Source organism: Sinohyriopsis cumingii, chromosome 4, assembly GCF_028554795.1.
Source record: "Sinohyriopsis cumingii isolate HCF-2022 chromosome 4, ASM2855479v2, whole genome shotgun sequence".
Classification (NCBI taxonomy): Eukaryota; Metazoa; Mollusca; class Bivalvia; order Unionida; family Unionidae; genus Sinohyriopsis; species Sinohyriopsis cumingii.
In genome coordinates this window covers 30196420-30268508 of record NC_142964.1, presented here as the reverse complement: position 1 = coordinate 30268508, position 72089 = coordinate 30196420, and the positions used below count along the sequence as shown (strand labels likewise).

The window sequence follows — 72089 nt, the reverse complement described above, 5'->3', positions numbered from 1 at the left end:
CACAGAATTCTAGAATAAGAATCTGAAAATCGCATAAAATGATGTATGTTTTATGTATTAATAATTCGCTTAAGTTACAGCCAAAAAAACCCACACAAAAAACAAAGATATCTTGATTTGTAAACACATCTTGTCATTATTGAGACAATCTATGCTTAAACAAAACAAACAGATTAAAAAAACAAGGTGAGACTGTCTTATTTCATGAAACAGTTGCCAGAAGGTTTTACCGCTCCGGTGGCCTAGTGGTTAGAGCGTCTGCCTCAGATACGGGAGGTCGTGGGTTCAATCCCTGGCCGAGTCATACCAACGACTTACAAAAATGGAACTTAAGTTGCCTCGCATGGCGCTCAGCTTTAAGAGGTTAGTGTTAGGACTGGTCGGCATGGTGTGAGAATAATGTGACTGGGTGGGAACATTATGCTACATCTCTGCGGCATGATGCCCCAGTGCTAGACATCACTATAAACTGCCACACTTCAGATATCGTAGCGATATGACAGAAAAATTGTTAAAGCTACGTTATAAATCCAAATCACATCACATCACAACACGTCAGTAGGTTTCATCATTTGCTAAAGAAGAGTTAGCTTAACTTTAGGATTATTTTCTGTGTACTGACTGAATATGTTGAAACATAGTAAATAGAGATACTCGAGTAAATAGAGATAATCGAGTAAATAGAGATAATCGAGTAAATAGAGATAATCGAGTTAGAAAGATGTGGGGAAATTAAGTCATCTACTTATTTATTATTTAATTATACAAAAAACGCAGTGGGAAAACGGGTTCGAAGAGGAAGATAGAAACGAAACTATATGCAGTGTAACGTGACGAGTGGGCGAATGATCAAAGGGAAATAACTGATCCGCCCATACTGGAATAACTGTCAGTGCAACTGTTATCACAATTGAAGAGAGGGTTCTGCCATTAAATTGATAGCAATTGTAAATCCGTAAAGAAATGCTGCTGCAACACCCTTTTTTGTGAGTTAACCAATACCGAATAATTCCATCCAATTATTGCCTTCTGAATGAGTTCCTGTGTGCCAGACTGCTGCCGATTTTCTCAAGGCAAGTTGTTGCACCTCGCTCATTCACCAGGGGTTTTAGGTTGCAAAATCTATGAGTGTATATAAACAAATGTCTACCGTAATGCCTTTTTTTTCTTGATGTGATCACTTTATCAGCTTTTCATATATAAGATAAACATTTGAAAAGTGTTCCTCTTGGGATGTTATCTGAATTTTCCATTCAGTTAGCAAATTAAGTTTGCCAGTGGAAGTAAACTTATCTAAAGATGTCCTCACACCGACAGAAAATATGCCTGTTATTTGGGGGGTTTCTTTGGCAGATATTGCAAGATACCAGACGATAGCTGAACTATAACACATTTATACCTTCAGATTTTTTTGACCAATCAATATCAACAATTTCTGGAGAAAGATTCCTTGCTTCAATCTTGCTTTGGAAAAAGTAAAACATATGTTTAGTCAAAGTAACTCCCAGATAGCACGGGTCTTCATTTACATTTCCAATATATCAACCCCAAAATTAAAATATACACATCAATGCATTCCTCATAAAATAAAAACAGTATCTTACTGCAAATCGTCTAGTCTTTCAGCGTTCTTTTAAAGCATTGTTTTATATCCATAATGAGTAAAACGAAGGATGGAGAAAAAAAATGTTATGCAAAACAATAAAATGTAGTAAGTGGCATTACTTATGTTATAAGCAAGGTAGATCAAAAAGCATTCCTCCGTGTAAAACCAATGCAGTATTTATTTATTTTTCATGCCATACGTGTTTTGTTTAGTTCAGCTTAACACGTATCTGATGGACCTCTCCTTTCATCGTCATTGTGCGGCCCCTGGTGATGGGGAGCGCACGCTTATAGATCACAAACATCAATCCTCAATCTCCATGGGTTTGTGTCTCTGCTCCACCAGCGTGGGTATTTTCGACAGCTTGCTGGAAGATTCCAGTGGATCGGTGTTTCTTTTCGGGTTCTTCCTCCACCAAATATACTGGCTGCTATGTATATCCTAAACCCACAAAACTAAACCAAACCAATGTACGTCTACATGTCTTATGTGACATAGTTAAATGTCGCAAGCAAGTTGTGCCCTCTCATTTGTCAACAGTATTGTTTACAAGAGAGCTTTTAGTTTCTGATTCTCACAATCGATGTCTTAATGAATTTCGTTGTTTTTTTAAATAGTGTTTTCCTGTTTTGTGGGTGGGGTGCATGTGTACGTGCGTGTGTGTGCGTTTGTGTGTGTTTTAAAACCTTGAACATATTCGATCAATGTGATTTTGCCTACTAAGATAAGGATAATGCTTTGACCTCTCTATTATTATTGAAAATATCATTTGGACAATTGTGAATCGAAAGATGTTCTGCAGGACCGCGGACAGGATAGGACATCTAAGACAAACTTCAGGACATCCACAGCGATCGGGGGGTGGGGGGGTGGGGGTGGAGGGCGTCATTACAATTTGTAATTCACAAGTACATACTGAAGAATATTTTCTAGGGCCGGCAAATCCTGTCCGCGGCCCTGGCGTTGAAAGGCGTAACTCAGATATGATACCAGTTAAACTAGCTTTCAATTACAGCGTCTTTGCATCTGATAAATTGTGTTTATATCCTTACCTAGCTACGATGTCGTAGCCTCAACTTGATTTGTTGTGGCTGAGGCTACGAACTGATCCCAAGTAGTTAATGGGGATCTTATAGGGTCTATGGGATTTATCATTACAAACACCCTTGGGAACATATAGGGTCTATGTAAATTTAACATGGAGAAAAATCGTGGGAACATATAGGGTCTATGGGAATTAACATGGCCAAAAACCCTGGGACAATATAGGGTCTGTGTAAATTTAACATGGCCAAAAACCCTTGGGACTGTATAGGGTCTATGTAAAATTGAAACAGGGAGGGTCTCTATTTTTAAAAAAATAAAAAAAACAAAATAAAAAAGGGTAGGCAATGAAAGGCTATCTCTTTTCGAGAAATATGGGGGGCCCTGAAAAGGGCCTTTGGGTTTTCTTCTTCTTCTTCTGCTTCTAATTTCTTCTTTTCCTCCACCAACTTCTTATTTTCTCACCTACACTCTTTTTCTTCTTTTTTTTCTCCTCCTCTTCTTTCTTCTCTTCCTCCTCTTCTTCTTTCTTCCTCTTCTCATTTTCTTCTTCTTTTTCAATTTTTTCGTTCCATTTTGTGACGATCGTCGATAAATACCTATGTATCTATAATCAGCTGAAATTCCTATGAAATCCCACTATCTATTTATAGCTCCAACTTGTGGGTTTTTCCTTTGGAAAATCCCACTATCTTTTTATAGCCTCAGCTTGAGTGACGTTCCTGTTTATGAATTCTAGTATATATGTATAGCTACAAAATGTGGAAATCCCCAAGTCGATATTTATAGTCTCGAAATTTCCAGCGTCAGTGACGTCACTGTACTGAACACTAGGGATAAATATCAACAGTGTTGCAAGTGGCTGACCTGAATACGCGCTACTGTAGGTAGGTAGGTAGAGTGTATCTGATAGGGATAAAGTGAGTTTTATACGGACAAACAGAGACCAATAGACACACACAACGTACGCGCGCAGACACACACACACACACACACACACACACACAAACACACACACACACACACACACACAACGTACGCGCGCCGACATACTCACACACACACACACATACTCACACACACACACACACACACACACATACTCACACACACACACACACACAGAAACACACAACGTACGCGCGCAGACATACTCACACACACACATAAACACACACACTATAAAATAGATAAAATTAGTAACTACTTACAATATCAACTTCTGTGACGATCGTGGATAAATACCTATATATCTATAATCAGCTGAAATTCCTATGAAATCCCACTATCTATTTATAGCTCCAACTTGTGGGTTTTTCCTTTGGAAAATCCCACTATCTTTTTATAGCCTCAGCTTGAGTGACGTTCCTGTTTATGAATTCTAGTATATATGTATAGCTACAAAATGTGGAAATCCCCAAGTCGATATTTATAGTCTCGAAATTTCCAGCGTCAGTGACGTCACTGTACTGAACACTAGGGATAAATATCAACAGTGTTGCAAGTGGCTGACCTGAATACGCGCTACTGCAGGTAGGTAGGTAGAGTGTATCTGATAGGGATAAAGTGAGTTTTATACGGACAAACAGAGACCAATACACACACCCACACAACGTACGCGCGCAGACACACACACACACACACACACACACACATACACACATATACACACACACACACACATACAGAGGGAAGAGGAAAAAACAAACCCCAAATATACTATCAACACAGAAGGGAGATGATACAAACCCCAAATAAACTATCCACACAAACGTACGCGAGCGCATACAAACACCAAATATACTATCAACACAGAGTGAAGAAGTAAAAGTTTTTTGAAAGCACCTAAGCCCTCACCTGCAATGACCAACTCTGCCAAACACCTACACCCCACCCCACCCCACCCCCCACTCCCAACACTACAAAAACCCATTTAACCCGTTATTTTATGGCATCAGTGTGTGATTTAGGAAACATCAAGACACAAAATAATGGAGGAATAGACTGACTATTGTTTACCGACTTGCATGCCTAAAGAGCGTGCGTGAAGGAAAACATCCTTCCATTTCAATTCTAACTAAAACATGATCCAGAGGGATAGAGATAGGTGAAAGGGCACAATTTCATTAAGTGTGAGTAGAAAACAAAACACGCCATCCTTATTATACAATGTCAAGACCAAGAGACACTTACGTGTTCTTTCTGGTCTATTCTCTTTTAGAAGGTAGTATGAAATTTCACATCAGGGCCAACGCATCGGCTCACATTGTCAATTTTTCCATTTCCATGTCTTTACTGGCACAAGTTCTTCATCATCTTCAATTTCTTCTTCTTCTGAATCCCTCTTCTCTGTTTCGTCTTGTTTTTGTTTATTCTCTTTTCTCGTAGGGCACCCTGAATTCCAGTGTCCTTTCTCCTGACAACGATATTAGGTATCTTGACTTTTGTCTCTCTTTCTTAGACGAAGCAGGTATTCTGGAGACAAATACCCATTTACCTTTGCAGATATAGCAAACTTCATTAGCACTTACACACTTTCGTATGACTCTTATCAAATCAACGACCAAAAGAGTAAGTTTTGTTGCCACTTTCGCATGTGAATTATGCTTTCGTATGACTTTTAGCAAATATTTGACCAGCAGGTCGATCTGTGCTGACTCTTCCATCTTTGATCGTTTGAGAGCGGAATGAATACTCTGACGCTAAGACACTCTCCTTATATACAGAGACCTGCTGCGTATGAAACCTAGTCAAATGTAATTTTGCAATAAGATGAAACGATTTCATTGAGGAAGTAAAAGGCAATGATGTACCGTATCGCCTCACACAAAACCTGAAGTGTTAGTTCAAATCCGTGTCAGCGATTTCGAAGACGACATAACTGGGCTTTAATCAATGCTCTCCATTTCTGCCACAAAACCACGAGTCCTGATTCACGCCAAAAGAAATTTCGTTCGGTCCATAAAAAATAGTATCACATCTGAGAAACGCAAAAACGAACTTCCAGAAAACTGAGAACGACGGTTTACACCTACAACGTAAATGTATGAGTTCAAGTAGTGCGTAAAACTTAGTCAAATTAAATTTTTATAGTCAAGACGAAACGATCTCTTTTCGAAGAAGAAAGCAGACACCAAACGACAATGGCGATCCGTGTCACACAACACTTTTCAAAATGTGTATGATCAGAGGTTTATTTAGTGATCTGCACGGTTAAATTAAATGTTGATGTATTTTGCAATAAGACGGACACAATTTCCATGGGATCGCCCATGGTACGATTGTTCGTGCATTAGTTTAATTTTTAAAAATATTTTTTTATATAAATCGCCTATAGGATAGACCCAGTAAAGCATGGCCATTCTCGTCACTGTCTGAATAGCTACTCAAGTCAATTCGAAGCGAACGCGGTAAGAAAATAAGTATAGCCAATGAAATGGCTTACAACGGGTGATGCATTGTTTTGTTCTAGGACTGTGTGGCATAATAATCCCTATGTTCTTGCGTTGTTACCATTACAGTGCAGACACTGAAATGTGAACTTACAAGCCCTCTTTGTGTGTGTGTGTGTGTGTGTGTTGTACCATTTCCTCTTACCACATCAAAATACTGAGCGTCACAGTATTGGTTCGCGTTTTCAAGCTGACCATTTTTTTATATCTCACTTAAACATTTCGACATAAACACTCACATCGGTAGAATCAGAACAGACGTGTTACAGTATTGAGGGGCATGTTATCTTTTTTTTCAAACTAATAAATTTGGGGTTTGTATGAAGTAAAGAACCGAAAGTACAGTGAAACTCAAGGATGATGACCCAATCTGTCTGTCTATTGATGCATGTATTTACTTAAGAAGAAATATGACCTCTAAAACACAAAGAGATACGGCAAGCATGATTAGATTAAACACAACGATGTTTTTCCTTCACGCCTGTGTAATTTAGAGTTTCAATCGTCTTTGAACACAAACTTGGTCTCCTTTTGTAGGGCTTGAAATAATAAAAAAAAGCTGAAAAATCTTAAGCACTTTGCTATAGATAATTTCATCAACAGACTAAACAACATAAATACCGTTACAACAATAGAAAGCCTTAAATCTTCTATCAAAAAGAAATGCATGAAAAAAATTAAAGATTAACGATAACTAACCAATGAAACCGAATTTAACAAAGGCAATGACATGTGAAGAAATGCCTCTCACTTTGGAAAGGTAGGCGAATGTACTCTGTCATGCACCATCAACTTGAAAAAAATTATAAACAGAGAGAAACCTGAATTCAAAATTCAGTTGTTTTTTTTTTCTTCAAAATTATTTCGTTTCTTTTTTCTTTTTTTTGGAACAAATCTAAGCACTAATATAGAGTGGAAAAGGGAAAATGCACATACAAGCTTTGATATTTCTGAAAAAACGAGGGGATATTCCTAACGTTCATAACCACCTATATATGCTTGGACTTGTCTGTGACTTATCCACAAAACAAGATGTACATATTTCTGGTCAAGCTGCAAGTGTGTGCGTGTTTTTGAAAATGGTAAAAACTTGGATATACAATTTTCTCGTGACACTCATAAAGTGAAGAGTCTGTGCAAGTGTCAAAAGCCAAAGTCATATAAGTTTTGTATTTTGTACGGCTTGTAAAGATTTCCACTTTAGGAAATGTGAAGTATCACAAGTTATTATCACAAACAGAAGTGGAACATAGGGGCTTGCAAGAAAGAAAATAACCCAGACAGTTGGTGTCATCAAGAGTGTTAGAGACGGTACCCGAACTTGCTTGCTTGCTTACTTGAATTAAAGTGATTTTCGCTCTAATGGAGCATGTATCACTGGTTTAATAACGCACCGCGTGATTTTTAATTACTCCTGGGGAAGGAAAGAGAACTTCATCCCCCAGGCTTTTATGTACTCACAGACTATTTTTAAATTTAGCCACTCAGGTGTAGGACTAACTAGTCCTTAACAACCTGACTGAAAGGCTTTACACATGAGTGGGAATTGTCTCACCACACACTCATTTTTCTGTCCGAGCGTGGTAAAGGAGGAAAAAAGGTGCTCAGCAAAACAGCCATGGATGTTAAGTACTCACCAAAACGCTAGCCCGTACTTATTTCAAATCAAGTCCTGTTTTTTTGCTAATCGACAATAATAAGTACCAATAATGTGTTAACCACCTGTGCAATTAGTTCAAATCTAACGAGCCTGTTAAATTTCCTAACATATCTGTCTAATATTAGTACTTAGTGTACATAAAAATAGCCATACTGATCTTATTTAAATTATTATGTCTAAGCGACATATACCAGTTTGGTCACTGTTAGGTTTAAAAAGTTAAGTTTGTTGCAGTGTTCCAATGGGTCAAGTTTGTTTCGAGAATAGTTTAGTCAACGAGGGATACCAAGCCAAATATGGTTCCCTATTTAATAAAAAGCAATCTTTTGGAGCCCTAAAAAAAGTCTGTTTTTTTCGGTTAGAAGGTAACACGTCTCTCTTTTGCTCTCACGTTCTTTCCCGCACTCCTAGTCACATGATTCTTGATATCAGGAAATGCGTAGCCATGATGGGCGGTAATGTAAGCAGCGGCTTCTACCAGTTGACTGAGGGGGTATCCAGTGTAGGTTTGTCTGTAGAATTGGGGAAGAACTCTGACCCCTAATCCCCATTGAGAAGGTCTTGGTTTAAAGGTGTCTAGAGATTTGTAGGCAACGTATTGTATGGCTCTAATAAACTGCCCTGCTATGTTGACGTCATACAATGCTTTATCTAGCCCCATTTCGGTGTACTTTTCAACGAGGGTCAGCGTCCCCCTCCTCCTCCTCAACCGCCTCAATTTCTTTTTCTGGTTCTGATACTAATTCTTCAGATAGTTTCAAATCCGCCGCTATGGTGTCTGTCGCTGTTATTGTTGTTGTGGTTGTTATTTCAGCTGAGATTGCCTGTAGTATCGGAGTGAGAAAAGAACGTAGTGCCTCCGATAATTACATTTGAGTTTGCCATACCGTTTGTCTAAGATAATTGGACCTTTGTTTTGCCACCACTCTTTCCGGGACGGGTTGTTTGTTAGGTATACTCGGCTGTTGACTAGATGTTATTTGTGTTCTCGAGGTGGGTGGAGTGCTAACTGGCAGAAACCGTAAAGTGGGCAAACGACGTCAAAGAAGTCAAAGTACGTTGGAAAGGATATCCGACCAGTTATCATTCTTGGATCGACGCTTCGCACGTCATCGACTATAAAAAGAAGTGACCATCATTCCCTTTCACACAGATTCAGCTACTGCGATCACTCCTTCACCCAATTCTTCTCTGCAAGATTTACAAAAACAACCCTTGTGGGTGTGGTGTGGAGAACGTGTGCCTAAAACGCAAATCGTCTTTTTCTGCCTTATCTTCGTGGTGTATTGTGTCATCGGGGCAGCCATTGCCAATTTGAGTTTGCAACAAGGAGACAAACAATTGTGGACCATTGTATTGAGCAGTTACATCAATTACCTGCTTCCCAATCCCTCCCTGAAATTCTCCTCGAACGGGAACCACGGGAACCTTGTGTCCAGTGTCAGTGCCAGTCACCACTCCAACAACAACTCCATTTTGGGCGGAGACACTCATCTGACTTCCAGTATCGCCTCGGAGAGTCACAAAACTCTGGAATTATGAGCAATAACAGCCAATTTTACTTAACCTTACCCAGTGACAGTTCCATGGAGGTGTTTCCCAACAACACGTTGTGCTGTTACACGGTCAAATTACCTCAGACCATCCAGTTAGATCACGAAGCCCATTGGGAAGTGGCTTTAGTGGAAATCATTCACCCAACACAAATCAAAAACATCACCGAAAAGCAAAACACTTTCGAGGTGGAAATCCTGAATGCCCAATTGGAGGAAGAAATCAACAAAATCGGGTTTTTAGGGGACACAAGAGTAGCCAGCAATCCAGCCTTCATTATCTACACCTTGAAAATTCCTTCAGGTTATTATTTTAGTGGTGAACATTTGGTGGACACTATTGCGGACAGGTTCAACTTAGCCTTTGGCAAAGCACTGAACAGAGCCAAAAAAAGTGTGAAGATTGAGTACCATAAAGTGGCTCATCGTCTCGTGATCAAATTTCAAGATACGGACACATTGTCCCTCAGGTTCAATGGTAGTTTGTTTGAAATTTTGGGTGGACATGCAGAAATGGTCGCAAACAATATGAGCCCCAAGATCAAAAGTAATATGGATTTTTACAGAGCTTTTGGAAACCCGGTAGAACTGAACCAAGGACTTAATTTGATCTTTGTGTATTCCGATGTGGTGGAGTACAACGTGGTGGGACACACCTCTGTGCCGTTACTGCGTGTCATTTCTTTCAAAGTGGATAGTACCACAAACAATGACCAGGAAGGTGCAAACACCTATCACGTACACCGTGAATTTGTACATCCTCACTATTTACCCGTCAGTAAGTCGTATTTAGACACTGTCAACATTGCTATAAAAGGAGATCTGGGACAAAATATTCCCTTCTCCAAAGGGAAAGTTACAGTGAAACTCCATTTTCGAAAACGGTTCTCTAACGAATTGTAAGTCAAGACAGCGACGAGTGACATTTTCACCCTATAAAATCCGGCCAGATGCGTGTGGAATTTCAGTTTGCAGAAAATCTACGCGCAGATAATACGGTGAACGTCCTCCTGCATGCTGAAATGGACAATACGATATAAGCCAACAGTTTGAGAGAAGTCATTCTACACTATTAGAAGTCATGGAAGACTTTTATCAATGTTTGTATAGTAGGGATTCTTTGGACATGGAATGTGAAGATCCTGAGGAAGAAGAACCCCAAGACAAAGACGAAGAAGTCATCATGATGAAGTCTAGATGGCCAGAACAAGAATCACATATAGTTTCCTGTTATGCTATAGTCTTGACAGAAAAAAAATTAAGGAATTGATCAAGAAAGATTGCTATGGATGTCATAACGATCATCCCAGTCAAATTCAACACGATAAATGCTAATGCTGAGTCAAGAAGAAAAATTGGACGAATATCTGGACGAAGCTTGGAGTCTCATCTCGGAAGAAGACGTGTTACAACAGTGGTATAAAGGCTTGCGTGAACATTCTTGTCCTCCATTAACAACTCAAGAGATCCATCGCATCGAAGCTCTGTTGGATCAGAGTTGGGAGACAAGGCGAAGAAAACGATTACTTGTCAGACATTTTCAAGCAGAAAGTCAGGATCGAATTGATGACTTAAGAAAAAAACAAAATATGGATACCTGAGAACTTTATTACCTTTTGAACCACAGTTCGTATACGGCTTCTTGGAATCCTGTCGTCTGTGCTAAAGATGAACTCCCTCATCGCAAACCTAAAGACCATCAAGCTTACGTGATCAACACGGACGACATTCATCTCCCAGGAACCCACTGGGTAGCCGTCTACTTTCCTCAAGAAGGATGTGTGGAATATTTCGATTCGTACGGATTGCCCCCTTTGGAAGACGATATCATCGACTTTATGAGAAGAAATGCTCAAACCACCCGATTCAATAATGTGAAATTACAAGGCACAGATTCCTTGGTGTGTGGACAGTACTGTGTGTATTTTCTGCATCATCGCAGCCTGGGCTATTCCTTAGAACATTTAGTGACTCATTTTGATCCTCGTTCTTCTGCTAGAAACGATGTGAAAGTAGATCGATGGTTTTGTGACCATTATGCTTATCTTTTGTCTCAAGCTAGGAAACGTAGTGTCCATCAATGGCCTAATGATTTCCAACAGTGGAAATCACAATTTCATTCACAACATTGTCAGCCCTGTTTAAAGTAGAGTGTGAATTAAAAAAAACGTTTGGTATTTGAAAAAAATGTTTGATGTTATAGTGTTAGATTATTGTTAAAAAATGTTAGAGTTGTTTGTTAGTATGAATAAAAAAATGTTGTGTTTTGAAGAAAAAAAATGCCTTTGTGGTTTGTTTGGCTATAGGAATGTTGAATTGATGCTCTTTGACTTCTTTCTATCCCTCCCATAACACTATTTGAACGTTCCGGCTCGAAAACCGTGTAGCAATGTTTTCCTTCACGTCCGCGCTTTGACAATACAAACGGGGAAGTCTCCAGTCTGCCCATCCATTGTTAACTTATCTTCCTACGAAGATGTGCTCAAGATTAGCCAAGTTGAACGAAGCCTATGTGAATTTGCATAGGGTCATGACAAGTCTGATACCGAGACCTGAAGAGATAGACAATATCATAATGTTGAAAGTCACTGAAGACCTGAAAGAAGAGCTCTTCAAGGAGGAATTCAAGAAGGAGAAAGAAGAATGGATGGAGAAGTACAGACTTCATAAACGACAGAGAGAGCAGCAACAGCAGCAGCATGAACCTGACAGAGGCTTTGTCGATTGTCGTATCGACACCAAAGAGTTCTTCTTCTCTTTTCCGAAGAAGCAGACCTTATCCTGTGAGAAAGCCTGTCGTCAGAGGAGGCCGCCATCTTATAACCTAAGCGATCGCCATAGCTTCAAGTTCCCAAAAAATTTCAGGGCTACCGCATACTCTCGAAAAGAAATAACATTCCATTGCCTATGATATGTTAGACAGTTAGAAGAAAAAATACAGAAGTGAGTCTATCAGCACATGATTTCTTTATCTTGGTTAGAAAGTGTGACTCTAAGTTGTTCGTTTCCGTCGATTATCAAAATTTTAAAAATAGTAATATTCTGTAAAAAAGTGAGTGAATGTTTCTTTTAGGTCTGTGCGTTTTTTTGTTTTTTTTTGTTGGTGATAATATGGATAATGTAAGTTCGGGTACAACGAAATTAAAATAATTAGGCCCAGAACTCGGTGTGGAGGGAAGAAATATACGCAACAGCAGCGGGAGCAAGAAATGCAGACCTAGCCAGTTAGCATTGAGGCATTCTGCGTTTGACAATGCCTTTGATGTCGTACACGTCGTCTTTTTTGGTGACACGACTTGATTTGAAATAAGTACGGGTTAGCGTTTTGGTGAGTACTTAACATCCATGGCTGTCTTGCTGAGCACCTTTTTTCCTCCTTTACCACGCTCGGACAGAAAAATGAGTGTGTGGTGAGACAATTCCCACTCATGTGTAAAGCCTTTCAGTCAGGTTGTTAAGGACTAGTTAGTCCTACACCTGAGTGGCTAAATTTAAAAATAGTCTGTGAGTACATAAAAGCCTGGGGGATGAAGTTCTCTTTCCTTCCCCAGGAGTAATTAAAAATCACGCGGTGCGTTATTAAACCAGTGATACATGCTCCATTAGAGCGAAAATCACTTTAATTCAAGTAAGCAAGCAAGCAAGTTCGGGTACCGTCTCTAACACTCTTGATGACACCAACTGTCTGGGTTATTTTCTTTCTTGCAAGCCCCTATGTTCCACTTCTGTTTGTGATAATAACTTGTGATACTTCACATTTCCTAAAGTGGAAATCTTTACAAGCCGTACAAAATACAAAACTTATATGACTTTGGCTTTTGACACTTGCACAGACTCTTCACTTTATGAGTGTCACGAGAAAATTGTATATCCAAGTTTTTACCATTTTCAAAAACACGCACACACTTGCAGCTTGACCAGAAATATGTACATCTTGTTTTGTGGATAAGTCACAGACAAGTCCAAGCATATATAGGTGGTTATGAACGTTAGGAATATCCCCTCGTTTTTTCAGAAATATCAAAGCTTGTATGTGCATTTTCCCTTTTCCACTCTATATTAGTGCTTAGATTTGTTCCAAAAAAAAGAAAAAAGAAACGAAATAATTTTGAAGAAAAAAAAAAACAACTGAATTTTGAATTCAGGTTTCTCTCTGTTTATAATTTTTTTCAAGTTGATGGTGCATGACAGAGTACATTCGCCTACCTTTCCAAAGTGAGAGGCATTTCTTCACATGTCATTGCCTTTGTTAAATTTGGTTTCATTGGTTAGTTATCGTTAATCTTTAATTTTTTTCATGCATTTCTTTTTGATAGAAGATTTAAGGCTTTCTATTGTTGTAACGGTATTTATGTTGTTTAGTCTGTTGATGAAATTATCTATAGCAAAGTGCTTAAGATTTTTCAGCTTTTTTTTATTATTTCAAGCCCTACAAAAGGAGACCAAGTTTGTGTTCAAAGACGATTGAAACTCTAAATTACACAGGCGTGAAGGAAAAACATCGTTGTGTTTAATCTAATCATGCTTGCCGTATCTCTTTGTGTTTTAGAGGTCATATTTCTTCTTAAGTAAATACATGCATCAATAGACAGACAGATTGGGTCATCATCCTTGAGTTTCACTGTACTTTCGGTTCTTTACTTCATACAAACCCCAAATTTATTAGTTTGAAAAAAAAGATAACATGCCCCTCAATACTGTAACACGTCTGTTCTGATTCTACCGATGTGAGTGTTTATGTCGAAATGTTTAAGTGAGATATAAAAAAATGGTCAGCTTGAAAACGCGAACCAATACTGTGACGCTCAGTATTTTGATGTGGTAAGAGGAAATGGTACAACACACACACACACACACAAAGAGGGCTTGTAAGTTCACATTTCAGTGTCTGCACTGTAATGGTAACAACGAAAGAACATAGGGATTATTATGCCACACAGTCCTAGAACAAAACAATGCATCACCCGTTGTAAGCCATTTCATTGGCTATACTTATTTTCTTACCGCGTTCGCTTCGAATTGACTTGAGTAGCTATTCAGACAGTGACGAGAATGGCCATGCTTTACTGGGTCTATCCTATAGGCGATTTATATAAAAAAATATTTTTAAAAATTAAACTAATGCACGAACAATCGTACCATGGGCGATCCCATGGAAATTGTGTCCGTCTTATTGCAAAATACATCAACATTTAATTTAACCGTGCAGATCGCTAAATAAACCTCTGATCATACACATTTTGAAAAGTGTTGTGTGACACGGATCGCCATTGTCGTTTGGTGTCTGCTTTCTTCTTCGAAAAGAGATCGTTTCGTCTTGACTATAAAAATTTAATTTGACTAAGTTTTACGCACTACTTGAACTCATACATTTACGTTGTAGGTGTAAGCCGTCGTTCTCAGTTTTCTGGAAGTTCGTTTTTGCGTTTCTCAGATGTGATACTATTTTTTATGGACCGAACGAAATTTCTTTTGGCGTGAATCAGGACTCGTGGTTTTGTGGCAGAAATGGAGAGCATTGATTAAAGCCCAGTTATGTCGTCTTCGAAATCGCTGACACGGATTTGAACTAACACTTCAGGTTTTGTGTGAGGCGATACGGTACATCATTGCCTTTTACTTCCTCAATGAAATCGTTTCATCTTATTGCAAAATTACATTTGACTAGGTTTCATACGCAGCAGGTCTCTGTATATAAGGAGAGTGTCTTAGCGTCAGAGTATTCATTCCGCTCTCAAACGATCAAAGATGGAAGAGTCAGCACAGATCGACCTGCTGGTCAAATATTTGCTAAAAGTCATACGAAAGCATAATTCACATGCGAAAGTGGCAACAAAACTTACTCTTTTGGTCGTTGATTTGATAAGAGTCATACGAAAGTGTGTAAGTGCTAATGAAGTTTGCTATATCTGCAAAGGTAAATGGGTATTTGTCTCCAGAATACCTGCTTCGTCTAAGAAAGAGAGACAAAAGTCAAGATACCTAATATCGTTGTCAGGAGAAAGGACACTGGAATTCAGGGTGCCCTACGAGAAAAGAGAATAAACAAAAACAAGACGAAACAGAGAAGAGGGATTCAGAAGAAGAAGAAATTGAAGATGATGAAGAACTTGTGCCAGTAAAGACATGGAAATGGAAAAATTGACAATGTGAGCCGATGCGTTGGCCCTGATGTGAAATTTCATACTACCTTCTAAAAGAGAATAGACCAGAAAGAACACGTAAGTGTCTCTTGGTCTTGACATTGTATAATAAGGATGGCGTGTTTTGTTTTCTACTCACACTTAATGAAATTGTGCCCTTTCACCTATCTCTATCCCTCTGGATCATGTTTTAGTTAGAATTGAAATGGAAGGATGTTTTCCTTCACGCACGCTCTTTAGGCATGCAAGTCGGTAAACAATAGTCAGTCTATTCCTCCATTATTTTGTGTCTTGATGTTTCCTAAATCACACACTGATGCCATAAAATAACGGGTTAAATGGGTTTTGTAGTGTTGGGAGTGGGGGGTGGGGTGGGGTGGGGTGTAGGTGTTTGGCAGAGTTGGTCATTGCAGGTGAGGGCTTAGGTGCTTTCAAAAAACTTTTACTTCTTCACTCTGTGTTGATAGTATATTTGGTGTTTGTATGCGTTCGCGTACGTTTGTGTGGATAGTTTATTTGGGGTTTGTATCATCTCCCTTCTGTGTTGATAGTATATTTGGGGTTTGTTTTTTCCTCTTCCCTCTGTATGTGTGTGTGTGTGTGTATATGTGTGTATGTGTGTGTGTGTGTGTGTGTGTGTGTGTGTGTGTGTCTGCGCGCGTACGTTGTGTGGGTGTGTGTATTGGTCTCTGTTTGTCCGTATAAAACTCACTTTATCCCTATCAGATACACTCTACCTACCTACCTGCAGTAGCGCGTATTCAGGTCAGCCACTTGCAACACTGTTGATATTTATCCCTAGTGTTCAGTACAGTGACGTCACTGACGCTGGAAATTTCGAGACTATAAATATCGACTTGGGGATTTCCACATTTTGTAGCTATACATATATACTAGAATTCATAAACAGGAACGTCACTCAAGCTGAGGCTATAAAAAGATAGTGGGATTTTCCAAAGGAAAAACCCACAAGTTGGAGCTATAAATAGATAGTGGGATTTCATAGGAATTTCAGCTGATTATAGATACATAGGTATTTATCCACGATCGTCACAGAAGTTGATATTGTAAGTAGTTACTAATTTTATCTATTTTATAGTGTGTGTGTTTATGTGTGTGTGTGAGTATGTCTGCGCGCGTACGTTGTGTGTTTCTGTGTGTGTGTGTGTGTGTGTGTATGTGTGTGTGTGTGTGTGTGTGTGTGTGAGTATGTGTGTGTGTGTGTGAGTATGTCGGCGCGCGTACGTTGTGTGTGTGTGTGTGTGTTTGTGTGTGTGTGTGTGTGTGTGTGTGTGTGTGTCTGCGCGCGTACGTTGTGTGTGTCTATTGGTCTCTGTTTGTCCGTATAAAACTCACTTTATCCCTATCAGATACACTCTACCTACCTACCTACAGTAGCGCGTATTCAGGTCAGCCACTTGCAACACTGTTGATATTTATCCCTAGTGTTCAGTACAGTGACGTCACTGACGCTGGAAATTTCGAGACTATAAATATCGACTTGGGGATTTCCACATTTTGTAGCTATACATATATACTAGAATTCATAAACAGGAACGTCACTCAAGCTGAGGCTATAAAAAGATAGTGGGATTTTCCAAAGGAAAAACCCACAAGTTGGAGCTATAAATAGATAGTGGGATTTCATAGGAATTTCAGCTGATTATAGATACATAGGTATTTATCGACGATCGTCACAAAATGGAACGAAAAAATTGAAAAAGAAGAAGAAAATGAGAAGAGGAAGAAAGAAGAAGAGGAGGAAGAGAAGAAAGAAGAGGAGGAGAAAAAAAAGAAGAAAAAGAGTGTAGGTGAGAAAATAAGAAGTTGGTGGAGGAAAAGAAGAAATTAGAAGCAGAAGAAGAAGAAGAAAACCCAAAGGCCCTTTTCAGGGCCCCCCATATTTCTCGAAAAGAGATAGCCTTTCATTGCCTACCCTTTTTTATTTTGTTTTTTTTATTTTTTTAAAAATAGAGACCCTCCCTGTTTCAATTTTACATAGACCCTATACAGTCCCAAGGGTTTTTGGCCATGTTAAATTTACATAGACCCTATATTGTCCCAGGGTTTTTGGCCATGTTAATTCCCATAGACCCTATATGTTCCCACGATTTTTCTCCATGTTAAATTTACATAGACCCTATATGTTCCCAAGGGTGTTTGTAATGATAAATCCCATAGACCCTATAAGATCCCCATTAACTACTATCCCATATCATGTAATGGAGCAAAAAAAGTCATCACTATAGTCAGAAAAACAAACAGTGTAGAAATCAACTACATAAGTATAATCATGTTGTGAAAGAAGTTTGGCTTATTTTGAATTTATTAAGCCCTTACACGATAAAATAAATTGGCATGGTTACTCTAACCTCATCCTGTCCGCCATGACAGATAACGCGACACTCTCGCCGTGACCCGTTTTCTACGAAAGGCTTGCCAGACCATATTTTGGATATTCTACGCTATATTATTATCAATCAAGTGGCGAATAATCGCTTCTTGGTGGAATTTCAAAGTTGCCGATAAACCGTATTTACTTTTAATGCGCAGAATTTCTGACCCAAACGGCGCCAAATTTTTACTACGATTTGTTTGCATTTCCAAATAAGGCGTCAATGTCCTTATATGGCACACAAACAAACGAGGCTGAGAACGGAAGTAATCATGATTTGAAATAATATGGCGGACGATCTAAACGAAAATATCGGCTAAAAAAGGTAAAAGAGATTTTACAACTATTTCTACAATGATTTTCGATACTTCCGGTATGAAATAAGAGGACAACTCAATTTATTGGATTATGTGCAAGGAATATGTTTAAAGTGTTATTATTAGGCTAAAAGAGCGCCGGGTGTGAATCACACCCGGCTTGCTCCATTAACACGTATATGCTCATGTTAGTACCCTGTCCACGAGGAACGAGTAAGGGTACTAATATTAGTACTAATCCTTACCACAACTGCAGTCGCCACAAATGTGAAAATAAACACGAAGGCTATAAGTGATACTAACTAACTCAGAAGTATATATGGTAGGTCAAATTATATCCCTCTGCATATTCTGTAGGATCCTTTTAGCTATTTCACTTATTTAAAGGAATAAACTGATATATTAAAAAAATTCGAATATCACTTTTCTATTATGTTAACGAAGCATGTGCTATTGGTCGTTAACATTCAAGATTTATAACAACCAAAAAATCCACACAAATTTATACCATGAAAAAGTGACTATACGTTGTGCGAATTTGGAGAGCCAATAATTAAGGTTTACGCTGCTTCTAATATTGAAACAAGACTGAAAATGTATTGATATTGGAAGATAAAACTAAAAACTTATACAGTATAATTGATACTCGAATCTCTGGAAATGTGTGATTCAACAAGCAGAAATAAAAGAGCTGGTTCCTCGATCATTCCTGATAGTGTAGTCTATTTCTGATTCGATAAAAACAGCAGCAATACAGTCTAGATATTCTGCACGAATATCTGCATGTTTTTCTTAATATATGCTGAGCGTTAAAGAAACCCTTTCTTCAGCTAGATGGCTTCTCACTTACTGTACTCTGCCATGTACAGGTTGAAGCATAATAAGATCATTAAAATAGTACCAGCTATATACCAATTAATACACACATCAATCAATTATATAGACAGTATAACATGTAATCAAAGCACTTCTTGGTTTTGTAGGGAAAATAAGTTCTGTCCAATTGCCATAAAAACACCGTTTGCATCCTACATTAATCTAACCTGCAGTTTAAAATTCATAAACTATAAGGAAGCAAAATACCAAGTGCTCTGTGTGTGTGTGTGTGTGTGTGTGTGTTAGCACTGTATTTCGTTTCCGAAAGACCTTCACAGTACATGTACATTAACTATGAAACCTTCTTTGTTAACAGCTGCTTTTTTTCACCAATCAAAATACTTGTTATATAAAAATAAACATAGATGCCTTTCAGTAAGTCTCAAACCTTAGTCTTAGTACTTGTATTTTGTATTCAGATCGGGCCCCGAAAACTTAGAAAGTGCTAGCAAGTATATAAACATACTAAATCACAGGGTTCCGGATTAGCTGGACCTGGTTTAGTCTGTATGAAACGTGGTCGGGCCTAATCTGATCACTTGTCAACTGGACATCTATAGTCTTCCTATCGATGCAGCTGGAGAGCAGTAAATAATTTTTCGATTGATTGCGCCGTATCTAGCAGCTTTTAGGAGGTTATTGCCGTAATGAGTGACATTGATTTTTGTGGCGCTTTCCTTTGCAGTAAAAACTGCTCCAATATAAATGTAATTCGGGAGATATTGACACTTAAGAAACAAACAAGAATACCTCAGTATTTATTACCGGCTTTGGCGTCTCTTCTTTTCACATGCGAGCTGCCCCCCCCCCCCCCCTCCCCCCATTTGGGCAGTCGTTCATATTCGAGCTATCGCCATTTGGACTGACCTTTACTAAATGATGAATATTATTCAAACTGATTTTGTTTCATGGAATCCGTTTTGACATCATATGTGGAACAACCTTGAAAATACTTTAGTGGAAACTTGGCGGATCACGGTTAGTATGCCGTTCATTCTCACTGTACCGTATGCTTCTCAAAGGAATTGTATTCGAATACGTAAACTACAATGGGTTATTAAATGGACCTGTATTCAGAGCATACTTTATGTACAGAATGAAGGGAAAATTAGATTCTCATATCAATCATTTATTTGTGTAATTTTTCCGCCTCAATCAACTGTGTAATTTGCATTCAGACTGGTTATATGGCCATATGTATCAAATGATCAAGCATAATTTGTATGTTATGTAATGCATTTATATATATATATATATATATATATATATATATATATATATATATATATATATATATATATATATATATGAAAATAACACCCAGAGAGAGCAATAGAAAGGGTACGTTACCATTGTTGGTTTAAGATTTTCTTTCTAATCACTCAAGCAATTTGCAAAATCCTTGAACATGCTTTAAATAAAATCCGGTTATAGAGACTAAGTTCCAAACTTAGATTTACAGCTGGTTTCTTCATAACACAGTTCAAATTTCCATGTATATGAGGGTAATAAAAACACTAACTTCTTGCCTTCGAGATTAGACTTTTGTTCCATGCACATTTCCAGGCGTATTCACATCCACGTGCGTATCAGCAAATTCTATAAGTGAGATATGACCGATTCATTACTAACGGACAATATATCGAAAAACACGAGTTAAAACACATACAGATATATATATATATATATATATATATATATATATATATATATATATATATATATATATATATTGCAGAAGTAGAATTTAAGATGCAGCATTTATTGCCTTTAGGATCAAAGATAATGTTTAAACAAATGCTAAAGTTTCCTCTACATGTTTCAAATTGACCTTATCGTAAGATCAGCATCGAAATAATAAAAAGAACACCAACGATTCATATTGCTGTGCTATCGCTCGCAAAGCCAATCCATTCTAATATTTAGCCGAACTGTCTAGTTAAATCTGTTATGGAGTCCTAACTAACAAATGTATATCTCCCAATGACAAATAGTACGTTAACCTGCCACCTCATTTATTCAAATTGCAGCCTGTCGACATTGCATCTTCGCCCCTTTTCTAGCCAGAATATATTTTAAAACAAAATAATAAAATATTGCATTGCTGACATGATACGAATGGAAGTAAATACACAGCAGACATGATAATAATGGCGGTAACCGCGTATCTATTAATTTAATTATTCTTTACGGATAAGAAAGTCGAACACTAAATAAAGCCTTAGGCTCTATATAGGTCTTATTTGAGTAGGAATTGTACAGCAATGTAAAAGATGTAATAAATTAGTCTGATATATATATATATATACACACACACATATACATATATATGGAACATCAGACATTTTAATTTGATAATGTATCTAAGTAAATTCTAAACTGTCAGTGTATTGAAATAAATCTAAAACGATCTTTTTTCAGTTGGAGTTCCTCACACGTTATCTCTGTAATGATACATCTCAAATTTGGCTACTGGTAGACTAAAAAGTAGAGTATACAAGCAAACAAAGCATACCGATGCCATTTAAAAGGTACAATAGTATGTGCTTTTTGAATGTTGTACTCATCCGGAAAATAGTGTGTGTGTGTGTGTGGGAGAGAGAGAGAGAGAGAGAGAGAGAGAGAACAAGAGGCATGGGACGATATATATTTCCTCATTTCCTCTTTGATATCATTCTTTCAGTTGGCCAGGAGTCGACCAAAAAGCGGCTATGGGCGGACAGAACTGTATGACATTAGTGCGTGTAATAACGGCCTATATTCTTGCGCTGTCTCAATCCTAGAGTTCGAAAACACACTCTGCCAGGTAAGTGCACGGACCCGTGACTCTCTTAAGATAAAGAAACGAGTGAAGACAGCTCGATTCAAGTGAGGAAAAAGATAAGTTTAGGATAGGCGTGGAATGCAGCCTGACAGAAACAATGAGGTGCATGCGTGATAATGTAACTGCAGTATAAATAGCAAGTTTCTGTCCATGTTCTTCTACACTGTGGACGTTATTCTTTAGCCACTTTGTATGGCGTACAAGTTGCATGACCTTAATTGAGTCTGTGTGTGTTTTGAGCATTGCATCAGTTTAAAAGTACAGAATACCAAGTTCTTTATTCAAACATGAATTAGATCAAACGGAGTAGAACGAAGACAACAAACTTAAAGAAAACAGAGAATTTTGATCAAACAGACAAGATAACAGATGCAACTTGATAACATTAGACAAATTGGTTTCTAGTGTTGTTTTCTGCAGTACTGCGTTTTTATACGTTATTCAGTTATTGTTTGTACATCATATACTGTCCGGACGATTATATTCTGGAGTCTATTACTTAATACATGCATTTTGTTGTTGTAATAAATAGATATTCTGAAGAAGGAAATTGATAAGTCCATTATTTTAAATTGATCTGTGTGGTGTTCTTGAGAATATCGACAGTGACTTTGTCCCTACCTTTATATAATGACATGTTTTCGCATGCTAGGTTATTGAATCACATAGTTTGATTGTGACGCTTGATTACTGAGAGCATTCAGTGTTGGATTATCGTACGAACATTTATTGTACAGATAAACCTTTCGCCAGCCATACAGTCTGTTCCGCGGCTTCAAAGAGAAAGGCTGGGAAGCGTTACAATACATCCGCTCTGCACGTCCGCTGGATTTGAAATTACAGTTGCCTGACCAGCATGCGCTTCAGGTCCTATTAATAACAGTGTTACATTCATATTCAACCCGTGGTTCAATTTACAAAATTAAGCATTAGCAATTCTGATTTCGGTCAAATTTTATTATTCCACTGGGAGTTAGCTCGCTTGACATTAGCACGATAGTCCACTGTTCATAAGCAATTTGTCCATATGTGCCATAAAGGAAAAACGGTATCAGAGACCTCTGGTGCTTGATTTACTACTTTTTAGTGGAATTGTGTACTAAAGATGGACACTGAAAGTGAAAAGATGAGTTTAGGCATACAAGTGACGTTCAGAGTACATTAAGCATGGATTGTAAACGTGTAGACGCTGCAACCAGTGCTTGTGCAATGTGGCTTTTTGGAATACTTCTTCATATTTATTGTTGGATTGCTTCTGGATTCGGTTTTAACATAGGACATCCGTCAGGTAGGTGTACTTTTCATTTATGTTATCCTCCTCTCCTGAAATACTATCGTAGTCTTTAAAACAAATGTTCTAGATGCTTAATATTATGGAATCGCCGATCTTGCAAGTATCCAAGAGTAAAATGGCTTTAGAAACTGATAATGTAAAACATAATTCATTCAATATACGTGTCTTGTAATGAACAGACAGAGAAAATGTCAATCAAAAACAAATTATAAGACTAAAAAAAGTTTGATCATCAGTAAGAAATCACTATCAAATTGTATGGGTTAACCGTCAGGCATCATATACAGAAAAGAAGTAGCGCAAATCAACGGCTGCAAAAAATATTTTAAAAAGAGTGAGAAATATCTAAAGATGCCACGCTATGCAAGCGACAAAAATCAGTCAGAATTAAAGTACTGACACAATAAGAACGGACTTACCCATAAAACGGAAAAGAAATACTAATATGAATGAGACTCATTGGGAACATTCCATGAACACAACAGACGCATAGCTCAGTCCATTAAGTTGTGTTATCCTCGTATAATGCATCGCTTTATTCTGATTGTAGACAAACTGTAAATATATATATTACGTTCCCTAATAGCTCCAATATATGTTCATCACACTCGAATATAAACATTTGCCTTGACTAACATAGAAAAACGTTAATTATTCATACTTCTGCTATTGTCTTATGCCGTTGTGATATGACGAGAAAGATATGTACCAATCAAAATCAACCGAGAGAAGAAGGAATCATGACTCATAGTAGTAACAATATTTGTAGTGGCAGCAGCAGTAGTTGTAGAAGTGGTGGTAGTAGCACCAGTTGTAGTAGTAGTAGTAGCAGCAGCAGCAACAGCGACGTGACGGAAAGATAAATAGTGAATGCTTTTATTACCACTTGGAGGTTATTACACGTATTACCGCATCTGCTTCATGTACTGTCATGGCCGCAACTATATTAGTCGTTTTAATAACATCATTTACAATTTAGTGTCACTTCCATGCCAAAGTATATCTCACACAACGATTTCTTTTCAGTTACGAATGTGCAGAATTCTAGCACCCTGTGACACATTGATATGTGTCCCTATCTAGTTTTCAGCCAGTCTTTTTAAAGACATAACAAGGAGATTAATGCGAGCCGCTATCAAATTCACGTAATTAAATTCGACAGAACTACTTTTCAGAGCTCTAAGTTTGTTTCACACAATGTTCCAGATTACACAGGTGGTAAAACTGTAGTCAGAGATTCCTTTGACCCTTACCACATCATTTTTAATATTTGGACATTTATGTTGGGTTGTAGGGTCAGAGTCCATACCCTATCGAAAATATTAAATTCGCCGACACCATTTGGTGTCGGCATGAGGTAGACACTTACTAACCGACCCAGCAAACCTGAATGACCTTTCATCGAGATATACCTGCATGGAATCGATAGCAATGATTTATTTTCTCAGAAATTGCGATCATAGCATTCATTCTGTCTTTAATCCGCTGACAGACGAGGCGAAAGTAAAATGGTTGCTAAAATTTGAGCTGGATCCAGCCATTGGCATTATTAATCACGTGACTACACAACTCGAGCAAACTACATGTCTATGACATCAGAGGTCGTACTGTCACGCATTATCAACAATAAACAATTTCTAGTGTTGCTGTTGAAAAACAAATCGAACATGTAAACGAAGGTCAAGTAATTTTTATTGAGGAAATGAAAAAACATAAACTTCTCAAAATACTTATTGAGAAAATCATGATCGAAAGTTATTAAATCGTGCAGCAATTTGAATACAACCAGATTCATTATGCAGAGAGCACATGTCAGTGTGGTTGTCACGTAACACCAACAAAAACATCGCTGACGCGTGATCGGTACTTCTTGAAAATGGGCCGCTGTTCTCAGAATAAATATGTTGAGAATTAAGTGTGAATTATATTTATTTACAAACATGAAGTGACTTCTATATAATATATCCGAATTCTATGTACAACAACTTTGGAAATTTGTTTGTCGATATCACATGACTATTTGACCTCTGATGTCACCGAGATGTTGGTTGCGAGATTTGTATAGTCATGTTACTCTGAATGCAAATGGCTAGATCCAAGTCAAATTTCAGCAACGACGTACTTTCGTCTCCCGTGTCAGCGGATTAAAGACACGACGAATGCAACGCTCACGATGTTTGAGAAAATAAATCATATTCCTGTCGATTTCATGCAGGTATATTATTATGAAAGGTGTCGGCGAATTCCAACTTTTCGATAGGGAATGGATTCTGACCCTGCACCCAAACATAAATATCCAAATATCAAAAATGGGGTGACGAGTGTCAGAGAAAACTCGGACTAGTAAAACTGTAGTCCTGCAGCGTAAGACACATCACCCGATATTTTTTGTTTGGTGGGGTGATGGGTCTTACAGCCTAACTAACGGTGCTGTGTAGCGTGTTTTGATGTCGACTTTGTTGTTGTGGGGTTTAACGCCATTTTTCAGCACATGATAGGCTATGCATGGCGGACATTATTAATGGTGGAGGAAGAACCCGGGAAGAACCTCCGACCCACGAGAAGCTACTGGCAAGCTTTCTCACATACCCACATTGGCCGAATCCTACACTCGAACCCACGCAGACAGAGGTGAGATGGCAGTGATCCGTAACGGAGAGCGCTTTAGACCACTCGGCCACTCGGGGCCCCTATTTTTGATGTCGACTACAAGTGTAACGAAAGTCAGATTTTCAGGAATATCACACACAACTGACAACCAGTAACGACGCTTTTCTACAAAGTAAAGTTATAATATTTTTCTCAGACTTTATGTACCCAGATGTCTTTTCTTTAATACATTCACATTCTCAGTTCATTTGGCTGGAAAGCGATGAAAGCCGGGAATGCGGAAATCGGGTTAGGTTGAAATATTATTCTTTAACGAAACGAATAAAAATATATTATGACCATTTGAACTGTAAGCAATGTTTCGTTTCGTTCAAGAAACATATCCCCCACATGAACCTACTTGAACATACTATGGCAGACCTCGACTACCGTCGCATTGCAACAAATTCAAATGTATGTCAACGGAACATGAAAATGCGTCCAATTGATAGCACAGGTGCTCGACGCGAGCTTGATGTTAAGAAAAAAATAATAATCTAAAGGGAAAAAAAAATCTTACAGAGTGACAAAAATACCATAGATTACCCCGATGACCCGTTCTGACATAGGACCCTCTCTATCATAATATATAAGAGAGAAGGTACGGAACTTCCAAATACTTCGCTCCATCCATGACCCTCGATTTCCTTCTGCTATTTCCGTCTTTAAAGGCACGCGACCATACTATATGGCTTGTTTTACTTCCGAGATATTTTTCTATCCATCAAGCCATCATTGACTTTTCTGCGTTGTACCAAACTGAAGTTACGGGCTCCGAAACGTGCGATTTTCGCGAAGTTTTCCTTTGTGGACACTTCCGTGCTCATCTGAAAACCGGTGACAAGAGCGATATGGACAATGTTTTCAACTCTATAGTGCATCCATTCTTGACTTACAGAACAGCGGTAGATGCAAAAGAAAGTTTTTTTACTTACCATTAACTCGATTCAACTTTAGGAATCCTGTTCCATGCAAGTATTATACATTGTCTTCTTCTCTGCACAACACATCGAATACATGCATCTCTATTTTCAAAATAGGCGGCACTAACGTCAACGCCGAAATATGATTGGCTCAAAAGGTTATTCTTTTTATAATAGGAGCACGGAAGTGTCCACAAAGGAAAACTTCGCGAAAATCGCACGTTTCGGAGCCCGTAACTTCAGTTTGGTACAACGCAGAAAAGTCAATGATGGCTTGATGGATAGAAAAATATCTCGGAAGTAAAACAAGCCATATAGTATGGTCGCGTGCCTTTAAAGACGGAAATAGCAGAAGGAAATCGAAGGTCATGGGTGGAGCGAAGTATTTGGAAGTTCCGTACCTTCTCTCTTATATATTATGATAGAGAGGGTCCTATGTCAGAACGGGTCATCGGGGTAATCTAATGTATTTTTGTCACTCTGTATGATTTTTTTCCTTTAGATTATTATTTTTTTCTTAACATCAAGCTCGCATCGAGCACCTGTGATTGCTAGTGTCCTATTTTCATTCTGCCAGGACAATGACAGCACAGTAAGTATATTAACTACACATACATTAGTGGAAGATTGTTGATATAGGCTGCCAAGTGAGATATTCCTGAAACTTTGACTATACATTCCGATGTCAACCGTTATTTGGGTAGTAGTAGTTGTTGTTGTAGGAATTTACGCCATTTTCAGCACAATATAGGCTTTTTATGGCGGCCAGTATTACTGGTGGAGGAAACCCTGGAAAACCCCGGGAAGAACCACCGAGCTACGAGAAGCTACTGGCAATCTTTCTCACGTACCCACTTTAGCCAAGCCTGAAATTCGAACCCATGACACAGGTGAGATGGCAGTGATCCGGAACGGTGAGCGCTTTAGACCACTCGGCCATTCAGGACCACTATTTGGGTAGTAAGACATAGAACTAAAACAAAAACATGTGATATGTCTTACACTGTGGGACTAGTAAAACTGATAACCGACCTAGCGATAAACATGGTCAATGGGATTATAGTTAGGTCTATCACAAAGCACGTCGGATACGACTTACGGTCAGCAATATTGTTCAAGTCATTTAGCGTACAACAGTCCTTTTGAGTGCATTGGATCTAGCAAGGAAGGGATCATGTATCTTTGGGATTAATTGATATAAATATTATAAACTGATAACAGTTCAGAACTAATTAACTCACCTTGTCCTTGTCAAATGCAAATTAACAAAATAGAGACAAACAATAAACTCCAAAACGGAAATCATTGACATTATAAAACTTTACATGATTATAGCCTTTATAGAAGTATTATTTCAAAATTTTGGATATGATATCGTAATGGTGTCAACTCCTATAATAAATTGGCAATCTAGTAGGTTTTGACTTTTGACTTTTGACATTTGACTTTAGCTCCTTTAGAGGATCAAAAGTGTCATATATATCTTACTATAACAGGATGTAGCAGTTGGTTATATCCCGAATAATGGATTGTCGCATACTACTACTACTACTACTGATAATAATAATAATAATAATAATAATAATAATAATAATAATAATAATAATAATGATAATAATAACATTAACAATAACACGTAATGATTATAGGTAAGTGAATGAGAAACTAAATAAACCAATTCTTTTTTATTGGAAAATGTGGATTCTACGGTACATTTTAAAGTCTTTTTCGTGATCAGAATTTATTCTACTTTGTAACTTTTTAAAATGAGGACGGCGTCCAGTGCATAAAGTTTCTTTGTGGACGTCTGTACGAAGTTGATAATGATTCATTATTATAAATTAATTATTCAGAATATATGATAATAGTTTTGTAACTTAAATAACAACCATACAATGAATACGTACGGCTACTTATGGATTGATTAGGATTTTATTAGGACAGCGGGTGTCGTTCAATGGATATCGTAAATCTCAGTAGAATTCGATTGTGTGAGACCTAATTGAAAAATTAAATATCGATTATTTTGTTCACACCGTACTGATAAATGGAGAAGTTATTGGCCAAAACTGCAATGCTTGGGTAGATAGTGTGGATATTAAAGACCCACCAGATAAATTGCTGACATAGCTATCATTAGTGAGTGGATTTAACAAGGCTGAAAACTGTTCAGTATACGTGAAAATCGTTTTCCACGCGATCAAAGGTTTCAGGTCGTCGTGCCATACGTTTAAATTGTTTTTAAGAGTGACAATAAATATGCTACACGGCATTTGTCGACCAATCATCACAGCTATTATCCTTCAACATACGAGTGTCAATCTACAAAACATACAAGTGCAAACGCTGTTTTTGTTGATTGATGTACATTTGGCATGATGCTGAAGCTGCTGCTCCTGTGTGCGTTGTAGAAAGATATACGTGACATGCAATGAAAACTGTTATTTCCTAATGAATAGATCCATGGTGCGATCTTGTTCCGATTAGGTTTAAAACTTAAATTATTTCAGTCATAAATCCTTTTTCACATTGCATGAAAGGGTTATGTACCTCTCTGCATTTCTTGTTCGGAATTTTAAATTGTATCAAGGAAATCCTTGAAGTCTTACAAATATTAAAATAGTAATTCTTAAAAAATTTAATATTCAACTTGAAAATAAATTTTGAAACTTAATCATAATATAGACTTTAAACCCTTTTTATACATTTTCATTAAAAATAATTATAATGATACATGATTGGTTGTCTATAGGATGTTCTCTTGCATTTAACAGATCCCCGAAAGAACCGGAGAGAGAGAGAGAGAGAGAGAGAGAGAGAGAGAGAGAGAGATATAGGTCTATTATCACTAACGTCCGATGTCTAATATCGATCGTTATCTTTGTATCAAGATTAAAAGGTATTTTCCCAGGTCAACCTCAGTTTTTGTCATTTACAAGGATTTAAGAACACATCAATCACGATTTTATTGCTTCTCTGTGTTACTGCTATTGAGTAGACCAGTGCTACTTCACACAAGTTTAAGGACGTTAACGAGTCAACCAGGATCAATATTGGTGTCGGAAAATGAATTCTGGAGTGAATACTTTCACTCTTGACCTTTATTTATACAACTTTATTACTATCGAAACTTTTCGTTACTTCTTTCATATATGAATCATTCATTTTCTTAAGTACTATGTTTATGTAAGTGGTCTTTACATCAAACGGCTTGGAAAATGGAAATGAATTTTACAGATAAGCTTTACATTCAAAGGGACATTCGTCTCGTATCCTAAAATAAGTGACGCTCGTCTGCTGCGTACGTTTCCTTTTTAATGACACAGCATTGTTAAACCTGCAACTGTAGTAAGGAAACAGAAAATTCTTTAACGTAACTATAACTTACATCAAATTTTCTTACTTTCGTATGATTTTAAGTGCAAAACAGATATTTACTATAATTTGTCAACGTTGAATCTTTTCAGTAGTTTTTGGCGCAACATACCTTAAAATATTTACCTGTGAATGAAAATGTAGGGCCTTGTTTTGTTGCATCACTAACTTCGTACTTCGGTGAAAATTTTACGTTCAGTTTTTTTATATGGGAATCGGATACTAAAATCACCCTGATCATCCGATATTTAAAAATCGGATTGTTTTTCATAAAACATAGTTTGATATGTTATGTATATTTCTGTCACAACTTCATTCCAATAACTCAGCGCGATCTATATATCAAAATTTGATGACCGAAAAAAGATGTCGCTTCTTGTTATATGACAATTGTAAGAACAGAACATAACTGGTAAAGAAATAAATCTCGTGCACCTCTCTCTCTCTCTCTCTCTCCATTTCAATTATATATCCTCACTAAGTACCTAATTCTAAAAATTCCTAAAAGCGTGAACGAGCCTTTTAAAGCGTAGAAAACGTTTTGAATGCTATGTTTAAAAAGTAAATTCTTCCTCTACATCTTCCTCTTCTTCTTCTTATTCTTCTTCTTATTATTATTATTATTATTGTATAGTTGCTAGCTTCAATGTTTCAACAATTGAAAATATGTCATACTAAACTTAGTATATGCGTTAAGCTATTGTCCTTTTTCTGTTGTTATGGATAATTGATTGCGTTATGTTTACCGTCCTATATTTACTCGATGTTTATCATTTGCTTCCTGTTTATTCAGGCATGGGACCGATGTATAGTACCCCAACTCCTGAATTTATCGACACACCTCTGCAGGCAACGTATCACACGGGGGACCTAGCGGTACTACACTGTTCTATCCACAACCTGGGCACAAAAACCGTAAGTTGATACTGAATGAAGAGATGTATGTATGTATGTATGTATGTATGTGTGTGTGTGTGTGTGTGTGTGCGTGCGTATGTATGTATGTATATATGTATGAGGTACGAAACAGTACAATGTACTAACCTATTTATTACACACTATATAATAATATATAACTGCTTTAAGTTAAAACTTACAACTGTTGAAATAAATTTGTATTTTTTATATTCAAAAGTTTGTAATTCCAGACGCGGATGAATACATTAGGGGAATTCGGATACGTTTTAATATAAAATGGAAATGATGTCATGATGTCATAATACGCGTCTTTATCGACCACATATAAGGCTACCTACGTTCTTGCTTAATGAAAATATGGTACAGTTACCTGATATGTAAAGTCTAAAGTATGAAATTAGAATATATCATAATTATAGGTTGTGGTACATGTACCGTCGGATATATAGGGTGAACACGTAGCTTTGGTACTTGAACTCATCTACGCCAACATACGAGTACTGTCAAGATATCTGACAACATATATTCAATAATCTGTTGTATAGATCTGTTAACGTGTCTGTTGGGACGAACACTGACTAATTAATCAATCATTGGAGTAAATATTTAAACATTACTTTTGATGTGGATTGTCACAAATGCTGGATGCAAATAACGGAGAACCTGTATATCCTTTTGCATTGTGTACATTGAAATGCTATGTACTATGCCGTCGTTATCTCTGGGAGATTTGACACAAACCCACTGGTGCCTGATTATGATGACGTACAAAAGTTACATTGACGATTGTTTTCTTTGTTGCTTGTGAGACATGACGGCACTTTATACACATTATTAGCTACATTTTGCACATGAAATGGGAGCTAGGTGCCTTATCCAGAAACACAAAGCGGCAGCCAACTCGGGATGGTGGCAGCCAACCCTTGAAGGCCGCGACGGATATAAAATCCGCGACCACTCGGTGTACGAGGCCGACACTCTGCCAACTGTGTTTCCGCGATTACTGACGATTGTAGAGGGCATAAATGTTTACACCAACATGATTGTATAGGGACCAGATGTGTCTTCAGAACACTTTTCCACCCAAGATAGATAAAGAAACGTTTTATGAGTTTCACGTGAAAGCAATGATGTCGGTATCAAGAGACAAGGTATATTTAACTGTAAGTGGAGAGGAACAAACGTGTAGTCGAAGCTAGTTGTGTTACAAAATAATATTCAAGAGAATAAGTATGCTATTTTGTATTTCAGTCATCAATTAAGTTATCCGGCAATGTTGTAGAAAACGTTGCTAATTTACAATGACAATCATTAATGTAATTTCTGTAAGCATCATCAGTCATGCCAGCAATATATACAAAATCACACAGTATGAGGAAGGAATACGGTACACATCGAATCTGAGTAAGTACACAAATTTCATTCGGATTCGATTGCAGTACTTTGGGAAGATCTCGTAAACTTTAGAATATCAATCTACGATTATTCAACAAAACAATGAGGTACAACAATATGGAATAAACGGCACCGGTGGCCTAGTGGTTAGAGCGTCCGTTTCGGATGCGGTAGGTCACGGGTTCGAACCCGGTCGAGTCATACCAAAGACTTTTTAAAAAACAGATGCCTTGCTGGGCGCTCAGCATTAAGAGGTTCGTATTAGAAATGGTCGGCCTGGTGGCAGGATAATGTGGCTGGGTGGGACATCATGCTATATGTCTGTGGCATGATGCCTCAGTGTTAGACATCACTATAAACTGTCACACTGCAGATATCGTAGCGATATGACTAAAAAAATTTAAGCTACGTTAAAAATCCAAATCACACAAGGAACAATAGACAACCGTCGAGGGGAGCTTACGCCTTATGCTGTATAAACTGCTCACAAACGTAAATATAATTCTGGAATGGATACAGTCAATTATTGGAGAAAATTGACACCTGATGAAATGAAAAGTCTAGCAGGCAAGGATGAGTAGGCTGAATACGCATCTCTCTGCAAAACATCAACTAATAAACATATGCGGCATTAGATTGAATCAAAGTACAAGTCCATATATTGTATGCCTATTTAGTGTACAGGTACAAAACAGAACACCTACTATACAGACTGAACCGTATCCGACATTGTTGTAAAGTTAACCGAGCTGTTCATTTTAGGACAGCATTATAATAAAACTGCGAAAGTACATGAAAATTTCCGATGTGAAATTAGACTTGTTCATCATGCTTTATTTCTATTATTGAGTGACATGGTCATGAACATGGATAGTGTCGTTGGATACACCAACACTTTACATAAATCGGGTGAATCTGTTAAACCCGTGTTAAGCAATAACACTAATAATGACATAGAAAAGAACGTATTCCAATGGCTGATAAAAAGAATGTAGAAACTGTAGAGAAATTGTTTTTTTTTTTTGTAAAAGATATGTTGTGAAGAAAGATAATGATGATTATGATCCTTTGCAGCATCTCTCATTCGGTTACAATATTCGTACTGCCACAACGGCCAACGCAACTGTGTCGTCACGACACGATTAGGGTTTGATTAGATACTCGTACGTTCAGATTGCACGTTTCTGTGCCTTTGGTAAACGTGCTTTTCAATATATCTTGCACGATCACTTTGTTGCTGTTGGAAAGTTACAAAAATATATTTACCAACAAATAAACAAGGAGTCCTTTTTGTTTATACAAATTGTTAAAGAAACTACTTTAGAATGCTTATTGAAAAATATTTTTTTGGGAGAGGGGCTGGAGGTGTTGGTGGGCTGTTTGGCGGATTGTACGTTTTTACAAGGTGTCCGCTTTATTTGGTTATCGTTATAAAGTGTGAAACTTATAGATGGAATAAATAGAGATCTGAGCAGATATATATAACAGAATGACACGAGCTCCCGTACATGAAATACAACAATTTAATCAATTACATAAACAAACTGTGATAATACGTTACATTAGGAAAACATTACTTCTCTTTTGAAATAAATCATTCAGCGAATTTCAAACAAAAATATATTTATATAAATAACCGATCGGTTTTAAATGATAGAATTGGTTAATCATATAATCGAGTGAACAATCGAAGTCATTGCTTGTACAACGTCATAACCTGCTTATTTCCGGTTCACTACAACTTCACTGTGGCTGTTCTTCATGGTCCTTTCTCGTTTGTTGTCTCCAAACTCTCTATTGTCCCGCATCTGTCAAACTTTGTGTGGGTAGGTGGATACGTAAGTACGTTGATACGTAGATACTTGGATCAGTAGGTACGTGGATACGTCAGTGGAGCTACTTCCCTTTGTGCTTTCAAGCTTTGCAACCTTCTACCGCCAGAATTGTGTCCGTCGACTTTCCAGTCATTTGGTCCCTCGGATAAATGTTTGCGAGAGAATTTCTTCTAAATTCAATATCGGAATCTCCTATATTTGTTCCTCTTGCAGAAAAAAAACATAGACCGACTAAATTTTGCGATGGGGCATATTAAAACAAAGAACTTTGTTTTGGGAAACATCCGCCTTTTTAGCGTAACCAATCAGAATTAAATATATCTACCGCCTTGTGTATATAGACGCCAAAATTGCGGTCAGCCTGACTTCTATATTTCCAGATAACTGATTCTTGACAATTTCAACTCTGACATTTTCGATAAAAAGATCGAAGTTAACCTTTTCCTTCCAGTCTGTCTAACTGTTAAATAAAGGAAGGCTTAATTAAGAACCACCTCCTGTCACGACACAGACATTAAAAATCATTGCAATATAGCGATTTAACACGCGCCTGTCCCCATAAATCTAATTATTTGTTATCTGGCCCAGATTAGTGCCCTCTTTAAAGATCGACCAAAATTTGCACCCTTACAATTTTGTACGCCCACTAATGACAACAAAAGTAGCAAAACATTTCGCTAATTCAGAAGGGACATGCCCAACCATTTTCGCAAGCTAAATGTTTCAACTGCTAATATACATTCTGTACACTCATTCGCTCTCAAGTGTCATAGATCATCATCCAGTGTCTCACCAACTGTACGCTGATGACACGAAAATATACAAATCTAGCCACCCAACTGAAGTTGATGCTACCATCCAAGGTGTAGAGAGGTGCATTTCTGATGTGAATTCATGGATGACTTGTAACAAGCTGCAGATGAATGATGATAAAACTGAGGCCATTCTGATCACAACACAAAGACTTTCTCATTCACATCCTTTACCTAAAACAATAAATATCAGCAACGCCAACATTAAATTCACACAATCAGTACGAAACCTAGGTGTTACTCTGGACATTACTCTCACACTGCACCAACATGTCATGAACATATGCAAGGCTGTATATCTTGAGCTGAGACGCATCAGCTGAATTCGCAGATATCTTTCAGTTGATGCCACTAAAACTTGTGTGTTCATTAGTACTTTCAAGACTGGACTATTGTAACTCAATTCTGTCTGGTTCATCTCAATATCTGCTCCAGAAACTTCAAAAAGTTCAAAAGACAGCTGCTCGGATCATACTTAGAGTACCAAGATCAGAGCACACCTCCCCGCTGCTCTGTACCCTACACTAGCTATCCATTCGATCCAGAATCAAACACAAAATTTGTTCTCTGTGCTACATTTTTACTGTCGGACTCTAGTCCAACATACCTATCTGACCTCACCCATGTGTACACACCAGCAAGATACTTACGCTCCTCTTCTGACAATCGTATACTCATTATTCCCACTATGAAAACGAAGTCATATGGACAACGTTCTTTTGTATACCAGGGCCCAGCAATGTGGAATGAATTGCCCACTGAACTTAGACACAAAGACAATGATCCCATTCAAGAGTGTTCTTAAAACTCGCTTATTTCAACTGCAAGAAAAAACTTAAAGACCTAATAATGTTTTCTACCTTAAATATTTTCAGCATGATTTTTATGTTTTCTAATTTCATGGTGTTTGTTTTTGTAATAATATTATTATGTTTTTTATCTTATAGGTGTTGTCTAAAGTTGTTAAAGCGCTTAGAGCTTCTAAAGATTAGGCGCTATACAAAGTCCTCATTATTATTATTATTAATATATCCAGATAGTGTTGTCTGTGCGTTTTAGCTAACTGAAACAAATAATTGGCAATATTTATTTTAACCTTGTTTATATTTCACAATGAACGAATCAATTTGGCAACCTCTACTAAAACCGATCACAAGCAGAACTACGAAAAAGAACAACAGTTGTTTTATACTTATTACCGCGGTTATAGCAGCTCCCAATTTTGTTGAGCAGTTGCTTCAGCCTTTCACCCAATGGTAATTTGTTTTGATTTGATTAATCCTCTGTAAGTTTTTTCTGAATACTCTCGCAAAATATCCAACTAATTTCTCCTTTTTTTTTCTTTATTTTACTTTCAACTCTTTTCAGGTGTTCCTGTAATGCGGCTTTTTTTTTGGGGGGGGGGATGGGGGATGGGTCTGTTTCTTCGTTGGTGTTATTTTCCAACTAGGCAGTCTGTTTTACATACATATCAACATCATATTGTATATATTTCGTATTAGAATTTACAACGTCGACAGCGTTTCCTTAACCCTTTAATTATATTTCCTGTGATTTAGCAAATAATCGTTACATTGCAATGGAAGCTCGTCGTTTTGACTCCATTCGTGTTAATTATTATTGAAGTATCAGTTTCTGCCTTCCACATGTTTGATAAAAACGGCTTATTTGTATCTTGTTTCGAACCTTGAGCTCGGTTCCTTTTATTGATATAATTTGCGAAATGATAAGTTCTAATATATTTAGACGAGTTGTCGGACTCTGTCATCGTAGTTGTAATATTCACAAGCGAAAATAGTCTTTCGTGTTTCCCAGGTATCTCAAGGTCTATATAACCTGTCCTTAATATAGTGGTCTGTCGGCAGTAGGAACTGTTTGACTATTTGCTAAATCCTCGATCTTTAATTATGTTATGAAATTGTATCCTGCAGGATGTTTGTATGCTTAATTATGCGATACAAATCCACAATAACCATAGCTGAAATAAAAGGTTTAGCTTTCGTCTATTTTTGTGGGCTGTATTATATTGTTTATGTATTACATGTTCTCCATTTGTAATGTATTCCATTTGACAATGTGTGCCGGGGGAACACTTGCATCTGGTACATGACATTGTTTAAATTGGTTTAATGTTAGAAATTATATTTCAAGGTTTTTTCATTGTTTAAAGTGACATCGTAGGTAAGCTTGTAGAGAAATTTTCTAACATATTGAAAATATGTGTATTCAACTTTTAAAGTTAACTTATTAAACCTAATGTTAGATAGTTAACACATACGTTATAATCAAATTAACGTTGACAATGAACTTGAAACAATTTCTTGACAAAACCCCAACTAAGCAGACAACTTTGAAAAAGGGGATTTGCATTAAAATGATGAAAAACTACTCTTACAGGAATAAGAGGAAGAAACTTAAAATATTGCATAATAAAAATCACAACATCACAAGGTCCTGCAATGATATTGTACGAAAGAAATTATAGTTATTCAAGCAGCGGGACCTATTTGATAGGCTGTGTATCAGGTTCATTCGGTCAATATCAAATTTGTTTCTGTTTTCAAAGCTGGTGCAAATGTAAAATCTCTATGAATACAATGACAGAGACTACAGATATTACCAACACTACTGAACAAGACAAAAAGACTTTGTCTATGTAATATGGCGTTGTCCCTATAAACCAGATGAGGTAATAACTATATAAAATAAAAGTGCAAGTCTATATGGGCTGTCTTCTATCTAACAACATGCATGTAAAACCGTTACCATCTTATAAATATCATACCTTCATATATATAAAAAGTAAACACTTCTCCCCTGAAACACATACACAATTCATAATGCAACATAAGTCTAGTCTTTCTGTAGCCCGCAGATTTAATTTGAAAACGGCTATTGAGGTTTACATTTGCTGACCATGTTGGGTTGATTTTGGAAAAGTTGCAAAGCTCATCGTATCTTATTCTGTCGGGCACTGTTCACAATCGAGTACCTAGAAGCCAACGTAATTACACCTCAAAAATCTTTTATTCAGTAAATAGCATGTATTTGATATTAGGATAAATAGCATGTCATATTTGAATGGGAAAGTTCTCATCTTCCGCAACCGTTAATGTGCTATTTATGAGCACAGTAAAAATGAATAAAAAAGGATGTGAGAGGGTCGAGTACACACAGTCTTCATTGTGCGATAAATGAGTCAAATGACACCACGTGCTCCACCATTATATCATACACTGCCAGGATCAACTGATGATAAAATCAGCTGTAGACTTAAAATATTAACAATAATATAAAAGAAGACTTTGTCAAGGAGGTTAAAACTCAGGAGGTGTTAGAAAGAAATATAAAATAGCATTCACAGTATTGAATTTGATGGAGTATAGCATGGCACCATGTTAACTTTATGCGAGAATAACATCAACTAAATTAGGAGTTACAGGAACCGGTGGGTTTGTTTCTGTGATTTTTAGCAGGTTTAGTGCATCATTGATAGGATTTGTTGCAAAAGATTCCAGTGAGACGCTCGTTTATGACAAAGGTTTAGTACATGATGGAACAGTAAAAGATAAGTATCGGTAAGCTAAATAGAAATTCGAAAATGATAGGCAAACCATTACATGTTGATGCAGTCATGATGGGCTTATTTTATGATAGGCAAACCATTACATGTTGATGCAGTCATGATGGGCTTATTTTATGATAGGCAAACCATTACATGTTGATGCAGTCATGATGGGCTTATTTTATGGTAGGCAAACCATTACATGTTGATGCAGTCATGATGGGCTTATTTTATGATAGGCAAACCATTGCATGTTGATGCAGTCATGATGGGCTTATTTTAATGGTAATCTGGTACGAAAAGTGCAAAAGTACAGTCAAGTATAAAAAAGCACATAAAGTTACGACGTTCGAACCTGACTGAAAGATGACTTTGAGGGATTTAAGAAACGAAAGAAACCTGCTTTTTACGCTGTGATAAAATTTAAGAAGAAAGAACCTTTGATGAAGTTTACAGGGAACAGAAAGCTATAATCCATGATTTTCCCAATAATATGAGAATACGTATACAAGGTACTCTTTATTTATCCATTTCGGGAACAGTGTATAGGAAGTTATTTCGCAATCGATCTTTCAAAGAACGGTTTCATATACGTTAATGATTAAAATATAAATCTACCTTCTCAAACAAATTGAGAAAAGAAATCATCAACTAAACACTTCATTACAGAGAATATGTTTTGGTGTTATTTATTACATTGTTACTAATGATCTAAAATCGCACATTATATTAATATTATATCTTCAAGGAGAATAAAACAATGTTTCAAAGTTATGTTACGTAAAATGCTATGTAGTTAGGATTTATTAGCCATATATATATATATATATATATATATATATATATATATATATATATATATATATATATATATATATATATATATATCAAGCAATTACAAAGAGTTACAATAATGAGATTGAATATCAGCATAAATGATGAAGATAACAGAAACATAAACTTGCATCAAATTTCTGTAATATATGATGTTATATGCTATATACGTATGATGACGTGCAATACCTGCGGGTCGTTTATACATCAGTCATTACAACTATAATAAAGCTAATCATTGCATCGTAAAAGAAACACACATACTATCTTAAATAAAATAATGATTTAATAATTGGATCGAAACACAAAGAAGGACCCAACGAGATAGGATGTAAAGTAAATACTGACAGTAGTGTCAACATTTTTTGGTCACTGACAACTAAATATTTATTAATCGTGGTATTAGCCTGTGTTTTGGTAGAATATTAAACACCGTATGCGAAAGGCACTAAATTACTTAAAATGTAAGATCGAGAAAACAAGGTTTCCTGACTGAGTCTTTACATAATCGGATGATGCTTTTCTGCTATAAGCATATACGCACAGTGCTAGTGGATATGATTTAACCGATTCTGACGGTAAGTCAACACTTGTAATAACCGAATAACTTTAACCAGCCCTCTAATGATCAAGCTAAATACAAGGTCACATTTGTTACACTAGGGATGGGCATTAGAAAGTTTGTTGTTTACAAGTTCCTGTAGAAAGAAGGTCTCTAACGATAAGGAAACACATGAACTACACGACGTTTCTGTAGCATAAAAATGCTACAGATGACTGGTAAATGGTTACCAGCTGTTTCGTGCACAACAAACAGGATTAAACAAGGCATTATAAATGATAAATTGAGATAGTTACCGTGCGAGACACCTACTGAGTAGTGAATTGCTACTAAGTATGTACATTTAGCGTGTATGGGGGAAATCTTTAGAATACCTCTCGAATTACTGATACTAACATATCATTCTCTGCTGTATTATTGTGTTCATATAAGAAATGTCAGGTCTATAGAATACTTTCATAAGACTCTGAAGTGATTAAGTATGCTTTTTTAGTGATCATTTTGAAAAATCTGTATGAACAATTGTACAAATGTAAAATCCAGTATCAGATATGGTATCCTTGTGATAGTCACTGTGTAAAGTGTCCAGTTTTGAAAAGTATTGAACCCTAAAGTTGAATGCATTGAGTGTTAAAATTGTATCACATTTAAGCCAGAAATGTCTTTGTGAAGAGTCACTTCGACCTTTCTTATTTTCTCCCTCCGTGTCAGTGTTAAATTTGAAAGACTAGCATCTATGACTCGTTGAGATTTGACCAGTGCATTGCAACGCTATCCTGAGAAAGTAAATCTTTGAGCTACCAAACATAACCGCGTGATAGGAACCCATGTACAATTATCGTTTCAAAGGGAAATTGATATGCAACTTAGTTCAGAGATTCTAGTCTTTCTAAAAACTGACGAAAGAAATGATTATCTTGGGAAAAATTTAGAAAGCGCTGCATACGATTGGTCAGAGTAAATTAAAGTGTATGCTTTGGAAGTAATTTGACTTTAAAGTGACGACCTTGGTCGAAATTATTTAGTCCGTAATTCCTAAGAGAGGAGACGTTTGGCCTCGAGGATGCCTAAAAAAATAGTGATTTCTTCGTCAAACAAGAAAAGGGACCAGGTTGCTCTCTTGTAAGAAAAGACAGGTTTTAGTGCTAAGACGCACAATTTCTGAAAGAGAACATCATTAAGGTACGCAATTTTAACTTTTCACGTAATTTTCTATTTTTGATTATTTGTTTTATGCAAATGTGTTTGATATGACTAGGATCCATATTATATATCGTTCATTCGATGTCATGGAAATATATTAATGCTAGAGTTGTTATGCAATTTATATCTTTAATTTTACAGTTACTAGTTCATTGAAAGAATTGATTATTGCATGCGATTAAAATTTTCATATGTGTATGATTTCATAGGTTATATGAAATAACTTCCTTTGTTAGGACGATACTTATTGTCGTCAGTTAACGATAATCGCATATCTATATCTGATTTTGTAATGTTTAAATAATGTTGTAAGTTAGGAATTGCTGTGAGCTAGAATTTGATGAACTTTATGCAAACGTAATCGAGTATGTAGTAGAATAGGTAAAGAGATACGGTAATGTTAGATACACCGCTCATGTGTTCATTTATGGTCGTTCGCTGTGAAGCGAGAGTGGTGATCTATCGAATTAGTTCAGAATTTATGCAGTGCTTGGATAGTAGTTATTTTTCTGAGTAACGTAAGTGAGGCAATTTTATGTACGTATAGGAAGTGATCCGTATAGAGATTTTGGGGTAATTTTGTCCTTTAAGGAAACAGCTTTCTGGGGGAGACAGAATAGTCCGAAGATGGAAGGCGGAAGTCCGGAAATAGATAACGTGTTCAGAATGAAAGACTAGGAAGTCCAGAACAGATGAAGCGTTCAGAATAGGAAGACTAGAGAATAGGAAGACGTGATGCACGGCTCACGAGATTAAGGTGATGCAATCAGTCGTGGACAGTGCGCTCTTTTCATCACTCGTTAGTATGATGAAATACATCCAAATTAGACCCTGCTATTAAATTCTGTTGACATAACTTAGATTGAATTAGAGTTGCCGTTAGTAATTGTTATTGATTAAATTTTGTTATTTTCCCTGTCTAAGGGGGGCTTGTATTGTACTACTTCTTTCCAGTAGTCTTGCTCAGTTCTCTGTTGATATTCTATCTACCCATTCCCACCGATCTATAAAATCGAGGGAGGTCATTCTATAGATAACTCTAACCAAATTCAATTAACCACCCCTCTTACTAAGAAGGCGAAGTTACACGCTGCTTTCTGGTACTTTATGTTACTTTTAATGTCATTGTAGAAGTGTTCTGTCTCAATATGTATGCATATAGAAAAACCACAGGTCATCAATAGTCTCGATTTATTACCCTATTTGCTTTTCAGTTTGTTTTAGTAAAATCCATGCATTAAGCATTTAGATAGCACAGTAAATCTATCCTAAGATTGCGTGCATAATATTCTGTTCTTTTCTTTTAAATTGATTATCTAGAAGTAACTGTCAATAATTGTTCTCCGAGCATTTCTAATATTTGAAAACAATCATTTTTATCAGTACTTATTTTGACTGTTTTACATTTGCTCAAATTTATTTACCGATCACTCTATAATTCGTTAACTTGAACAAGCACTTTTGTCTTCATTTGCTTCTTTTTTATCTCAATTTATATTTTCACTTTTGTACCCAATCGTATGTAGACCTTTCTTCTTCGTTTTCAATATACGTAATAGTTTTGGTACAGTTTCCTCTGTTCCCTTCTAAATGTCAATCACTTTTTGCAAGAGAGATCATAGTTATACAATTCCAATAGAATTCACTTCCAAAATACAATCGGAATCCTCATCATCCAATATTTCTAATACATTTTTATCCTCGAATGACATATATGTTTATAATTTGCACAGCTAAAGTTATTTCAACGTATATAATTGCGCATGTCCAATTGGTAAAGGTTGTTAGTGATCTAAGTACCCAAAAAATGAACTTGACATTGATATTTCGGGCTCATTACCTTTGTTTATGTTACTCTTGTCCAGCTTGTATGCGCGATTTCCTTCAGTGTGACTTTGAAGTATTGTGTTAATTCCACTTCTGATTCCACACTGAATCATCAAGAATGTACCCTGCTTTATCATCAGTTCTAATACAATACCCAATACCTTTTGATGAAGCCGTGTGATCTGTTCTAATCAGTTCTAATACACCACCCGATACCTTTTGATGAAGCCGTGTGATCTGTTCTAATCAGTTCTACTACAATACCCGATACTTTTGATGAAGCTCTGTGATCTGTACTAATCAGTTCTAATACAACACCCGATACCTTTTGATGAAGCTGTGTGATCTATTCTAATCAGTTCTAATACAACACCCGATACCTTTTGATGAAGCTGTGTGATCTTTTCAAATCAGTTCTAATACAATACCCGATACCTTTTGATGAAGCTGTGTGATCTATTCTAATCAGTTCTAATACAACACCCGATACCTTTTGATGAAGCTGTGTGATCTATTCTAATCAGTTCTAATACAACACCCGATACCTTTTGATGAAGCTGTGTGATCTTTTCTAATCAGTTCTAATACAATACCCGATACCTTTTGATGAAGCTGTGTGATCTATTCTAATCAGTTCTAATACAACACCCGATACCTTTTGATGAAGCCGTGTGATCTATTCTAATCAGTTCTAATACACCGCCCGATACCTTTTGATGAAACCGTATGATCTATTCTAATCAGTTCTAATACAATACCCAATGCCTTTTGATGAAGCTGTGTGATCTGTTCTAATCAATTCTAATACAACACCCGATACCTTTTGATGAAGCCGTGTGATCTGTTCTAATCAGTTCTAATACAATACCCGATACCTTTTGATGAAGCCGTGTGGTCTGTTCTAATCAGATCTAATACAATACCCGATACCTTTTGATGAAGCTGTGTGATCTATTCTAATCAGTTCTAATACAATACCCGATGCCTTTTGATGAAGCTGTGTCATCTATTCTAATCAGTTCTAATACAACACCCGATACCTTTTGATGACGCCGTGTGATCTATTATAATCAGTTCTAATACAACACCCGATGCCTTTTGATGAAGCTGTGTCATCTATTGCAATCAGTTCTAATACAACACCCGATAACTTTTCATAAAGCCGTGTGATCTATTTTAATCAGATCTAATACAATACCCGATGCCTTTTGATGAAGCCGTGTGATCGATTCTAATCAGTTCTAATACAATAGCCGATACCTTTTGATGAAGCTGTGTGATCGATTTTAATCAGTTCTAATACAACACCCGATGTCTTTTGATGAAGCTGTGTGATCTATTCTAATCAGTTCTAATACAACACCCGATACCTTTTGATGAAGCCGTGTGATCTGTTCTAATCAGTTCTAATGCAATACCCGATTCCTTTTGATGAAGCTGTGTGATCTGTTCTAATCAGCTCTAATACAACACCCGATACCTTTTGATGAAGCCGTGTGATCTATTCTAATCAGTTCTAATACAATACCCGATGCCTTTTGATGAAGCCGTGTGATCTATTCAAATCAATTCTAATACAATACCCAATACCTTTTGATGAAACCGTGTGATCTGTTCTAATCAGTTCTAATACAACACCCGATACCTTTTGATGAAGCCGTGTGATCTGTTCTAATCAGTTCTAATACAATACCCTATACCTTTTGATGAAGCTCTGTGATCTGTACTAATCAGTTCTAATACAACACCCGATACCTTTTGATGAAGCTGTGTGATCTTTTCTAATCAGTTCTAATACAACACCCGATACCTTTTGATGAAGCTGTGTGATCTATTCTAATCAGTTCTAATACAATACCCGATACCTTTTGATGAAGCTGTGTGATCTATTCTAATCAGTTCTAATACAACACCCGACACCTTTTGATGAAGCCGTGTGATCTGTTCTAATCAGTTCTAATACAATACCCTATACCTTTTGATGATGCTCTGTGATCTGTACTAATCAGTTCTAATACAACACCCGATACCTTTTGATGAAGCTGTGTGATCTATTCTAATCAGTTCTAATACAACACCCGATACCTTTTGATGAAGCTGTGTAATCTTTTCTAATCAGTTCTAATACAATACCCGATACCTTTTGATGAAGCTGTGTGATCTATTCTAATCAGTTCTAATACAACACCCGATACCTTTTGATGAAACCGTGTGATCTATTCTAATCAGTTCTAATACAATACCCAATGCCTTTTGATGAAGCTGTGTGATCTATTCTAATCAGTTCTAATACAATACCCAATGCCTTTTCATGAAGCCGTGTGATCTATTCTAATCAGTTCTAATACAACACCCGATACCTTCTGATGAAGCAGTGTGATCTGTTCTAATCAGTTCTAATACAACACCCGATACCTTTTGACGAAGCTGTGTGATCTATTCTAATCAGTTCTAATACAACACCCGATACCTTTTGATGAAGCCATGTGATCTGTTCTAATCAATTCTAATACAACACCCGATACCTTTTGATGAAGCCGTGTGATCTGTTCTAATCAGTTCTAATACAATACCCGATACCTTTTGATGAAACCGTGTGATCTGTTCTAATCAGTTCTAATACAACACCCGATACCTTTTGATGAAGCTGTGTGATCTATTCTAATCAGTTCTAATATAATACCCGATACCTTTTGATGAAGCTGTGTCATCTATTCTAATCAGTTCTAATAGAACACCCGATGCCTTTTGATGAAGCTGTGTCATCTATTCTAATCAGTTCTAATACAACACCCGATACCTTTTGATGAAGCCGTGTGATCTATTATAATCAGTTCTAATACAACACCCGATGCCTTTTGATGAAGCTGTGTGATCTGTTGCAATCAGTTCTAATACAACACCCGATAACTTTTGATAAAGCCGTGTGATCTATTTTAATCAGATCTAATACAATACCCGATGCCTTTTGATGAAGCCGTGTGATCGATTCTAATCTGTTCTAATACAATAGCCGATACCTTTTGATGAAGCTGTGTGATCGATTTTAATCAGTTCTAATACAACACCCGATGTCTTTTGATGAAGCTGTGTGATCTATTCTAATCAGTTCTAATACAACACCCGATAGCTTTTGATGAAGCCGTGTGATCTGTTCTAATCAGTTCTAATGCAATACCCGATTCCTTTTGATGAAGCTGTGTGATCTGTTCTAATCAGTTTTAATACAACACCCGATGCCTTTTGATGAAGCTGTGTGATCTGTTCTAATCAGTTCTAATACAATACCCGATGCCTTTTGATGAAGCTGTGTGATCTATTCTAATCAGTTCTAATACAATACCCGATGCCTTTTCATGAAGCCGTGTGATCTGTTCTAATCAGTTCTAATACAACGCCCGATACCTTTTGATGAAGCCGTGTGATCTGTTCTAATCAGTTCTAATACAATAGCCTATACCTTTTGATGAAGTTCTGTGATCTGTACTAATCAGTTCTAATACAACACCCGATACCTTTTGATGAAGCTGTGTCATCTATTCTAATCAGTTCTAATACAACACCCGATGCCTTTTGATGAAGCTGTGTGATCTATTGCAATCAGTTCTAATACAACACCCGATAACTTTTCATAAAGCCGTGTGATCTATTTTAATCAGATCTAATACAATACCCGATGCCTTTTGATGAAGCCGTATGATCGATTCTAATCAGTTCTAATACAATCGCCGATACCTTTTGATGAAGCTGTGTGATTGATTTTAATCAGTTCTAATACAACACCCGATGTCTTTTGATGAAGCTGTGTGATCTATTCTAATCAGTTCTAATACAACACCCGATACCTTTTGATGAAGCCGTGTGATCTGTTCTAATCAGTTCTAATGCAATACCCGATTCCTTTTGATGAAGCTGTGTGATCTGTTCTAATCAGTTCTAATACAACACCCGATACCTTTTGATGAAGCCGTGTGATCTATTCTAATCAGTTCTAATACAATACCCGATGCCTTTTGATGAAGCCGTGTGATCTATTCAAATCAATTCTAATACAATACCCAATACCTTTTGATGAAACCGTGTGATCTGTTCTAATCAGTTCTAATACAACACCCGATACCTTTTGATGAAGCCGTGTGATCTGTTCTAATCAGTTCTAATACAATACCCTATACCTTTTGATGAAGCTCTGTGATCTGTACTAATCAGTTCTAATACAACACCCGATACCTTTTGATGAAGCTGTGTGATCTTTTCTAATCAGTTCTAATACAATACCCGATACCTTTTGATGAAGCTGTGTGATCTATTCTAATCAGTTCTAATACAACACCCGACACCTTTTGATGAAGCCGTGTGATCTATTCTAATCAGTTCTAATACACCACCCGATACCTTTTGATGAAGCCGTGTGATCTGTTCTAATCAGTTCTAATACAATACCCTATACCTTTTGATGATGCTCTGTGATCTGTACTAATCAGTTCTAATACAACACCCGATACCTTTTGATGAAGCTGTGTGATCTATTCTAATCAGTTCTAATACAACACCCGATACCTTTTGATGAAGCTGTGTAATCTTTTCTAATCAGTTCTAATACAACACCCGATACCTTTTGACGAAGCTGTGTGATCTGTTCTAATCAGTTCTAATACAACACCCGATACCTTTTGATGAAGCCATGTGATCTGTTCTAATCAATTCTAATACAACACCAGATACCTTTTGATGAAGCCGTGTGATCTGTTCTAATCAGTTCTAATACAATACCCGATACCTTTTGATGAAACCGTGTGATCTGTTCTAATCAGTTCTAATACAACACCCGATACCTTTTGATGAAGCTGTGTGATCTATTCTAATCAGTTCTAATACAATACCCGATACCTTTTGATGAAGCTGTGTCATCTATTCTAATCAGTTCTAATACAACACCCGATGCCTTTTGATGAAGCTGTGTGATCTATTCTAATCAGTTCTAATACAACACCCGATACCTTTTGATGAAGCCGTGTGATCTATTATAATCAGTTCTAATACAACACCCGATGCCTTTTGATGAAGCTGTGTGATCTGTTGCAATCAGTTCTAATACAACACCCGATAACTTTTGATAAAGCCGTGTGATCTATTTTAATCAGATCTAATACAATACCCGATGCCTTTTGATGAAGCCGTGTGATCGATTCTAATCTGTTCTAATACAATAGCCGATACCTTTTGATGAAGCTGTGTGATCGATTTTAATCAGTTCTAATACAACACCCGATGTCTTTTGATGAAGCTGTGTGATCTATTCTAATCAGTTCTAATACAACACCCGATACCTTTTGATGAAGCCGTGTGATCTGTTCTAATCAGTTCTAATGCAATACCCGATTCCTTTTGATGAAGCTGTGTGATCTGTTCTAATCAGTTTTAATACAACACCCGATACCTTTTGATGAAGCCGTGTGATCTATTCTAATCAGTTCTAATACAATACCCGATGCCTTTTGATGAAGCTGTGTGATCTATTCTAATCAGTTCTAATACAATACCCAATGCCTTTTCATGAAGCCGTGTGATCTGTTCTAATCAGTTCTAATACAACGCCCGATACCTTTTGATGAAGCCGTGTGATCTGTTCTAATCAGTTCTAATACAATACCCTATACCTTTTGATGAAGTTCTGTGATCTGTACTAATCAGTTCTAATACAACACCCGATGCCTTTTGATGAAGCTGTGTGATCTATTGCAATCAGTTCTAATACAACACCCGATAACTTTTGATAAAGTCGTGTGATCTATTTTAATCAGATCTAATACAATACCCAATGCCTTTTGATGAAGCCGTGTGATCGATTCTAATCAGTTCTAATACAATAGCCGATACCTTTTGATGAAGCTGTGTGATCGATTTTAATCAGTTCTAATACAACTCCCGATGTCTTTTGATGAAGCTGTGTGATCTATTCTAATCAGTTCTAATACAACACCCGATACCTTTTGATGAAGCCGTGTGATCTATTCTAATCAGTTCTAATACAACACCCGATACCTTTTGATGAAGCTGTGTGATCTTTTCTAATCAGTTCTAATACAATACCCGATACCTTTTGATGAAGCTGTGTGATCTATTCTAATGAGTTCTAATACAACACCCGATACCTTTTGATGAAGCCGTGTGATCTATTCTAATCAGTTCTAATACACCACCCGATACCTTTTGATGAAACCGTGTGATCTATTCTAATCAGTTCTAATACAATACCCAATGCCTTTTGATGAAGCCGTGTGATCTATTCTAATCAATTCTAATACAATACTCGATACCTTTTGATGAAGCCATGTGATCTATTCTAATCAGTTCTAATACAACACCCGATACCTTTTGATGAAGCAGTGTGTTCTGTTCTAATCAGTTCTAATACAACACCCGATACCTTTTGACGAAGCTGTGTGATCTGTTCTAATCAGTTCTAATACAACACCCGATACCTTTTGATGAAGCCGTGTGATCTGTTCTAATCAATTCTAATACAACACCCGATACCTTTTGATGAAGCCGTGTGATCTGTTCTAATCAGTTCTAATACAATACCCGATACCTTTTGATGAAGCTGTGTGATCTATTCTAGTCAGTTCTAATACAATACCCGATACCTTTTGATGAAGCTGTGTGATCTATTCTAATCAGTTCTAATACAACTCCCGATACCTTTTGATGAAGCTGTGTGATCTGTTCTAATCAGTTCTAATACAATACCCGATACCTTTTGATGAAGCTGTGTGATCTGTTCTATGTGCAGAATGACCAGGATCTTGTCTGCAATTTTTCACGCAGAATTTCCTAAACGTCTCAAAATTGTTTTATAGTATCAGTATATTTTGTTCATTAATAGTCACCAAAGTACATCACCAAATATTGTCAGTGATGTAGATCACCAAATGTTGTCAGTCATGTTGATCACGAAATGTTGTCAGTCATGTAGATCATCAAATGTTTTCAGTCATATAGATCACCAAATACTGTCAGTCATATAGATCACCAAATGTTGTCAGTCATGTAGATCACCAAATATTGTCAGTCATGTAGATCACCAAATGTTGTCGGTCATGTAGATCACCAAATACTGTCAGTCATGTAAATGATCAAATGTTGTCAGTCATGTAGATCACGAAATGTTGTGAGGTAAAAATATTCTATGACTTCCCTAGCCTAGTTACAATCGTCACTCGACATCATTTGAATTATTTATATGTGAGTAAAGCTTTTAAATGCTATTCATGTATTCGTACGGTTAAATGTCTTTTCCTATGTATCATTTGCTTTATTCACCTTTTCTTTAGTTTTTTAAATATATATTTAACTGTTTTATATTTCGTTTATCAATACATATGTCAATATATTTACCTCGTATTTATAGATGCGGAAAGTCTTTTTTTATTCACTTCAACTTTTCATATTTTAGTCTTTAGACAAACCTCATGCGTTGTGACAATGTTCTTGGTCGTTCTGATTATTTTATTTCCTCAACAGTTCCAGGAACATCTCACCGTTTGTGTTCTGCCTTTTAGTTTCCCAATAATAGGTACCTCTCACCAGCCACTATTGTCGCCATCCCTAGGGCTGATTAACCAGACTCTTTAAATCAAGCAGTCATTGATGCCATAACGATAACGTGGTTTAAGCCTTATACTCTAATCATTAGCATGAGCAGTTCATTTGTATCATATATACGGTTACTTCGCGTCAAATATGCGGTTATTTCGCATCAAATATATGATTGCTTCGCATCAAATATACGGTTACTTCGCATGAAATATGCAATCACTACGCATCTAATATACGGTTGCTTCGCATCAAATATACGGTTACTACATCAAAAATACGGTTTCTTCGCATCAAATATACGGTTACTTCACATCAAAAATACGGTTACTTCGCATCAGTTATACGGTTACTTCGCATCAAATATACGGTTACTTCGAATCAAATATACGGTTACTTCGCATCAATTATACGGTTTCTTCGCATCAAATATAGGTTACTTTGCATCAAAAATATGGTTACTTCGCACCAAATATACGATTACTTCGCATCAAATATACGGTTACTTTGCATCAAATATATGGTTACTTCGCATCAAATGTACGATTACTTCACATCAAATATACGGTTACTTCGCATCAAATATACGATTACTTCGAATCAAATGTATGAATAGATGGCCGCTCTCATTAATGCGCTCCATACTGTCTTATCTGCAATTGTTGTATAAACCATAATCTGCGCTGCAAATGATGTTGAGTGTTGCTAAATGTACTTATAATTTACCCAGTGTTATAAACAGCTTTAAGCAAAAGAGATGACTCATAACTGTCAGCACACTACATAGTTGTTTGCTTTCAAACACCTGTATATTCTGCACACTTGTCGATTTAAACTCCCATTCTGTCATTTTATCATATCCAGTTATTAATTTTGTAAAATGTAAAAGAAACGTTCACCCAGTGCTCAAAACCTACGTTATCTAAAGCAATGTGGTATAATCAGCACCATACCCACAAAAAGCATGTAACCGGGATAAAATAAATCACGACATGCTCCAAGTAATGGACGTATCCATAGTTATCCACTATTTAATATGTCCCTGAGCACACGATTTTGTTCTAAGTTTTACATAAATGACCTTTACAATACGGATTTACGGAATAAAAAGAAAAACTTTAGCAACATGATTGATGCAGTACTATCCGGATAATTGGCTCGTCCGTGTTTGATTTGGATCCGTGTTTCTTATTAGCTTTTGTGGAAGTAATCAGGGAACCAAACTATCTTCACAATAGTACATCAGACGCTTTAAACTCTACATATCTTTTCATGGTAAGCGTCTGCATGATCAAACTGTTGATTGTAGAATTTTTTAGGTGCAAGGGACAGTTCTTTTGCACATATGTAATGCCGCATTCTCCCGGCCAAGTATAACAAATCATAAAAATTAAAATACACAAGTGAGGTCAAAATGGTCCATATTTTGGATAATTATATTAAAACGAAGCAGAAGAATATTATTCACATGACCAGAGAAGTCAATGGCAGTTCATAGCAAAAAGGGTTTATGGACCCCAACCCTAAATTTATACCTTTTATTTTCACTTCCGAGGGTCATTTTGACACTATATGATGCTCATAGTTCAAATACAAGCCCTTTTCATTGGTAATAATTCTGCAAAACATTGTCTACTAAACAGGCGGATGCAATTGGGAATCGTTGTCATCCAAGCTGTTTTTGAGATATTCTACTTGCCCTGAACCAACCGTGTTTACTGCTGGGGCGGGTGGGGGTGGGGGCTAGCTCTTATTCCTAGCTGACTATTGGTATTTCGCTATCTACATACTGCAGAGTAACTGTGGGAGGTGTACATGCCTCACATCAGTCTAAAAAAAAATACAAGCCTAGTTCACAAATATATTCAGATCTTTAGTAAACAATAATAGCTGAAAATGTCACACTATAGCCTTAAAATAAGAAATGTGACATCGGCCAATTTACGAAACTATCACCTGCCACGTTAAAAATGGCTTTCAGCTACCGACACATGTTAAAGACGAAGGAAAAAAATAAGCCTCTTAAAAAGATTTAATAATCAGTACAGATGAATAAAAGGAATATTCAAATTATTTGAAAAACAAGAGGAAGTTACACGCTTGCGTTTATTAGTTTACCGTTACCATCTTGTCGTTTTACCTTCAACTCTTTGGTTTTATATCGCTGTTCGATACGAAAACTTTTACCATTTATAAATGATCTTACATATAACCTTTTATGCGGCGCTAAATAGCCCAATCGTTCTGATATGCCGTAATAAATAAATTCAGTCAATGTGTGTGTCTGTATGCGGTTTGGATTTTGAACGTATCTTTAATAATTTCTCAGTCATCGTTACGATTTCTGCATTGTTACAGTTTATAGTGATGTCTAGCACTGGGGTGTCATGCCGCTGACATGTAGCATGATGTCCCACCTAGTCAAATTATCTTGTCACCAGGCCGACCAGTCCTAGCACTAACCTCAATGCTGAGCGCCAAGCGAGGCAGCTGCTTGTACCATTGTTATAAGTTTTTGGTTTTACTTGGCCGGGGTTCGAACCTGCGAACTCCCGCATCCAGTAAGGATATTCTAACCATTTAGGCCACGGGAGCATTCCTAGGTAACTGGACCAGACATATTGATTAACATATTTTATGTCGACCTCAACAATGTTAAATGCCTGGAAAATGCTAAATTATAAATTTAACCGATAGACGTTAGAAAGGATATATTTTAAATGCATTTGCCCCTTATTTGAATATGCAAAAGTTGTATAGGATGGATGTTCGACTGCAAACTCTTGAATCAGGGAAACTACAATAAGGACAGAGAATTGTGATTGGTCTACTTTGTTATACGGATCATTTGATTATACAGTGAACGTAAATAATCACCTATTCGACTTTTTCCAAACCGATATTAAAAGGACACGAAACGCTTTATATAATTATGGATTCTTTAGAGTTTGATTTCTCTACTCAGTTAATTACTGCCATTACTGTTCACTTTTTTAGCCACCGTATTCCTTTTGGTGTACGTACTCTTTGTAAAATTTCTGCCAGGATCATTACCTATTCCATTAATCTCTCTCTCTCTCTCTCTCTCTCTCACACACACACACACACACACACACACACACACAAACATGCATATTTTCCCTTAATTGCGTATGTTTACAAATAATTGTATGAAAATATGTAAATTTAGTACCTCCGTCCATGTAAATATCGTATCGATTGTATAATGGATTATTCTGAGTTGTGAAAACTTGAAGCCCGACAATTTATGGCAACAAAACATGTTTAAACAGTGTAACTTCTACGCGCATGCTCTGCGTGATACAACATATGGTACGTGTATAATGATATGGGTATGCCTCGATGAAGGAGACACAGATCACGATAAATAATGCAATGGCATTTGAATATTGATGTCATAATTTACTATTCCATGTCTTGATAAGCATGAGATGATCAATTTGTAAGGCATAATATGTTCTACACCAGTTAATATTGACTTTTTGTATTGCAATGTTGTCGTTTGCATATACTAGTGCTTGTTGTGTTGTACTTGTGCTGATAATTTTCTAATTTTTTTTTTTTTTGATGACTCTTATCAGGACATGTTACGAAGGTTAGTTGGTGTACAAATGTACTGCCTGATATTACTATCAATATAGCCTTTATATTTTTCGAGTTGTCGCATCCCGCCATAAGTGGGTTTGTGTCAGATCAGTACTTGCTTTAAACTGCATCTCCGTACTACTACGTTTTTTTCATGACTTCACAATTTGTTTCCTCCAGAACTCCAATGATGCCAGGGTTAAAGAGCAATGGATTCACCCCTTACAATATGTAACTAGTACGTCATACAATGTATCAATAACCACTCTCTACATTACATCAGAAAGATTGATTACACGTCACATTTATTCACATATAGCATGACATTAGAAGAAGGTAACAATATACACGTTTTTGTTTTGGGACACACACACAATGCAAACACATCGAATCTGATCTTCCCAGTCGAATTTGGGTTGATCGACATGGGTCAATTTTAATCCAAGAATTAAACGAACAGACACAATTTTATTTGGCTTGTGTAATAACTACATTTCGTCAAATACAGTGAACCGCTATTGGTTACATGGTTATTTAAGTTAATACCGTACGCTAAATATACAGAGAGAGAGAGGGAGAGAGAGAGAGAGTAAATCATCCTAAGTCCTAAAGTATACACACTTCCAAATTTTCCGCTCACTGTCGATTGTATCAACTCATTTTAACCACACGACCTGACTTTGTTGGATAAATCGTTAACTGGGACACTTCATGGGGCCGATCGATGCCTTTGAGATAAAGCATTTTTGTAAACTTAAATTCTGTGTACAAAGCAATTCGATCTGAAATTATTTGACTTTGATCCCGTCGAATGTTTCGAAGGGAGCACACGTGCGTGACAATGCTCAACACTATCGCATGACTGCCTTCCGGCTAAATATTTCACTCTGAATCCGACACCAATAAGTCGCGACAAAACATTGACTCTAAAATTCAGTTTTATCTGAACTATTTGCGTTGTAATTCAGACTTCATATGCTCAGTTTCTGAATGTAAATACAAATACATGGTACTAGACTGAATGTTAAGTCCATTCAGAGCAAAATGCTTTTAATAAACTTCTGTTATTTCTTTACAACTGAGAGGATGAATTCTATGTCAGCGAGAGTCTTAAAAGATATCAGATACTAACGGTATTCATATTCTGACGATAGTGCTACAATGGAAATGACAGGCAGACATACCAACATGCAGACGGAAAAAAAGAGAACTTGGTTTAACCCCTTGTCGAATGCAAATATAATATATTGAATGCTAGATTTATGTCGTAATATTTCTGCATCCATTGTCAATCACTTTAATTCACGTATTTCGGTATTCTTCCCAGAGTTTTCCAGGGTTCGTCCTCCACCAAATGTATTGGCCGCCATGTATAGTCTGTCATGCGCTTAGAAATGCCTTTAAACCCACAACAACAACAATTATTTTCATGTTAAGTTTTAGTTCACCAACATTTAGAACGCAATAATTGGTTCACATGAACCAAATGCAGAGTTCAAAACAGCTTGTGACAATCTGTATGTTTTAAATGCAGAACAAATAGATTAACAATCTAAATTTTGTCGCAGTCATTATCTGATTATTCCTCCCACCCACTCCCATTTCAGATAATAGAAAGTGAAGAGTTTAAAAACATAGCGATAATTTGATAAACTGGCATGGTGAAAGTATTTTAGATCTCTCCCGAGATAAAGTAATGTTACTATTTACTGTAACGATTGTTCCATATTCGATTTTCCTACATAAACAGTTTTATGAGGTGTCATCAATAAGCTGTAAGTGTCACAAGATCATCTTATGCAGAGTAGGTTCAAAATGATTAGAAACCATATTGAGGAATATAGTGTAGCCGAAAAACTACTTTAATTATGGGAGTGATTAAATTTTCATCAGGTGTAAGTGTCATGTACCTAATTACAAGGACGTCCCAATTTTATTATTATTAAAAAATCAAGAATTGTCTGAAAATATAATTTCGTGTATGAATTGGTTTGAAATTACCTCTAATTACAGTTGAAATTACCTGTAATTACATGAGCTGGCAATTTTCTGTTAATATAACAGAGTAGCTGGATTTCTTGTCATCGTATAATGCTATTTAAGTCAAATGGAGATAGCCTGAATTATCGCTTCTTTATATTATTTTTGATGTGACTTTTCAACCATAAGGAATCACCCTTTTCAACTAGAGTGTACCTATTGATCCATGTAAGATTATCTATGACCATGGAATTATCCATGCAACTGTGTGTATCTGGATGCACATTTGTGTACAACGATGTATGTATGAGGGGCCCAAGGTACCTCAGTCAGTTGAGTATTGGGCGCGTAATTTAAAGGTCATGGGTTCTATAAATGCTCAAGCCACAGCAGTGTTATTGGGAAAGACATTTAGCACAGATTTTCTTGCCTTGACGTCGCCAAATATGTGCTGAAGGTGCCCTTAAAAATCAACCAACCATGTATGTATGTATGTATGTATGTATGTATATGTATGTATAAGTATGTAAGTATGTATTTATATATAGAGAGACAGAGACAGACAGACAGAGAAATAGTACGCGGTAAGGTCCCTTTTCACTATGCTGGTAATTCGGTAAGTTTCCGTCAGTAAGGAAATTACGTAAATTCTTGTCACGAATTTAATGATATTAAAATAAGGTTTTCATTTTTCGTGAAAAATAAATTCAAACTTTATTTGTATCATTTTACTAAACATTTGTATTTTTCACAATATTAATTTTGAATATTAATAAATATTATTAGAATTATGAACCATGAATCGCATGTTTGATACGTGTCACCTATGCTAGTTTAGTGGCTAAATGGGATATTCCGAAGACTATTCGGGCCAAAAATCCAACGTTGGAAATAAAGTTGGATTTATCAAAACCACACAACAATGTCATCAGTTTGGTTCTTTATTTGCGTATGTGTATGTGTTAAGTACGTATATACCTTTGTACGATCTAGAAACATCTTACTTTTTTCAGAAGAGTTGTTTTCAGTTTGACATTTATATAATTTCTTCATTCTGCTAAATATTTTCCCTTTTGTTGAGTCAGTGTGTTAATGCTTACTATCCCTCTCTGATAAATATTTTGCCCGGGTTTTGGCATCCCACTCAACGTTTCCCTGCCTATTATATCAATGTAGTAGTTAACAAAATCGTAGGCTGTAGTGTCTACGCTTGCTATTTTTGCCGACAAGCTCTCTTTTGTCAACTCACTGTCTTATACAAGCTGTCAGCAGTTGTGTTAGTTTAGTCATCCCATTTAAATTAGTTTTTAGTTGGAAAAAAAAATCAACATACACGTAGCAAATGTATGTACTATAAAGGTTCTGATCCTTTAACGTTTGGAGGAGGGAACTACGATTACCATACGATGCGATATATTTTCTGTCTTTCATCTCAAAATAATTTTAAAATGATGTCATATTGCTATACATCAGAGCAAGTTACTGTTATTCCAGATATTTGAGAACTGTAAATTCAGCCCCAAAATCCCAGGAACCTACACCAAATATGGAATAGTTAATCCCTAATTTCTTTGCTGTGTACTGTGGTGTATATATAGTATGCTCAGAAATAACATTGTACAAATGTTTTCGTGGTTCCCAACTTACATGTTGCATATGTATGTAGTTAGATATTTACATATGAATGCAACTATGTTTGGATTATCTATTGCTGTAATTACAACTAGCCATCATTATATTTCCACCTGCACATGATCCCTAATTTTACAACATAGTGATCTGCAATTTTTTTATGCCTGCTCAGTCCATAATCTTTACTGATGACATATTAGTGTAGGACAATTTTAAATCAAATAAATTATAAATTAAGCTGGCCTTTTCTTGTGAAGTCTCTTTTTTAAATTTTCGATTGCTACATAACCTTTACTGACAAAGATAACTAAAATATTTGAATGACACACTGCATGAGAAAAAAGTGCACTCCATAGATTGGAAAAGATCCGGGAAATTATATTGATAATTTATAAATATGATATTTTATTCCTGCCAGCGAAGAATATATTTTCTAGTGCCATACAAACTACTTTAACAAACTTTTCTAACAAAATACCTTAGGTTTCACATCTCGCAGGAATTATGGGAATATCTGTCCTGCAAAATGGCTGCCACGATATCCTTCTGGAAAATATTGTAATCGCATCTCCTCCAGAGCAGATAATCATATTGACAAGGGGTGTTCACCAGAAGTCTTTGTATGATGTCCAGTTAGTCATAAATGAAAATGGTGCCGGTCTGACTTCCAGCATGGCCGTCTAACAGTGGCCATCTTGGAATTGTATTACTGTTATTCCTCCTGAATGGACAGTTTCATCAACATTGAGTTTTCAGTAACGACTTTTTATGATGTCTACTTGATTAGAAATGAAAATGAGGTCAATGTTTTGTCCAGCATGATCACCATGGCGACCATCTTGGAAACCGTATTATCACTACTCCACCTGTGCTGTAAGTCATAATGACGTGGTGTTTCGCCCAGTAGACTTCTTATGACGTCGAGTTAGTCCTAAATGAAAATGGTGTGGTTCTGGTGTCTAATATGGCTGTCACAAATCTCAGATACTAATCTTGTTATCACTACATATCTTGAAACAATGCTCACGTCATCATGAGATTTATCACTGAAACACCTTTCATAATATTTTGTTGTCCTAAATTAAAATATTGCTGATCCTATACGTGGTTATCTTGAAAATCTTGTTTTCGCTAATCGTCTTAAATGGCAAGTCATTTTCACATGCAATTTTCATCATATGAGTTCTTCTGGTATCTAACTGGTCTATATGAAAACGATTAACAATCAATAAAGCCACAATGGCGTTTATCTTAAAAAATAATTATCTCAGCTCCTCTTCAGAAGGATGGTCATATCTACATGGGGTTTTCACCAATAAACTTCTTATGATACCTAGTTGGACCTTAATCAAAATGGTTCCATTCGTTCACAAGGGCTGTCTTAAAAATATTATTGCAAATACTGCCTATGAATGTATGATCATTATGACATGGATTTCTCACTAAAGCATTCCTAATGGTGTCTGCTTTGTCCTGAATGAACCTGGGGCCAATCTCACATCTAATACGTCCACACCAGCAGCCAATTTTAAAATCTTTTTATCGCTAAAACTAAAGAATATCCTAGATCGGTTTAACATTCAGCAGTTAAAAGGAAGAAATGGTCTTATCTTGAACTCATCAGATTTTCTTTCGCCCAGTAGAGCATTAGTCCTTTCAAGGAACTCTTGTTTCAGATTGTTGTCACTTAATTCAATGAATATAATCTATTTAAAATATAAAATGATGAACTGTAATATGTATTGTAATTTTCAGGTGATATGGCGTAGAGCCAACGAACAGGCTCCTATTACGATTGGTGCGATGACATACATTGCTGATGATCGATTTCAAGTTAATCATGTACCATACAAGGACCAATGGAATTTGCTGATCAAAAATGTTCAGCTGGAAGACGAGGGAACATACGAATGTCAAGTTAGCTCAACAGACAGAACTATTCGAAGGTTAATTACTCTAAAAGTAGAAGGTAAATAGTTTATTTTGCAATTTGTTTGGACAAAAACCTATTAGAGATTTTTTTATTAAAAAAAAACTATATATATAATGTTCCTATTACATGCAAAATGTATTTTAAAACAAAGGTTTAATAGGAAAGTAATTTTGTTCTTACATTTTTTGGTAATTTTCATTGGATATAATATAGTCTATCAGATAAATATTTTTTTATCAAGTTATCCATGATAATTGCCTGTAAGATTGTTTCGACGCTAAAACACAAACAATTCCATCTCAGTTTTAACCCTAAGCTGTGTCTTGATTCCCCTTGTTGATTTAAGAGAAGTCTTTAAACTCATTCGATAATCTTTTATCTAACGTCCTGAATAGCTTATAAGACGAGTCCAACTGCAAACTCCACAGACCCTTATCTGCCGTGGCATAATGTGCCGGCAGATCTGGGTCAGTGCTGTTTGTTAGAAGTAATAAGTAGAACAAAACAACATAGACCCTGATCTGCAGGCGCATTATGCTACGACATATCGTGATCATTGGAAGGTGCAGTTTGACTCGACTTTTAAGCGAGTACATTCGGTGCACTTAAAACAGCAAGAGTGGCTCTGTTTTTCGTGTTTAAACGCACCCAAAATACTAGATACCCCCTTGCTTTGTCGGGGCATTTTTTCAAGCTAAATTTACAATTATGTTAGCTCACAGCAGATGTTCTTATTATCAATCTCACAATCCTAGCTTCAGGTGATTGTAATAACTGGTCAAAGTGTTTAAGAAACATCAGTGAACTGGTCAAAGTGTTTAAGAAACATCAGTGACACAGCCAAAAATACACCAGGTTAGGTAAACAACAAATTATTCGGTGTCTTTGACGCGCTATATAGCTGTACAAAAACATAGCTATCAGTACAGTTTGAGGAAACTCCTTTGCTCGAATGAGACTTATTTTTTAAAATTCGTCCGGATGCCAGTAAGATTTTGCCGGCAGTTTTACTATAATCGGTTCTTCGCGAAACGACAACGCACCAAAGACAGTGAAGTAGTTACTTTAAATATCGGCTGGAGTTTAGTCTTAGAGGCTCGTATTTCTTTAAATAGCTTCGACATATTAAAAAGAAACCATTGCCCAAAAGCACGATATATTCTGTAAGATAAATGATGATGGTTCTAATTAAAAGCCATTTAAAGCTCCTTGGGGAGAATTTGCCTCTTCCCTTTCCCATCTCGTTTACAAGACAGTTAAACCTTGTCATTATCACTCTAATTGTCACCAATTCTTTCTCTTTTAGAATGGAAAAGCAGATCACCGCGTAAGTATATGGTAATGCTCATAATGTCATCTTCAAATAAACATTCCTCTCTTTCTTTAATATACAGACGCACACACACACACACACACACACCCACCCACACACACAAACACGTTTCGTTCGATAATTTATCATTTCAGTTGTACAGGTATTGCAAGGTTTTTGATAAGCGGTGGCCAGGAACGGTTTGTAAATAAAAAATAAATACATATAAATTAAAATCCAGTTTGTAAATATCAATAAAAAGTATTTTGATTTGAGATTCTGTTTTAAAATGTAATGGTTGTTTTTGCTAGTAATAATTGTTTATTTGCTTAAATTTCATCTTGTGCTACGATGTAATATGTAAAGTTAATTACAGTTCTTTCCTGGGTCCACACGTATTCGAACTTGATAATGTTTGTATGTTTTTGTTAAATCGTATACAAACGGCTTTATCATTGAACGTATAAGACCCTTTATTCATGCAACTCTACTCGACTCCCCGCCGGTTTTATTTAAAAGATTTTTCTAAAACACGAATTTAGTTGAATGTAACTTTAGTATAACATTTGCATCAGCTAAGTAACTGTGGATTTCTTCTGAAAAATGATCTAAACAATATTGTCGTTTCGAGCAGACAAAGTATGTAGAAAGAAATTAGCGCTTGTGCACAATTGCAGCCTGGAATTCTAAACACGTGTTGTAAAAAGATCAAAATCTAGTGCATAGACCTTTTCAGTACCCGATGACTCCTAGTACAAAATTTCTCTGCGTAGAAGAACAAAACATCTCACATTATATGTATGGAATACAAGCGTTCATTTTCTTTGCAGATGTTATGACAATATTATTGTTATTAAAATATATTGTACCTTTTTCGTAACGTAGTTAAAAATGTAATATCCACCCTACTGAAAGGTCTTTGTAAATAGTATGAAACAAAATATATCGCACAGTTAAAACCATAATTTGAAGTGCATATTTCAAAACAGTGCTGAATTTAACGAAAAATGCATTTTTTAAATGGAGGAGCAAATAATCGTTTTGTTGAAACAGCTTGACTAGCGCGTGCACTTGGTTTATGTGTTTTTAAAACCAGTACAAGAATACGTGCTTTATCCGACAGTCGTAAAGGAAACAAAAACAACCGCATTTACATGTACATCCAAGAGTCACGAGATGGCAGACATTATAAGATTGCAGTTTTAGTTGCGTTTGTTGTTGTACCTTGAAAAGTTTGCCAGGCGACTGCAGGTTTATATATCGTTCTATTTGTTTAAGGAGACACAAATGTTTTAATTTATAGTTTATGTAGGTTAAATTCTCTACTGAATAAAGAAACGTTTCCTTACGTATCATTATCTACATTGAAGAACTGTTTTAGAATCATGCCATGGAAATTTTAGTCATAATTCAGTTGTATTTAACATTCTATAATTAATTACAGATGTACAAATGAGTGGTCCAGAGTTTGTGGAAAAAGGTGAAAAAGTTATTTTAACGTGCAATGCTACGGGCATTAACTACCCACCAGAGGAGATGGATTGGTTTCGGAATGGCCAGAAGTTGTTATCTGATGTTGAAAGTGGGATAGAGATTTACAAGAGGGTATCCCTCTCCTCCAAAAGTATTACCAGCATCTTGGAAATTGAAAGAGCGACTATGGAAGACGACGGGACATACATATGTCGGTCTTCAGATCTGCATATTTCAAGCAAGAAACTAAATGTATTGAATGGTATGGCTTCCTAAATTTTCTATCTTTAGTAAATTGATATCTGTTTTCATTTTTGAATTTGCCTGGTTCATGTAGGGGTTGTTGAACTTTCACTTAAGATTTAAATCATGTTAAATATCCATTGTCATTCAGTTACTTAAAACCTTTGTCACGCATCTCTGCACGATGTCCGCCGTCCGTCCACCTAACCTTTGCATCAGGCATGCATCGTGAATACATATGTGGATTTCTACCGAAAAGCAGTCTCAGAATGTAATATCTTTTCGTTCTGGCGAAAGCATGTGAAAAGAAATTAGTGCATGTTTTCAAATGAGGCCTGGAAATTGCAGCGTGATCTGATACAGAAAATAGTTCAGAGATCTCTTCAATACGGGACACTGTTCAATACAAACACGTATCACATTATGCAGAGGCTCCTTCATTTGCGCTTATTTCAAATGAAATTTCTGAATCGAGTCGAATACTTTCATTTTTTCTTTAGCCTTGGAGAGAAAAAGATTTAAATTATTTAACAACATTCATAAACGTTCATTTGAAATTAACACATATTTATCACATGACAAAACACGCTTATTTAACTAGCCCTTCTGGCCTATGGGATGATTTGTTACGTCATTAGGTATTATTACACATGTTGCTTATATGCAAAGTATTACAGTGGCACATCAATGTAAATAACGCAGTAATAATGTAATAAATAGAGTATCTCAAATCGGTAATGACCTAATATTGAATGTGTGCAACGAGTTGAATAATGTCCAGCTTGTGACAGTTTTGGCGAGCAATAGCTGGACACTATTCTACGACATTTTGTTGCGCGTGAAAATAGTCCCAGACACATGTTCTATTACCATTAAGATTTAAAAGTAGCTTTTTTTTACAAATAATTAATCAAAACAGCAACTGTCCTTTTCGATTAAATAAAACATTTGATGCTGACAAAATTATTTTTTTAGCACAGAATGTCCAATGGAAATTCCGTCTGATGTCACATAGATTGACTCGGGTAGACTTCCATGTGATGTCACGTAGATTGACTCGGACTAGGTTAGACTTCCGTGTGATGTCACAAAGATTGACTCGGGCTAGGTTAGACTTCCGTGTGATGTCACACAAATTGACTCGGGCTAGGTTAGGTTTCCGTGTGATGTCACATAGATTGACTCGGACTAGGTTAGACTTCCGTGTGATGTCATACAAATTGACTCGGGCTAGGTTAGAATTCCGTGTGATGTCAAGTAGATTGACTCGGGCTAGGTTAGGTTTCCGTGTGATGTCACATAGATTGACTCGGACTAGGTTAGACTTCCGTGTGATGTCATACAAATTGACTCGGGCTAGGTTAGAATTCCGTGTGATGTCACATAGATTGACTCGGGCTAGGTTAGACGATCAATGTTTTTACATAAAGTGGGTCAGTTTCCCTACTAAGCATTCAGATTGTTGGGATGTTAATGCGAAGGGATGAATACTGGATGCCGATATTCCAGATTTACTGTAATTTAGTTTAAACCGGATATTTGCAATTTCAAGTTCCAAAAAGAAATGTATATGCCTCCTGTAGTCAACTTTTCCAAATCAATAACAATTTTACTGACCGTAGGTATCAAATCATATAGCTTGTTATTTATAATCTGAGAGACCACGAGAAAAATACAAGAGATGATATTAGCCTATCTTGTAACGGGTCTAATGTCTGCTGTTTCCGGATTAAAACAATTTTGCTACTATTTATTTTCCCGGACCTGTAATTGCTCGTCTACTGAAATATGCATTCAACGTCAATTAATTTCATGAACGTAACTCTCCCGCAAACTCAAAGAAAATAAATTTGCGAGAAGAAAAAACAGGTTTACAGTATTTCACGTCAAAGCGATATAAATCCTCAGTTTTTGCAATACTCACATGTACGAAGCAGACCTGATGTTTCGGGTTCAGGCCAAAAATCCAATTCAGAACAACAGACATAATACGTTTTTGTTTTCTTGTTTGACTTCAAAATAAGGCATTTAATTATGCTACTGAAATAATAGCATTACGATGACAATGATAGATTTTAAACACATCTTACCAGTTCTTTTTATGATCGCTTTTGTGTAACAGTTACATTAAGGCAGGATTTAATGGCATCTGGAAGTCTCCGAATTGTCGACAAATAGAATCACACGTTATGCGAAAGGGGTAAGGGAATGTGGTGTTTATTGTTGCTGTTTATTGCACGATCTAAACTATTCGGAAAAAGTTATTTAATTTTCAATTTTTATACTAAACTGTTGAGGTATATTTCAGTCTTTTTGAATTGCAACATTTATGACACTCTTGTAATTGACATATCACGGTTCTTTATTTTTATTTTAACTTAGTCGCTGATACAGTTTATTCTTTTAAGGTCGTTTGATATTAATATTGAGGTAGAAAATATATGAAGGTACTATGACATTGTTGGCTCTGTGGTACGAACAAATGATGCACAAATGAACTCAAATATCAAGGTAATTTAATTGTACCACTATGATTCCAATATGTTACCATCCGACTTCATGTAAAGGGTCTATTGCAAATTCTGCAGCTCAGAATCCAAAATTGCGGTTTATATTAAATATGTTATTGTTTTTCGTATCTTTCCAGCAGGAACTTCTAACGTGAAAAGAGGTATGTAATGAAAGATCTAATATACACTTAGTCACATAAGATAGCACTCCTTACAATATCTAAAAGTGTCAAAACATATTGTAACTGCATATCATGCTTCCTGTTACCATTCAATAAATCGAAATAGCAAGCATATGTTACCTTGTAATTCTAACTAATTTTATCATTTCGTTTCTCTTTTCTTTCCTATTTTCTTCCGGGTGCTTTCAAAGTTACTGCTGATAAGCAAGTTTTCCCGATTCCGTTTCGTGTTAAATATTTTTCTCAAAATATATGAAAATTTATCAAACCTACACCATTTCTTAAGAAATAAACTATCTGATGAAAATATAATGTTGGTTTCTTTATTACACTCTTCCCAATGAAATTTGACTTTGATTTTATTAATTTTTGTTTTTAATTTTTTAGGTACAGGCAGTGATAAAAGTTCACAGTTAATGTCCGGTTCATCAAATTCAAATCCAACTCTGACATGGAAGATGTTCCTTCTTTCAATGCTGACAGCAGCTGCAGTTTTTGTATGATGTTGTACGACTAATGTAAAAAGAAAAGAAAATACAACAAACAATAACAACCTAAGAAAATGTGGCCACACAGTGCCTTATCTTTAGGGACTGGGTATACACGAGGTGTAGATAATATAGGCCATTGCTGGATATTGCATAATCGACTTATTGAAGTCCAAGAAGACATGTTTGGACATAATTCAGCATGCTTAGATGCTGTATTGTGTGTATCTGAAGGAATCATCTTCATGAAACGGCGCTGACTCGGATGACGGGTCTTTCTTGTCAGAACTTCGGTCTTGATTCAGGTCAATAGCTGTGAATTCTTGCTGTTACGTTACGTTGTTGACTCTTAAATAGCCAGTGTGTTCAGGCTTTCACGGTCTCTTCGGATATTTCTCATGTTGAAATGGAAACGGACAATTTGTCAGCATTAATTAGTAATACCTCATTCATCTTTATGTATGCAGTGGCATCATTATAGGTGGTTCATTATGTGCACACGCATTAGTAATACTTTGTAATGATTGTTGACATTTCAGAGATATAAAGATATTAATCATGAAGGCCATTTTAGTTGCATTTTATGGTCTTTTTTATATATAACTTTTTGCAAGAATTTCCATGATGTGTAGGAGTAATTGTGGTCTCTATAGTGGTCAAATAATAATATTCGTTATTTCAAACTGCAAACCGAAATTAAAATGTTATATATTAGGTTATTGTTTGCAATGGACAGTGAATGTGTCATGCAGTCAGATGCTAAACACCACAAAATCAAAAAAGTAGGATATTTGCAAACGAATTCAACGGAGTTGTTCATGCGAGTATATAACTACAAAAAAACAAATATTACCTTATATTTAATACCAATACGGTAGTTTTTGCATTACAAATTATTTTTATTTTATAAGCCGTTATACTAATTGGTGTGCAATACCCCAAAAGCATTACCAAAAATGTCTTTAGAGAGTTCAATTAATTCATGACATCTCACACTGCTTATATCTTAGATTAAAATGGTAAATAGAGGTTGCAATACCTGTTACCAATTTAAGTTCTACAATGAGTCAGGTCATAAGACATCTCAGTTGGCAGTTCAAATGTCAGACTCAACCTATGGCTAATAACATGACTGTATTTAAGTCCAGACTTCCATTTTTGTGATATTCAGAACACTGCTGACATGGTAAAACGACAGCCTTACAGCATATTCAATTATATTTTTCTGTCAGTTTTATTGATCCATGGCTGTACTGGATTGATAAGCTATGGCTGTAAGCAAAATTGATTCTATTCAATAGCCCACAAACATTCAGTTACATTTCTTTGAAACTGAAACTACCTCATATACTGTATACACTCCATATGCAACTAACACAGATCCTGATTTGCCATCTCATGATACGTGTGTGGATTAGGGTCTATTTTGTTCGATCTAATTACTCCTAACACACTACGTTGACCCAAAACTGCCGGCGCATTATGCGTCGGAAGGTCTGGGTCTACGCAGTTTGCAGTTGGACTCGACCTACAAGCGAGCATATATGGAATATAATTTGTTTGCATTTTGTTTGCTATTTTTGATAACATAATTTATTACATATTTCATACTGAGATTTTGAAATGTGTTGCTGTCGGAACCTTTAATTGGCCACGGTGAGAGAACGAGTGGCATTGACACTGTGGCTGTATCGCCTCTGGAAACGACATTCTTTTTTCATTTCGAAAATATCGCTGCCTTTATATCTGTTATACGTACACACTAATCTCATTTTTCCTCTCCACGGCCTCCTTCCATACAACCGTGCCCCTCCCCTTTATCAGGATGAACAAAATCATCAAATATTCCAACTGTACATTTATGTAAGTGATGTGAAGGTCCCATTAAAAATGCCTAAAGGCAAACTACAACAAATACGTTTCCAGTATTGGCTTATTTAAAATATCTTTTTGCATTAATCGTTCAGATTATCAAATTAAATTACTTGCTTCAATTCTATATCCAGTATCACCTACACCTGTCACGCTTCAAGACAAATGGTGTACGTTTTGAGGGGAAGGTGCTGGATTCCGTTTTGTTTTTTAATTCTCATCAAATCAACCGAGATGGGAGAGTGTTGATTGCAAACCGAACATAAATGACGATCGAAAACTTGGGTGCAGCATATGCAATTGAACTTAAATGTAGGCTTACCAGTGCTAAATAATTAACCCCCGAATGTAGAAATAAGGAAAATAAACAAGAAAACTCCTCATAGGTAATACCACAGTGATGAAAATCTATATATTAAAGTACGAAATCTGTCGGAGGCAATATCCCTGTTGTGATGATGCCTATCCCAACAATATCAACTCGATCAATCCATCCAGAAATGTGTAAACGAAAATAAAACTCGGGTAATTTGCGCATGAACATAGTCAATAATTTGACAACATACTTAATTTGAAATATTATATGTAGGATATATTTTTGTACAATCTCACTGTTCCAAATTTCCAAATAATTGAAGCATTTCAAAATTTCTTTGTATTCCTAAAATAATATAGGTTTTAACTGCATTGATACAAAACAGGGGAGAAACAATCCATGCAATTCGACTTTTTTTCTTTAAAAATATAAAATAAATATAACATATACAGGCATGTTATATATCTATATATATCCATATATATATATATATATATATATATATATATATATATATATATATATATATATATATATATATATACACACACACACACATACATACATACATGCATACGGAAATATTTCATTTTTAATGCAATCATTTTGTGTTTTGTGTTACTAGCATCACTCACGTCTTCGCCACAAGTGATAATATAATATTTCCAATTCGTTGGTGAAACGTTTCCTTTCTACATATAGTTTTAAGTGGATGTTCTAGTACTTTAAACCGGATACATCCACATACATGTTTCAGAAAGAAGTTCGAGATGTTTCAGAATATTTAAATTCCATTTTTAATAAATGGGGTTGGGATGGCTAAGAGTTAGTTCCTATCAGTTATATGAATTTTATATATATATATATATATATATATATATATATATATATATATATATATATATATATATATATATATATATATATATATATATAGTGTGTTTCGAAATTGTAATGTCTTCACGTGTAATGGAATTTATATGAAATATACTTGAAATATTTAGAAGTAATGATTTTATTTATTTAAAAACTAGACATAGATACATACATACATACATACATACATACACACACACACACACACACACAAGTGCGTACGTACTCAACTAATCTTTCCGGAATTCTGATTTCAAATTTAAGTGCGGTAGCCACAGTGGCCCAGTCGTTCGCATCCGTGGGTAGTTGATTCTTGTCCCGCACACGCCCGCCGAGGTCGACAGCTGTGGTGTTTTTCTCTGAGAAGATCACTATAATCCAATTGTGCAATGAAGTGTTTGGCATGTGTTAAACTGCTGTTAAAAACAATCAACAAAATCGAACAAAATTATTTATAATACAGGGATAATATTTTGCAAGGTAAAAATGAAGTTTTACACTACCGCGTCTAGGATCATATTAATTTTAGAGACATTATAACTGTACGAGTTTGGTCGATACATTTCGTCTCACGTCTGGTTACAGTTATCAGATAAAACTCTATTATATGGTATACCAGCATTAAAGACTTAATCTGGAATGGTTTTATGAAGTAGACGAGTTTTCACGCAATCAGTAAATTATTTCCTTGAACTATCGAAATGTAGTTAGGCACATAAGTTTTAATTCAGACGTGACGTATGGGACGATAAACGTGAGATGAAATCGTCCAGGCGTTATCATTGACAATGGAAGAGAAAACAAATATAGGGTAATAAAAATAACCTCCCAGTCTTAGCATATAAATGAAGGATATGTGCAATAAATATATTTCTCTGTCTATCTATCTCTGTCTGTCTATCTATCTATCTATCTACCTACCTACCTACCTAATCTATCTATCTAGGGGGTCCCGAGTGGTCTAAAGCTCTCTCCGTTACGGATCACTGCCATCTCAATTCTGTCTGCGTGGGTTCGAGTCTAGGATTCGACCAATGTGGGTATGCGAGAAAGCTTACCAGTAGCTTCTCATGGGTCAGTGGTTCTTCCGCGGTTTTCCCGAGTTCTTCCTCCACCATTAATACTGGCCGCCATGCATAGCCTATCGTGTGTTGAAAAATGGCGTTAAACCTCACAACAACAACAACAATCTATATATATATATATATATATATATATATATATATATATATATATATATATATCGGGGTCCTGGGAGTCCGATTGGTCTGCTTTACTCACTTCTAGCGATCACAGCAATCTCACCTCCGTCCGCGTTGGTTCGTGTCTTGGGTTCAGCGAATGTGGAGATTTGAAAAAACTAGCTTACCATGGGTCGCTGGTTCTTACCGAGTTTTTTCACGGGTTCTTATATATAAACAAACCAAGAAATAACTGAATCAAGTTACTAGAGTCGAAAATGTTGGCAAAACTACCTAGATTTAGGATGTATATGTAAAATATATTGTATCAGCATTAGAACGTAGCTAATTTTACGATGGGAACAAAAGAGGGTATATTTACAAGAATGCGAAACATTAGGAGTTTAAATATTCATGAAGTCATTGTCCTTTTTAAAGTCTATGTAGATGAATATAGAATAGAGTCAATAACAATTGGCGACAGTTCAGGGGGCGATATAAAGCACATAAATTACCTTTCCCAAGATCAAATGAAAGACACAAGAGTCTGAAAGGTTCGGGAAGTGGTACAAAGCACATAAATTACCTTTCCCAAGACCAACTCGGAGATACAAGAGTCTGTAAAATGCCACCAACTTTGCATCTCTATTGTGTTTCAGACTTATAATGTTTTCTCTTCACCCCGTTGAGGTTTTAAAACTAGTGAGCAGAAATTACAGTTATCATAAGTCTTATCTATAAACAAAGCCCCACACAAAGCATATATGTTCGGATAGAACTTACCAATAAGAGAATGCAAGCTTCTAGGGCAATATTTTACCAATTTGAGTCTTAAACATTCCGTCCTAAAAGCCTCAAAGAAGATACTTGAATTCATTTAATGTATGTAAACCGCGGGTGTAAGTTTCTCAATAAACATTGTATTTACCTTTAAACGCGATTGCAATATAGTTGAAAGTCAGTTGGGACATACATTTGGACCTGTTAGGAAAATACTGTACCATATATACTTCTAAGTACACGTGAGAAATTTTATCTAGCTTGTTTGTTGTATTTTTTTCTCCAAAAGTTTCGCCATTTTCGTATTTCTTTTAAGATACTATTCAACACTGGTAACGGTGAAAACACGTTTTGCAGCAATCTAAGCTGTCTACTTGTTTACCTAGAACACAAGTTATTCATTGAACTCAAAATAGTTAGAAAGAAGGTTCAGAAATTACCGTCTGCAATCAGAAGAATTTCGAGTTCTTGTCTGCAAAATAATACCACAAAATAATACTACAGTTGAGACCTTTCAAAAGATATAGCAATCTGCCAGTTCGAATCTTATTTAATTTTATAAAGATATTATCCTTATATAACGTTATCAAGTGCCGGAATTGGATTTAATAACTTCCGGTCTAATGTGAGCGGCAAAGTTATATCTTGTTTGTGATCTTTTGATTTGTGATACACACATCCTCAAAACTTAACTTCTCTATCATTTAGGCAGCAAATTATGTTATTCTATCTTGGAATAATTTTACCGAGTGCGATATTTTGTGTATATCCACTTTTGCATGAAATCGAACATCCGCCAATTATGCTGAGCTGATAATTAATTGGCTATTGCCCATACAATAATGTAAATATAGATTGATTTATGTTAATTGAATATTTCCCATACAATAGTATAAATGTATATTAACTTATATTAAGTGGCTATTGCCCATACAATAGTATAAATGAATATTGATTTATATTAATTGACCGAATAGGACATCATATTGGTGTTCAACACAGCTATTCATATACACCGATTGGATATTATGTCGATGTTCAACA

At 36.2% G+C, this 72089-nt stretch overlaps 1 protein-coding gene across 3 annotated transcripts; it reads left to right on the top strand.

The window, feature by feature from the left end:
• Positions 1-21668: 21668 nt before the first annotated feature.
• On the top strand, positions 21669-66583 carry LOC149800877 (zwei Ig domain protein zig-8-like). 3 transcript variants are annotated; one of them, XM_089954898.1, is made up of 7 exons: positions 21669-21852; positions 30905-31026; positions 59635-59848; positions 61119-61139; positions 62569-62859; positions 65488-65511; positions 65920-66583. In XM_089954898.1, the coding sequence occupies exons 2-7, from the start codon at positions 30907-30909 to the stop codon at positions 66033-66035; spliced, it is 786 nt and encodes a 261-aa protein (XP_089811024.1). In that variant the 5' UTR covers positions 21669-21852; positions 30905-30906; the 3' UTR covers positions 66036-66583. The 3 variants fall into 3 exon arrangements, with proteins under 3 accessions (XP_089811024.1, XP_089811023.1, XP_089811022.1); XM_089954897.1 differs by lacking the exon at positions 21669-21852 and adding an exon at positions 22452-23158 and having other exon boundaries at positions 65491-65511; XM_089954896.1 differs by lacking the exon at positions 21669-21852 and adding an exon at positions 22452-23158.
• The last annotated feature ends 5506 nt before the right edge of the window (positions 66584-72089 follow it).

Bases quoted from the DNA above. Each gene is read 5' to 3' on its own strand.
- LOC149800877 (XM_089954896.1), top strand. From the start codon at position 23,038: ATGGATTGTAAACGTGTAGACGCTGCAACCAGTGCTTGTGCAATGTGG. The intron at 31,027-59,634 runs GTAAGTTGATAC...TGTAATTTTCAG, and splicing joins ACAACCTGGGCACAAAAACC to GTGATATGGCGTAGAGCCAA. The intron at 59,849-61,118 runs GTAAATAGTTTA...TTTCTCTTTTAG, and splicing joins AATTACTCTAAAAGTAGAAG to AATGGAAAAGCAGATCACCG.